General features: G+C 39.8%; 1 protein-coding gene across 1 annotated transcript; it reads left to right on the top strand.

The window, feature by feature from the left end:
- The first annotated feature begins 29,505 nt into the window (after positions 1-29,505).
- Positions 29,506-71,075, top strand: WARS2 (tryptophanyl tRNA synthetase 2, mitochondrial). The gene is made up of 6 exons (XM_056497970.1): positions 29,506-33,000; positions 52,213-52,470; positions 63,471-63,551; positions 65,238-65,323; positions 67,964-68,082; positions 70,080-71,075. Exons 1-6 carry the CDS (start codon positions 32,758-32,760, stop codon positions 70,526-70,528), a joined length of 1,236 nt encoding a protein of 411 aa, XP_056353945.1. The 5' UTR covers positions 29,506-32,757; the 3' UTR covers positions 70,529-71,075.
- Positions 71,076-72,089: the final 1,014 nt, after the last annotated feature.

The following is a 72,089-nucleotide window of genomic DNA, read 5'->3' as shown; positions in this document are numbered from 1 at the left end:
GGGAGTCTCCCCACACCTCAGAAAATGATCCTTTCACAGCCATAGACACCTTGGGAGCCACAGGGGTTTTGTCTGAAAGCATGGGAAGGATCAGCAACAAACCAGAAATGGTAGTTTTCACACATTATATATCCATCTGACTTTGACTTCTGGTTTGAAAAGGAAAAAAAAAAAAAAAACCTAGTCAATTTTTCTGATTTCAAAATAATGTTTTTTATAAGGAGATTTTTGCTTGACAATTCACTTTAGGCAGCAAGAAAGTCATGCTACTACAGCTAATTAAGTATTTGATTTAAGGAGAACTGCATTCTGAGAGTATTTTTGTTCCAAGTGCACACCCCAATAAAAATGTGCTCCTTGAAAATAAAGACCTGTCCTCACATTACCTTTTCTCCCAAGTTCTTTGCAAAAAAGATTAAGACGAAGAAAGACAAGTAAGAGAGATGCCAAGAACTAGCATGGACAGGGAGCTATGAACTAATCCATGCTGCTGGCTGGGATCACCAGCACATCACAAGCATGCACATAACCTGCCTGAATCCCAGGCATAGACTTCTGTGGTGTCACAGGGAAATCCTGCTCACACCTCTCTGGTTTTCTTCTCGAGTTCTTGCAGGTTACATGCTGTGCTACCTAACACATTCAAGATTTAACGGCTCTGCAGCACTTTCAAAATCACAAGGAGTTTTAATGGCAATGTAATAGCCCTGCAAGGAATTTAGACATCTTCAGGTTTGGCAGCAGCTTTGCTGGTGTTTTGGCCCGTCCCTGAGCAATCTACATGTTGGTTCTTGGTGCTAGTGTTTGTTTGTTTTTCTTTTTAATGAGAATTTGTATTTTATTTCCGAGTTGTTCAAAGGGATATACACACAGGAGTGATACGAGGTATAGCTTGAAGCTGTTACTTCAGTGATAATCTCATGCCTCCCCCATGTTACATGAGAACAACACTGTGACACAAAACGTCAGTGCATTTTGTCCAGATACGCTACCTGGTGCATAGAATTTGTCCACAGTTCCTTTGGGACTGATTTTGGATCAGTAACGGGGGGATGAGATTTCATATCCAGCACAGCATGCAAACTGCTCCCTATCAACATATCCATATTCAAATACAGAAATGAAAGGTCAAACATAGTGTAAGTGTACCATGTGTAAGCAGTTGCCTGGTGAGCCCCAAGTTTTCTGGGCTTTTCCCATTCAACCCTTCAAGGCAGGTTGTCCTTTTTCCAGCTTCTGAGCCATTGGCAAGAAGAGCAGAGTGCCAAGATCACAACAAAAACACAATCATATGAGATATCTATCCTCTTCTTCTGCCAGCATGAAAATAGCAGCCAGCGGAGAGCCTGCACCACAGCTGTCTGGGTTAGGTTTGATTGGTCAGATAAATCACATTGTATTGTTTCCATTCCTTTGGCTCAGGGAATGTGTAAGCACTTCAAAACTGAATGCTTATGCATGAGAACTTTAAACTAGTTTACTTAAATGCACACATATGTATCTTTGCCATTGACTTTTTACAGATTTTCTTGTCAATAAAAGTAAATTGCTTGACTGTTCACAGAAAGTTAACATAAACAGAGTCAGAGTGAAATCCTATTTTAAAATTGTGTTTTAGCAAGAGACTGCCTTTGGTGGCAACTTTGTCAAAAGAAATGACAAAGTCTTTACTGCTGTGATTCCATTCCACCACAGCACTGAAGTAATTTCACTGATCAAGAGCTCTGAACTTTATGGAATAGCAGAGTGCATACTGAATACATATTTCAGAGAGGGGAACTCGCTGATTTATGGCAAGTTGTGGGAAATGGAATTGTCTCAGCTCATCAGAGGACACAGACACTGTCCAGTTACTTCCCAACTGTGCAAATGTTTTTGTTTCAGGGCTGACAACTCTATACCTTTTCACCATTCCTCAGGTCCTTCCTCAGGGTGATGGAGAAAGCCTTTCAGCATACGGTAAAAAAATCATACTTCACAATCTTTCCCAACTCTCACACATGCTTGGGAAGCAATCACAGCTGCTCCACAGAAGGGGTCCCAACACCTCCTGCCTACCCACCCCCTCCACACCATGAAGAAATTAAAGGAACAGGGAAAGAGAATCAAAACCTGAATGTTTAGGAGAGTGTCTAGAACAAAAGGAGTGAAAGATAGGGGAGCATAGGTGGTGGTGGATTTTTTAGGACACTCATTTATCTTAAAAGGGGTATAAGAGTACCAATTGATTAACTCAGGACAGAACACTCGGTGTGTTTCTAGTTTCTCTCCCTTTGCTATGATCCCAGTTACATGAAGTCCACATGGAAACTCCTTCTCCAGCAGACTAAGCCCAAGGGCACCACCAGCTCCCCATCTTCCCAGTTCTCCCACTCTGGCTCAGTGTCACTCTTTGTACTGCTAGCATCAAACACTGCTTGATCCATCCCACATGGATTAGCAGTGACAGGCAGCTTTTCTGGCTTCATCAGTACTGCCAGAGCACTGGCTGCTAAAGGGATACAGGTAGGTGGGGGCTAATTCATTTTGAAACATTTGAGACCAGTTATTTTTACCTGGACTCTCTTGGAGACCTGACTGATGGATGGAGTTGGATTGGCATTCTACAATTAGCTATTGTAAGGTTACCTCACTCTTGATCTACCCTTGATCAACATGGTTGCTTCAGTCTCTGCTTCCCTTCATGTGTGAAGCAGCTGCCCTTGTTTTCTGAGGATGTGGGGTGGAACTGACACAATTAAAGGTCACCCTCCATCTGGGAAGAGAAAGTTCTGGTCTACAGTGAAGCATGGGGGCTGGTTTCCATTTTGTCAGAGTTATGTAATCTCTAAATAAAAAAATATTTCTGCTGTTCACTACAAGATCTTGTTGCTTAATGGTCCCTAGAAATGGCTGCCAGATTCCTGTACAAATATAGCATGTACACAGTGTTTTAAAACTTTACATAGATTGGAAGTTCTTTAAATTGTAAATTCAAAGCATTTTATAGATGAGAATCAGTTCTTCTAACTGAAAAAACAGGAGTGCCTGATTTTCAGAGGTGCTGGATTCCAGCTGAGGCCAAAGGCAACTGCTTTTGGTTTTGTGCTGCGCTTCTGAAAATTAAGTCTGCAGTATTAACAGTACCTGTTAATAACAGGCATTCCAGGTGCAGTTGAAAGACACAGAAATAAAGTAGAGGGACATAGGATAAACAGAACAAAAACTTAACAAAATGGGAGCAGTCAAGCCTTTAAAGAAAAGCACCATTTCCCACTTCATATTTCATAACTCTGAATCAATAATACAACTGATCCATACCGCAAAAACAGAACTCAAAAGCTATGGTCTTCCAATTGAAATATGTATGTTCAAGAGCCAGTGACAAAAACTTCATTTCTATCCAGGATTAGGTAAGTGCACCCTTGCTTATCTTAGGCAATATAATACTTAATTAAGCCTTTTTCCTCTGTCCTCATATATGCCAAAATGCCCTAATGTTCAACAAAATTTCATTAGCTCCCAGCTAATGAAACTTAAGTTTCATTTTGTGCATACACAACATCCAGCACCTGTGGATAACAAGCATCTCTTAAGGTATCTAAACTTATAAACATACAGAATTGTGAATATATATTTCTGTGGAGAATCAGTTATGTGCATTGCATTGTATAGAAGTATGTAAAAATTAGGTATTCGTAATACTGCATATCATTCTGTTTGTCTGCAGGAAAACACAAGATGTTTAGGGAAAGAAACAAAACCGAAAGGAGATCTGTTAAAGAACCCAGCAATCTGCTATTTTTTAAATAGCCACACTGCCAAAATTAATTTTTCCTAGGCCTAAGCCATGGATCAATGACAGTAGGACTGCAGATCTGCACTACATAGGTAGATTTCCTATATTGTAAGCACCATTCTTTGCTGAGGGTTCACTGGTAGAAGGCAAAACAGCAAAGTCTGTTTCCCCTTCTGCAATGACAAAGACGACTAAGCTAAGTGAAGTTGACTGAAGTTTGCAAGAAAAAACTAACAGGTAATTCCAAATAATGATGGATGCAATCGTTGCATCCATTGTGCCTGTCGCTTGCTTTGCAGGGAAAACATAAACAGCAAAAAAATCTGTTCCTAGAATACAACTGACACAAACAGATACAACTACAGGCTCTGAAGAAAAGGGGCTCTGAGGTGATGTGCAAAACCAGGATCAAAAGTTAACACAGTGGCTTAAACAGGCCATGGTAGTACTCTGAGCAAGGGTAGAAGAAATAGACTAGAACATAAGGGAGTGTCCTTGAAAGGGACCAAATAGGATCTGAATTAGAGATCAAACATAATTGATTTATAGTCAATTTTTTATTTGTTTATATTTATTTATTTGTATTTATTTATTTTTTATTTTATTTTATTTTATTTTATTTTATTTTATTTTATTTTATTTTATTTTATTTTATTTATTTATTTATATTTTAGCACAAGATTAAAAAATTTTCACCTCCAAGTCCAGGACAGGTTTGCATCTGTGCCTGCCTTTATTAAAGAGATTACTTTCACTCTTTGATGTCAGCATCTTCCCTGTGCAGGGATGTCATGTCCAAGATTTTCTCATACAGAATTTTGAGCCAGATACAGTAGACCTCTGTAGCATGGAACCATTCCCAATCACATGTGAACATCCCCTGCACTGTGTATCCTTTTTTTCTACATCTACAGGATGCTCCTTGGAGGTGCCATCAATCTACAAAGTACTAGCAAGCTACCAAGTACAAGGTACAAAGCACCATGCCTCTTTTGAAAGAAAGCAGAACTAAAGGAATCTAAAGAGTCTAAAACTGCCAGAAACTTGGGATTCAAATATGCTGCTTCTTCCCATAAGAAAAACCTTTCATCTTACTTTTCTGACCATCCCAATGGGCACATAGACATCTACTGTAGATACTTCACACACATAAATTACAGCATAGCACATGTACATTGCTTTTATTTCTCATACCCTTTAGAAGCAGTCCCCTGACTTCCAGAATTCTGTTGTCACAAATTGAAAGCCACTGTCATAAAGACACTGCACCTCATGGGGAAAGTTGAGAAAAACAGTGGATTAAAGATAGAGAAAATAAAAAATTGCAGTGTGATAGTCATGTAATAGACTGGTAATCATATAGTTGGCTTTTAAATCAAGATTTATTTCTATGTATGTGCTCTTATTCAAACAGGAATTAGCTTGGGACATCCCAGTTATGTAAGTCAGCCCACAGGTGAAACTCTACGGTCAAGCTACTCCCTCTTCAGGCACGGAAGGCCATTAGAGTGCTGACAACTCTGCCAAGTACTTGTAATATGTTTTGCTCTGTCAGACATAAAGCTCAGCAAGACTAGATGATAAAATGCTTGGGGGCTGGTTTGGTCTTCCCATACTTAGCCCTGTAGGTTGGTGTCCCCCTATAAGCACGCTGAAGGTGCTCCACACACACCCTCACAGAGAGGTGCAATTTTTCAGCCCCTTGACATGAGACATTCTCAGCAGCTAAGACACAGCCAGGAAAGCCTTTTCCTTGCAGTACCATCCCATCATTGGTATCCACCACACACATATTGAACCCCTCACCCACTTTATTCCTATTTACTGACAGACCCACATTAGGGAAGGCCACACTAGGGAGAACAGGTTCTAGTTAAAGGAGTTTTACTGGAAGAACAGAAGTATGTGGATCCCCAAAACAGATTACAAAGACAGTAAACATAGCAGTGTAGAGGGAAATCTCCACAGTCTTTAGACAGCTGTACAGCTGTCATTAATGAAAAGGAGAGGAAACCTTTTCAAAATGAAAATATCCCTAGATCTGCCCCTGTACATTAGAGAGGCAGGAGATCTAAGCATCAGGTTTTAATGAGATAGAGCTTGAAAAGAATTCCATATATGTTAGGTGAGGTAAGAAGCATTCTGTCACAGAACAGAAAGTGTTGCAACCATGCCTCACTGCATGAATCAAATTACAGGAAAAAGAGTCAGAATCCAAACATGGAAAATACCTCATAATTAAAAACTGTTAAAACAAAACTTGTACTATTGCACACTGTCTTGCATTGGCAATCAAAAAGTGGACTGAATTATCTGATTCTTGGGCTCTCATTCATATGCATCTGTATTGGCAGAGACAGCATATTCATAGGGATTGAATCTGAAAGGACACCCTCATTGTCTCTTTGTAGCATCCCTAATGTAAGTTTCACTAACCAAGAGATCAGTGTGATCCATTTGTCCATGCTGCTGATGTTTGTGAAGCAAATAAAAAACTTCTGACAAGATCTAGCTGGCACTGCTTTGCTGCAAACACTCCTGAGGGAGCTGGTGTTGTGCAATCTGGAGAAGGCTCCAGTGATATCTTACAGCACCTTCCAGTGTTTGAAGGGGCTACGAGAGAGCTGAAGGACTTTTTAGAAAGGCACGGAGTGGCAGAACAAGAGGAAACAGCTTCAAACTGCAAAACAATTGGTTTATATTAAATACTGAAAAAAAATTCTGTACTGTGAGGTTGAAACACTGGAACAGGTTGCCCAGAGAAGCTGTGGATATCCCATCCTTGGAAGTGTTCAAGGCCAGGTTGGATGGGGTTCTGAGCAACCTGATCTAGTGGGAAGTGTCCCTGACCATGGCAGGGAGTTTGAAATTATATGATCTTAAAGGTCCCTTCCAACCCAAACCATTCCTGTCCCAGCCTGCACCCTTTGCTTTAATGGCCTCAGAATGAGAGAACTCATCCTAAAAACCCGTGGAGAGTAGACCTTGAAGGGCCAAGAGAAATTCATGCTATTTAAACATCCACATTTTCCCTCTCAATTCTGACAAAGGATGAAGAACACAGTATTTCACACTTCCAGTGAGGACTTATCAAAAGAAGCTGCTTTTGATGGCTGAAAGCATAGGTAACAGTACTGCTTGCAACAGATACAAGTCTCCAGCATGGTCTTAAATCCAAAAGGATATGCTAGAGGATCCATACTAGGAATCAAAAGTATCAAAGCCATGATCCCAGCACAAATAAAGGCTGCTCAGTGTTGGAGCATCCCTGCATATAGCTGTCAGTACATCTGCCTTACTGACACTTCTAGAAAGGACTCATATTTCTCCTAAAGCACAATATTAGAAATGGGTAATCAGAGACCTAATTAGCAGTGACAGCATCAGGGAATGGAAGATGGCAAGAGGGCTGAACACATCGCAGGGATATATTTCTCTTTCAGACAGACCCTGTACACTGACCCCCTGTAGCCCCCCAGGGATCACCTTCAGCATCTGACCCAGACCTCCAGCCTTCACCGAGGTCTCAGAGGGAAGGCTGAACACGTCTCTGGGTTGTTGCCACGCCTCTGATAGATGTGCTGCCGGGTGTCGCTGCGATCCCGGCAGCCGTGTTCCCGGGGGGCCGCCAGGCTTCCAGCACCAGCGAGGTGAAAGGCAGCTGCCATTCGTCCCAGCACCAGCTGGGGAAGCCACAGCAATGTGCAAAGAGTGCCAGCAGCGAGAAGTGCCTCGGGGAGAAGAGGGAAAGAAACGACGTCACTGAAATGGAACCTTTCCCTGCCTGACTGTCTGTCTGTCTGTCAGCAAGGGCTTCTGAGTCAATAAATACCAGTCAAAATGCACAATTCTGGCTGACCTGCAGTCCTCTCTTCATCTCTGGAGAAAATAAACACGAGCTCTGGGTGCTGAGCTCCTCCGTTTTCTTCAGAGCCTCCATTATACTTGTGTTTGCAACATTTCAGCCAGCAACACTGGGCACGGTTCACTCGGTACTCCCAGGAACTTGCCTGGTTATTATGAGATTACCCTTCACTGCAAAATAAACAGTTCTTCACAGATACCCTCTCAGGGGTGTTCCCTTACAGATGTCCAGGAGTCAGGAGGGGTCAAGACAGGAGGGATTTGACATGGTGTATAAATCCTCTTGGTGCAAGCTGCAGCCCCCAGAACAATGCCATTCACTGTCCAAAGCATCCACAGGAACAGCAGCTGCTGCTGGAAAGCCTAAAGGAGGCACACTGTCTCACACCTCAGCCCACAGCAGCACCTTACATGCCTGCAGGCAGCTCAAAACCAGATGCAGAAGGCAGCTCCTGATCACTCATGTCTCAACAGAAAGACCAGTTGCCATATCCCAGTTTTCCCTCTTCCTAGGGGATATCCTGAGTTTGGGATACTCTTGCTGTCTTATTCCACATGTTATAGGTAATAAACGAATCAAACCAAATTAAAAGGTTAAATTGGCAAATTTTATTTCCGCAACCAAAATACGGTCCTGGAAAGCCACAACCGGAAAAAACAATACCGAGCCCGGGGTCGGAATTGGGTGAACACACGATGTTACCCAGCCTCTATCGCACTGGGTTCCCCTGGTGTTCACACCGCTGTCTTGGTTGGCCTCTTTTTTATGCCGTTTTTCATAGCCTGGAGCGGGACAGTCCTTTGTTTCTTTCAAATTCAGCTCTGGTGTCCACACAAGACAAAGTCCTTCCTGCTCCTTGACGAGATTTTGTGTCCGTTGTGTATTGCTTTTAGGTGGTTGATTTCATCTTTACGGGGACCAGAGTCGGGGAATGCAATCCTGGTGATGGGTTTTTCGGGAAATGCTGTTCTCCTGTGAGTTTCCAGGCGTCCCCAGGAGATAGGTGCTTATCGGTAGCAGTCCGATCTGTAGATATGTTAATTTACCTAGTTCTGAGGCAATCACTGCCTTTTCCTGTGGCTCGTTTATTTTGCAGACTTATTTTATACAAAACGCGAATTACAATATGGTATATATATATATATCACAATCCCTCCCCTTCTATATAAACACATTAATTTGTGTTCCCTTTTTAATCCTCTTCAGATTCCTCACTGCCATTTTTTTCTGACTCTTTTCGATAATCTGTATAGGGGAGCTGATTTCTTTTTATCTGTTATTCAGATTTTGTCAGCGCCTCTATTGCCCTGGTGTTCATCTCCCCTCTCCCTAATTTCATTATTTTGGAGGCTCTGCCATTCACCCTTCCTGATGCAAGTTCAGGATCCATGGGCATAGCTGCAATTTGCATGCCCTGTACCACCGAGTGTACTAGTCTAATAAAACAAGGTATTAAACATGGTATGAATATGATTCCTGCCAATGAACACACAATAAAGAACACTACCTTTTTCCACGAAGCTCCTGATAATAACTGGTCCCACCAAGATGCCTGGAGAATGGAATTCCATTTTTGGACTGGAACGTGTGCTACCCTCTTTATCTCTGCTGCAAGACCCTTTATAGTTTCTCCGTAATCATCGATTTCGACACAGCATTCAGATTCGTTAAATTTCCCACAGACTCCCCCTTCTTCAGCTAACAAATAGTCTAATGCTATTCTATTTTGGTATACAAAGGCTCGCATCTGGGAGTGCTGTTTAGCCAACAATTCGAGGGCATCTGAGGTGTGATTCGACACAATCTCTACCACGGCCTGCAGCCTTATCAACCTATTCAACAGGTAAACCGGAGTTCGGTATCCCCAACTTCCATCTTGTGCCCATGTTGCAGGACCATAGTATTCTATTATTCTTTCAGCTGGCCACTCTTCCCCTCCCCAAACTTGGCTGCCACCCACATCAGGGAGCTTCTTCCTTAATTCCCTTTTTTCTCTATTCAGTGTCTCGTAGAGAGGTGCCCCCAGGAAAGTACTGCCGGACCTTGGTAAAGTAAAGAAGACTGGCTGAATGATCCCCAGGGTGCATGACCCCTTCCATTTTTGTGGTAATTCACTGTATGCTTTCTTCCCACATACCCAGTATATCCCATCAGGAGCTTTCCATGTACTTTTTGTACTCCCTGGTTCAGCCCAGTAAGTACTTAATTCTCCTAGTGACTGGTAAGGGTTAGCTCCAGAGCCTTTATTCCAGCAAAGTCCAACCTTATCACTCCACTCACAATTGCCTTTCTTTTCTAGGCTCCAGTACCCAGCAGGGGACTCTGGCTGCCAAATTTTACTTTTGTTATCTGAATTTACTGCTAAGGTGGAGACACACGGGGTGTATCCTAATACCTCAGTATGTTCTCTTCCCTCCCGACTGATACAAATTGATCCAATTACTCTTTTATCTAAGACCCAGCCCTCAGGTCTTTGAAGTGTCTTTGAAATTTGGGTTTTATCCCCCCTTAGGAGTTGCTCTGGAGTTAAGCTCTCACCTTTCCAGGGCCATTTTTCTGCTGATTTAAGTCCTCCGCAAATCCAGCAGTTGGTCAATCCTAATTCAGTTGCAATCTCTTGCATTAAATCGATAAACAAATTTTTGTCTGAGCCAGGTAAACCCCACTTATCATACTGTTTCTCCAATAAATCATATTGTTCACTTAGGGTCCTCAATCTTTCCTGCTCCATTCTCTTTCTTCTCATCTCTGACTCCTGTTTCTTTATTTCTATGGCTACCTGTTTTATTTTGCTCTCAGGATCCATGCCTTCCCTATCTCTAGAAAAAGAGAAAGTGTTATCAAACTGGGCACAGATCCGGTCATCGTCTTCCTCGAGAAGGTCTATGATGACAGGTTTAGTGTCTGAGATGAGTCCACTTTCATACCTTAGATTTTTGCCCACCCAGTAGGTTTTTCCTTCCATGACACACATTCCTAGTTTAGTATGGTCATAACACAATTGATTCACCTGAAAATAAGCCACAAATACAGATTTTCTTTTTCCCCCTATCCAAACCGTACGATTGCATTGTTCACATGTGGGAAGAGGTGTCTGGCTTGCACTTCTTTTGTGAATGTTATGAGCAAATGTCTCTGATTGCCCGTTTCTGTTTCTTGCCTTGGGATCATAGCATACCATTTTCTCCCCCAGTTTACACTTTACATACTGAGTGCCGTTAAGGGTGCAGTGCTCCTCCTTTCCCTCAGGGGTGCAATTAGCTAGGACAGGGTGAGCAGGGGTACTAATTCGTGTGCACTCCCCACACTCATTATGGCTTTGTATTGCAGGGCTCAGGGCATTCTCTGGGTATGCATTAGTCAGAGGATACACGACTAGGCTCAGGCTCACCAGGACTCCCCATAGGTGTACTTCTCTGCCTCTGCCTACGCCCACCAGGTTGCTGCTGGCGGCGAGGGAAACCATCTTCTTGGCAGCAGAAGTATTCTTCAGGGGATTAATGTGAAGTCCAAACTGCATCCTGTCCCTTAAAGGCATCCCACCTTGATAACTTTACTGTATTTGTCCAACAAGGTACTTTATTTGCTTTCTGGCACTCAATTTCCAAAATTACCGTCCTGCAATTTAGCTTTCCCCTAATCCCATGTTGGTACAAGCGAAACCACTGGATCAACTCCGGTACAATATTATTCAATTTGGTGACAAGTATTAGAATTCGGTCAGTCAGAGACAGCTCTTTCTCAAGGCACTTAGTACAGAGACCTCTAGGCCTGATTCCCCATATACAATGTGTGACCCAAACCTCACGACAAATCTGGCACCTGAAATGAACAAAAGGAAAAACACCTGCACCCAGGAACTGAACACCTTATCTGATTTCAGGTGCTCATTTACTTGTCCGACGCAATTTTAGCTTGAGGTTTCCAGGGTGGGAGATTACTTTCCACTCGGGTGTCTCCTCTCTTGTCTTGATCTTTTTCGCTCTGGAGGCATGTGTCCAGCCCTTTTCTGCTGTCCGGACTGCTGTGTCTGTGGTCAAAAGGACAAGAAAAGGACCCTCCCAGTGAGGAGAGAGAGAAACCTCTTTCCAGGTTTTTATAAGAACGTAATCCCCAGGTTGGATTTTGTGTATGGCGAACCCTAGAGGAACATTTTGTGTGACAATTCCCTGCTTTCGAAGATCCTGTAAATTTTTATTTATGGTTATTAGGTATGGTTGTATTTGTCCATCTTCTATTTTTGGGTGTCCCACGGGCATGCCATGATTATAGGGCATACCGTATAACATTTCAAAAGGAGATAACCCTGTCTCAGAATGAGGCATAGTCCTGATATTTAATAATGCTAAGGGGAGGCATTTTGGCCAAGACATTTTAGTTTCTATCATTAATTTTGATAACTGGGCCTTCAATGTCTGATTCATCCTTTCAACTTGTCCAGAACTCTGAGGATGCCATGGGGTATGGTATTCCCACCGAATTCCCAGAGCCTCTGCTAATTGTTTAATAATTTTTGAGGTGAAGTGTGTTCCTTGGTCTGAGTCTATATGATTGATTATACCATATCGAGGGATGAGTTCTTCCAGAAGGACTTTAGATACTGTCTGGGCAGTAGCCCTAGAGCTTGGGTAAGCTTCCACCCAATGAGTTAATTTGTCCACTAATACTAGTAAAAACTTATACCTCCCAACCTTGGGTAATTCAGTGAAATCCACTTGAATTTTTTCAAAGGGACGATAGGCTATAGGGTGACTACCCCAGATTACCTGTCGTGTCCTGGCTTTGTTTACTTTCTTGCATGTTAGGCACCCTTGCACCTCTTGTTCAGCCAGCTCATAAATCCCTTTACACCCAAAGAATCTCAGGAACTGTTCTGCCAGAGCCTGGGATCCCCAATGAGTTTGCATATGCAATCTCTTCAGAATTTTTCTGGTGTAGTCCTTTGATACTAATTCCCTCCCGTCTGGTAACTTCCACTTACCATCTTTTAATGTCCCTCCTATCTTCTTATATTCCTCAACCTCTTTTGGAGAGGGACGAGGGGGATATTCCCAAGTACTGCTCTCCCCAACCTCTGGGGTACTTACTGTCATTAGTGCAGCACTTTTGGCTTCCTTATCGGCCAAATTGTTTCCCCGGATCCGAAATTGTATTCCTGTTTGGTGTCCTTTTACATGTACTACTGAGATTGCCTCTGGCTCTCGGATAGCTTCTAAGATTTGCTTTATTAATTCCCCATGAATTAATCCTCGTCCTCGAGTGTTTATTAACCCCCTTTCCTCCCATATTTTCCCAAAAGTGTGGACCACCCCAAAGGCATATTTTGAATCTGTAAAGATTGTTCCCCTTTTCCCTTTTAATCTTTTTAATGCCCGAAAAACCGCATATAATTCACATGCTTGAGCCGACCAGCTTGCACTGAGGGGTCCTGATTCGATTACTTCCCCTGTTTTCCCATCTACGATTGCATACCCCGATTTTTTCTTTCCTTCTATTACCCTAGCTGACCCATCCACAAACCATTTTTCCCCCCCTTCGAGTTTCTCCTCCTCCAAGTCTGTTCTGATTTTTGTCTGCAATTCCACTATTTTTGCACACTCGTGGGTTGGTTCCACTGATGCTTCCCCGTACAGGAATTAAGCTGGATTCAACGCAGTGGTTGTCCTTAGTTCTAAATCATGTGAGTGTATTAGTATGGCTTCATATTTCAACAATCTAGCATCCGTGAGCCACTTATCTGCTTTTTGTTGTAATATACTCCTCACATCATGAGGAGTATACACCACTAACGAGGCTCCAAATGTCACTTTCTTTGCTTCTTCCACCAGTAATGCTGCTGCTACAATTGCCTGTAGGCAAGTGGGCCAACCCCTGCTTACTGGGTCTAGCAGCTTTGATACATATCCCACCGGTTTCCTAGCTCCTGCCCAATCCTGTGTTAAGACTCCGTAGGCAGTCTGGTTGCTAACGTCCACAAATAATTGAAATGGCCTTTTTATATCTGGGAGATTTAACACAGGAGCTGTCATGAGGATTTCTTTTACCTCTTTGAACCCCTCCTCGTCCCGTTCTGTCCATTTTACCTTGTCAGTGGTCAATTTCTCGTATAAAAATTTCACCTTTTCACTGTATCCCTCAATCCATTGCCTGCAATAACCCAGGAGTCCCAGCAGCTGCCTGACCTCCCTCTTTGTTCGGGGGGAGGGAAGGGATATAATTCCTGCTATCCTTTCCGGGTCTAATTTCTTTCTTCCCTTTACCAGCCAGTGTCCTAAATACTTAACCTCAGGCTCAACAAACTGCAGCTTTGACTTAGAAACCTTTAACCCCTTTTCTCCCAAGAAATTCAGCAATCTTATGGAGGTTGTCCTGACGTCCTCTTCTTCCTGACCAGCCACTAATAAATCATCTACATACTGTAATAACTTGGTCCCTTCTACTGGCACGAATTGGCTTAGCAGCTGTTCCAGAGCCTGACCAAACAGGTTGGGTGAGTCCACGAATCCTTGAGGTAGGGAAGTCCATCGGTATTGTTGCTTATGACTGGTATCCGGGTCCTCCCATTGAAAGGCAAAATAGTCTCTACTATCCTCCGCCAAGGGGCAGGACCAAAATGCATCTTTTAAATCTATTACACTATACCAGGTGTCCTCAGGTGAAATTTTATTCAAAAGTGTGTATGGGTTTGGGACTTGGGACTGTGGGGAACAAGCTCTTAGTCCTCCTGTTTACTGCTCTAAGATCTTGTACCAGCCTGTAGCTACCATCAGCTTTCCGAATAGCTAGGATAGGAGTGTTATGTCTCGACATGCAAGGTTCCAAGGTTCCTTTATTAAGGAGGTCCTCTATGACAGGTTTTAATCCTTTCCTTCCTTCTAGGGGGATGGGGTATTGCTTAATTCTAATAGGTTCTTCAGGTTTATCTATTTTAATGTGTATGGGTTTTATTTCTAATTTCCCCGCCTCCCCTTGTGTGTGCCAAACCCTTGAATCAACTCTATTCTCGTCCTCTATTGTTAGTCTAAATAAACGTACCACAAGCCGAGAACTTTCCACAATTAGACTTATTTCCAATGTTACCATCAAATCCCTCCCCAACAGGTTGTAATCCGCTTCTTCAACTAACAACAGATTCCCTAAACAAAACCTCGTTTCAAATTCTATTTCAACATCTTTAATTACCGGTACCCTAAAAGGTTCCCCTTTTGCTCCAATCACCATCACAGTTTCCTTACTTATAGTACATCCTGAAGGCAGCTGTTGGACGGTGCTACGCTCAGCACTAGAGTCCACTAAAAATATCAAAATTAGTTTTTCGGGTCCTATCCTTAGTTTTACCAGGGGCTCCCAGGATGTTTTGGACCCTAAATGAAAAAGCCCCTGACACCTCTAATTCTCCTGGAACATTTTCTCGTCTTTCATCCGCTTCCTACAGTCCCTCTTAAAGTGACCTTTCTTCCCACAGTAGAAGCACTCCAGATCCTCCCTCCGTCCGGCCGCCTGTTTCGTCTGGGAGGGGCCTCGATTCCCCTGGGTCTGCTGGCTCGGTGCCGGTCCTGAGCTGTCCCGAGTCTGCTCCTGCTTTTGTGCCTCCCTCACGGCAGCCACTAAAGCCTTTGCCTGTGCCTTTTGTTGTTCCTCTCCCCTCCTCATATAAACCCGATGCGCCTCCTTCAATAATTCCTGCAGTCCTTTCTCTTGCCAATTGTCCATTTTTTCGAGCTTCCTCCGTATATCCTCCCACGATTTTGCCACAAATTGTGCTTTCAGGAGGACCTCCCCTATAGGAGAGTCAGGATCCGTTCCTGAATACATTCGGATACTTTGTCTCAATCTCTTAAGCCATTCAACTGGCGTCTCATCCCTTCCCTGACATTGTGCCAGTGCCTTGCTCATGTTCTGCCCTTTGGGAACGGCCTCCCGTATACCCTGTATTACCATGCTTCTTAATTCTATCATTCTTAACCTGCCTTCTTCTGTCTGTGCGTCTCACGACGGTCTCATGCTCGGCCACCTTTGATCCCCTTGTCCTCCCTGGGGGTTCCTGCGTTCCCAATCCCGAATCGCAGCGTGCCTTATGATGTCCCGTTCCTCAGTATTGAACAATGACCTCAATATAGCATTAATATCATCATATGTGTATACGCTAGTTCCTAAGAATTCGTCTAACCGGTTTGCAACTCCTATCGGGTCATTCATTAGATCGCCCATTTCTTTCTTAAATGCTCTTATGTCTGCGGTGTTAATTGGTATGTGTACAAATCCGATGACCCCCGGGGCAATGGGCACTTCCCTTAAAGGAAGGAGTTGATGTCCGTCTGTATTATCCCCACTATCGTCATTATATACCCCTTTCGTTTTGTGTCAGGTCGTGCTTGCTGGCGCGGATCCATTTTTTCCAGCAGCAGGAATTGTTACTTTATGTCCTGGGAGGGGGGAGCAGGGGGTGGGTGAGGCGCCGCTGCAGCCGGTGCCTGGGGAATTGGGGCGGGGGAGGGGTGAGGCATAGGTTGGTATGAGGGGTTCGTAGGTGCGGGAAGCGGGGGTGGTACAGGAAGAGGTTGAGGAGTGGGATTTAGGTATGGGGGTGGGAGATTGTCCAGGGGTTCCCATGTTTCGCTTACAGATGTAACCTTACAGGTTCTAACTGGGTATAACCCAGTGCTAGTGTGTTTCCATAATTTAGCATAATCCCTCTCCTCATTTACCTCAGGGCCTGGCGGACCCATCTTTCGAATGTACCGAAGATGGGCCACACTACATGTTCCTTGATCTCCTTCCCCCCCCCAAACCTCTATGCAATAATGTATCAATTTTTCCTTAGACTTGATTGTTTTATCTGGACCTTGCTCCCAGTATTCCAACATCCACCCCAGCGGACTATCCCTGGGGATTTCGGGTAACTTACCTTTTCTTATCTTAGCTGACTTCTCTGGGGTTTTTCCCTGAGGTTTGCTCTTTTTCTGTCCCATTTTTTTTAAAAGGTTCCCCCCAAGCCACCTTTGTTATGCCTACTTGCCGTGTTTCACGCCGGGACCACCGCCGGGTCCGGGTACGATCGTACTGAAGTTTAAACTTATTTCAATGTTTTCAATCTACTCACCTCACACGGAGAACTGTTCCGTGGAGTTTTTCGAAAGGAGGCGAGCTCTCTTTTCCTTTTCCTGGGCTTGTCCTGCCCTAGGATCTGAGAGGTTTACCAATTCCCAATTCCGGGGAACGTACCTTCCCTCCCGATCCTCCCCGTGACTGACCCCCAAAACTTCCCAAGTTTTAGGCTTGACACGAGAGAGAGAGAGTTAATACCACGTTACGTTCGCTTCCCCCGCAACCGACCACACCCCTCGCGGGATAATGGAACTGCGGTTTTGGGGTCCGCACTCGCTTCGTGATAAAATCACGTCTCAATCACGCGCTCAATCACACCTCACTCAACCACGCAATACTTACGGCTCCTTTTCCTCCGTGGATTCTTCATGCACGTCGAGTTTTATGAGTGAAAAACGTTGCCGCAGTTATCCGAGAGCTCGGGGCCCAACTTTCCCTTTCCGATTGTGGCTTTTCGGATTTTTAGTTCGGGATCCTGACCGGCTTCGGGGAACTCCCCAATTCCACCAGGTCGCTGAAATCAGCGAGGCGCCTCCTGGTCCGAAAGGGGGCCCCCCCCGAACCCAAAATCAGGATCACGTCAGGGTCACCAAGATTGTTATAGGTAATAAACGAATCAAACCAAATTAAAAGGTTAAATTGGCAAATTTTATTTCCGCAACCAAAATACGGTCCTGGAAAGCCACAACCGGAAAAAACAATACCGAGCCCGGGGTCGGAATTGGGTGAACACACGATGTTACCCAGCCTCTATCGCACTGGGTTCCCCTGGTGTTCACACCGCTGTCTTGGTTGGCCTCTTTTTTATGCCGTTTTTCATAGCCTGGAGCGGGACAGTCCTTTGTTTCTTTCAAATTCAGCTCTGGTGTCCACACAAGACAAAGTCCTTCCTGCTCCTTGACGAGATTTTGTGTCCGTTGTGTACTGCTTTTAGGTGGTTGATTTCATCTTTACGGGGACCAGAGTCGGGGAATGCAATCCTGGTGATGGGTTTTTCGGGAAATGCTGTTCTCCTGTGTGTTTCCAGGCGTCCCCAGGAGATAGGTGCTTATCGGTAGCAGTCCGATCTGTAGATATGTTAATTTACCTAGTTCTGAGGCAATCACTGCCTTTTCCTGTGGCTCGTTTATTTTGCAGACTTATTTTATACAAAACACGAATTACAATATGGTATATATATATATCACACACATCTTACTTGTCCTTGCTATTAGTTAATGTTCAAAGTGTTGTTGTCAAACTACTGATTCAAAAACAGAAGGCCCAGCATCCCTTATCTTTGCTCTTTGTTTGAGGAGGAACAACGGGACAGAAATGTCTTTATTTTTCAGTTTGCAAGCAGAAGTAACAGCCTGACATTTCATATCTGGCCTGGCCATTAAAGGAAGTGAGGTGTACTTCACCTGTGTGCTTCACAGTTACCTGATGACAGTGGAGTAATTCAAATGCTTTCTGCACAATGTTCCCCATACTCCAAACTGAACCCTGGTGCTGATAGGTCCCTCCAGGTCTATTCTCCAGGACCATGAGGCTACTTGCCACTAGCCTCATCCCACTCCCAATTTCCAACTCCAGAATTTCTGTACCCTTTCTCTGATACTGTAAGAACACTAAGGAAAGGACTATTTTACATACAGCAGTAATATATAGCATTGTATATATACCTGGAAAAAAACACCTGACACATCAAGACACTTAATCAGCAATTCAAACAGTCAGAAAAAAAAAGATTTAAAGACATTTTAATCTGGCAAGGAAGATTCAGGATTATTTGTTACTTTGGATTAAAAAGAAAAGATATTATTACTGTCAGTTTTTGACAACAGAGAACAGATGGGATATTCTTTAGCAAAACCAGAGTATGTAAATATTCTAGCAGGTTTCAGGTCACTTGTCTCCTGAGCTATTGGGTCATTCTGAAAGCCAAAGCTGGTTGACATTTTGCAGAAGTTGCTTTCTGTTTTTTAACCAAGACCACTGTTGTTAAAAATGCAATCCTGTAAGCCTGAGAACCCCTCCAAACACCACAGCCCTGAGGCTGAGCAGGTAGGAAAGTGAGCCATGCTTCCCCTAATGTTAGACAAAAGACTGGCCCAAGAGGACACAAGGGTGGAGAATTCATCTCACAGGTGATGTGCACAACAATGTGTGGCAAAAGGTGTTCAACAGAAACGTCTCAGAGGAAAAGGCAGAACAACAATCCTGTGTGGTGTGAGCTGGTCTGGGGCACACTCAGACACCCTGCTTCCCAAGCTCTGCAGCCCATGGACAACTCACTTACTGTTAAAAATGCTCTAGAAATTGTAGCTCTGGTTTTAAAGAAATTTCTGACTATTGCAGTTATGCAAATAACTGTGAGAACCTGAACCAGGGGCAAACCATTGCAGTAATACAGAGCTGCCTTGGAGCTGGAAACTTCACATCACCTTCTGGAAGCATTGACACATTTATTCCACAGCAATGGAATCTGGCACGTTCTCCTAACTCATAAACACAGCATTTTACCAATATCTGTAGTCAGGTCCAAATGTGAGTTTCTGGCCAGTTTGCAAACCAAATGCATGCAAAGCCAGGGCAAAACAGGTCATAGGTCTTTGTGGCAAGGGAAGTGGTTGGCACATGGCAGCAGCAAGGCTGAGGACTGTGATCTGATACACTGCTTCAGCCATCTACAAATTAACTCCTTCCCAGGCACATACCAGAAAAAAAAAAAAAAAAAAAAAGTCCTGGCCTATGCTTCTTGAAACAATACTTCACAAAACAAGGCTCTGACAATGGAGATAGATTGCCTGGAGACTTTGTGAGGCCAAGAAAAGATAAAAGCTTTCTTAAAAGAATGGTTGAAAATATTCATTGCCATATTGTGGTGATGACTATTTTCAGCAGATATGGGCCACAGCTGCACATGTTTGTGTGAAGAAAGGAAGACAAGAATGAAAGGATTTTTTATATCATTACCATTTGGTCCCATCTCATTGCAGAATACACAGAATCTGGCTCTGCAAAGGATGCATTCTTTTGAATCCTTATGGCTTGAAGCCAAGCTAAGGTAAGCAGTTAATTATTTCATTTAAGCCATTCATGAGCTAATGAACATAACTCACTTTCAGCGGTGTGTTCCTGGTCTACAGACTGTACCAGGTCAATGCACCATATGAATAATAATATGTTAGGAAACTATTAATGTTGCGAAGTCAAACACCCAGATGTCAAGGATTAACAGTAATAAGCCTTACCTTATTTCAGCTCTATGTGTGAGCTACCTTACCATGTCCAATTACACAACCACACAACAATTTTCAATTGGGTCTGTATTGAAGATCCTGTATATTCAAGGTCTTCCTTTATACTCATTGTTCAATAGGTACCTCCTGTCTTACACTGCATATCATCCAAAAACTCCTCTGAACCCTGAACCATTGCTTTTCTAGTTCTAGTTTTGGGTGGTTTTTTTCCCCTCTTATATTTAATTTATGAAATTCCAATGTGTGGAAATTCCTGTTCTATTTATAGAGTATCAGGGTCCATATCTTTCCCTCATCATGCTTGCAGTCCTGCCTGTAAGCCCCCCACCCTTTTTTCAGAACATCAGGCTATCAAGCTCAGGAGCCTTTTTTGTCCCAATGCTTTCATCCACAGTACTTCAGTCCCAGGTCCCTACCTTTAGCAGTCTTGTCATAAAAGTTCCTTCTCCTCTCCCATGGTCTGTGAGATAAATGCTGAAACCACAGTTGAGGGGACAGCATTGTTCATCTCCCCTGCCTTGAGACAGCGTGGGCACAACATGTATCCCACTGCTCTGCTGGGAGAGAAGGCTGGCATCCACCTCTGGGGTTGAGAAGGGACAGAAGTCCTTCAGAGAACATGCATCTCTAATGTCTTTGTGTGAAGTGGGATTTCCTGAGGTTCACAACTTGACTAGATGTGGGAAAATTTTTGTGGAAATGGGCAAGAATACATTCCTGACATCAGAGGGACCTTCCACAGTATCTGCTGATCAAAGGACAACTCTTTTATCCAAATTAGGTAGGGATTATTAATTATTACTGGCATTGCTTTCAGGCTTTTTTAGCATATGTGAGAATAGTCTTCCAAAGGCTTTCTGAAAACTCAGTTATTTATTTTTGTCCATTTTTCACAGAAGAGGAAAAAGAAGGATGCAAGATACAGAGATTAATCCCTGATATGGGAAATTTCACTGCAGTTATTTCACGTGTAGCAAAGTCCATACAAAACTGAAAAAAAATATGTGCCATAATGATGTGGCATAAATTTTCAACATACATTATTATAAACATTTCCTTATATGTTGGTAATAAAAATCAGTTTTCAATACAAATTCAGTATAAAACTCTGGTTGGATCTCATACGGATTAAAAGTTGTGCTAAGATCTTGCAAATCCTAAATCAAAAACTCATTAGTAACCCTTCCTACATTATATTGAAAAATTTTGGTTCAATCTGAGCAACTTCTTCAACTCCATTCCCACAGCCAACCCACAGACATCATAATGCAGTTTTACTTTCCTGTATACAAGACATGGATGAAAACAGAGGATTGCAGCAGGGTGCCCAACAAAGATAAACCAAGGAATCATTAAGGACTTCAAATTACCAGCCTTCCTCTTTTTCTGCCAGCAGCCCGTCTACATTCCTAAATCCCACAGCCATTCTCTTTCAACCCTTTGTCCCTACCCTAACACACCTTGGAGTCTGCTTGGGATGGCCATTTGTTCACAGCCCATACTATGCCGGTCACATGGAAAATAGTCTGGAGAACAACACGAAACCATTTCTCATGGTAAAGAGTGCAGAAACAGTAGCGGACCAACAAAATGCTTACCTCCCTCATTCCAGTGACATTCTAGTCAGGGTGAGCTCCAGCTCAGTTTTTTATCAGTCTTAGCATCAGGGTTGAGTACTGATGAGAAAATTGAATTGCCTTCTCTCCACAAAGGCCAGAGAAGAAGGCAATTTTTCTGGCTTTGGTGAGGTGCTTTGAAAGGGGATCCCCGTGAACACTAGTAAGGGAGGCAGCAGTTCTGCTGCTTCGATGGTACCTGTATTGTGGACAAACAAATTACTTCAGTTTACAATGCTGTCAATCTGGAACACCTCATCACCACCAAATTAATAAAAATCTCTTTAAAAAGTGAATAAAAGCCATGTAAAAAGCGCTAAGTAGCCAGTTGTCTGGTGCTTGAAGGCCAAGACTGGATGCTAGTGAGGGAGCAGGGGGTCTCTTTCTCACCTAGGTAATGATTATACGAGCCCCATAAGGACATAGTTAAATCAAGTATTAAGAAGACTGCACTTAAGAGGGGGAAAATATGTCAATCACACTTCGCCTTTGACAAAAGGAAATTCCTTGAAACTGAGAATGGGGAGAGAGCAGGAGGGAGAGTGTCTCGTCATGTGGGTGGCCAGGAAACTGGAGGCCAGAAAAGTACGAGCTAGAGAAAGAGACGGGGCGGGGGGGATGGGGAACCCACCAGACTGAATTCTAATCCAAATGCTGTGAGGCGTTCACACCAGGCCTTGTGAGAATATTAACAAGGTTACAGGAGAGGGGCCTTTAGCCTCGGGAATTATTAGTGAATATGGAATTATATTTGCGCAAACACAACCAGATGCAAGCAGCTAAATGCTCTGCAGATGTGAAAGAAGACAGAGTGTGTTCCAAATGGGCAGCAGCTTCATGTGCTTTAGCCCTCCATCATGATGCCTGGCTGCCTGTCAGAGAGGGCTGCTTTTCTGAAATGGCAAAGGGATGGGAGGGACAGGCTCTTTTTTATCAGAAATTTGAACATGGGTACACCTTAGGGTTTACTCTTTTCCCCAGACATTAGCATCTCTTGGTTGACTGACTATCATGCTGAAGATTACATCCTGACTACATTCTTTTAGATCTCTGGTTAATTTCCTGCAAGTTTTCATTTTTCTCCACTTTGCCATGTCTTTTTCTAAAATCTCCCTCTGTTTCTTTCCCTGTTTTTCTTCACTGTTTGCCCTTTCTTGTTTTAGTGTCTAGTTCCACCATGGCCTGAACAGTTAGCCTCTATGCACAATACAGCAGGCTGTTTCCATTAGAATGAGAAATTGGTAACAAGAGCCAGGTATTTCTTTGAAGTAATCTTGTTTTACTACAAAAAAAAAAGTCCCACTTCTTGAAATAACAGTAAGATTGAACAAGAATCCGTTGCTTTGCTCATGATGGTAGATCTGCTTGCTGTCAGGGCTCTGCTCAAAAAACTCCATTCCTTGGCTTTCTTTCAAGACCATTGTGTATTCATTTCTTGTATCCTGATTTTTGGTTTTGCTCCCTTCCTGCTTCTTCCTGCTTTCCATTGTTTCAATCACTCTAATCAATCCTCCAACCCTGCATTCAATGCATATGTTGGGGCAGAGGACTCCATTGTTTAAGCTATTCCCAAACACTTTTAGTCAGTGTGGAAGGTAATCAGCATACCTAGCACCCTAAGTGGGATTTATGGTGATTCAAAACCAAAAATTTGCCTTTCAGCTCCCAAAGTCACATTAATAAGTGTACAGTACCAGTAACTAACTGCCTCTGTTGAGAATGCAGCTTCTTCACTCTAGATCAATCACTGCTTTCAAAGTAATTACTGTCCCTCTCTGCAGAGCAGAAAGCATATGCTAAATCTTTACAGATCAACTTTATTAATTGAATTACAAGGACACTGAAAAGGCCATAGGCATAATCACAAAGTGTCACTCTGTGGCAGGGTTAAGATTTCTGCCCAGGAGGAAATTTTCTGCTATGAAGAATAATGACTGCAAATGACTGTTCATACTATGGAACTGTAAATGTACAATAATGGAGATCTGGAACCTAATGTAAAAGAGATTTTAACAGATTACAGTTTGACTTGGTTGAGTGTGCTGTGATTTTAATTACCTGAACAGTTTGAATTCCTGTTAAGAGAGGTCTTGCCAATTTATTTCCCTGACTCACAATGCTTGTTTTCAAAAATAATCACAACATTCCTACCGTATGGCTTGTGCAAAATTGTTGAATGATGTTTGCCCTCAAATTTTTAATCTTTTAAAGTATTTTCTCTCATTAAATGCATGTTTCAGAGGCAATAAAATACTCTAGAGTTAGGTAGAATTTTCAGAGTCAGGCATGCTTTGTTAATGATTCCTTACCCTCCATGAAAAAAATACTATGTACTCTCCTTAGCAGCACAATGTGTACGGTTTGGTTACAAATTTTATATTAACTTGAAAGACATATTTGAATATATTGACTTACTTAGAGATTGAAAATGAACCCCCCATTATGAGACCTTTCTTTATCTCTGATCTTGTTAAAAAATAATACGTACTCCATAGTGCCAAGAGTTTATGAGAAAGAAGGCTGCCCAATAAAAAGGGAGAGTGGAAAAATCTAATATTTTCATAGACAAAATGCTTATTATTCTGTGACAAAAATTGCTGCCTATTTAAACTGCCAAATAAGAATTTTGTTCACTTAGTTTTTTAGGGGGAATCAAGACAACCAAAAGAGAAAGTGGCAACAAGAACTTTAACTTCCTTTAACCTGCAAAACTGGCTAAGAGCCCTGCTAGCTCACACAGAAGTAGAACTCTTAGTAACCTTGCACAAAGACTTTATTTCACTTGCTTCTTGTAATTAAGCTGGTTTGGCTTGGATATTTTTCCTGTTGCATGTCATCTCGTTTTCCCTCAGGCAGGGCCAAGAGGCTCTTTGGTGGACCACTGCCTCCCCTCGGTGTGGCTGCTGCTCCCCAGTGCTGGAGTGGGCCTCAGCTGGTGGCGATGCTGAGAAGGCTTTTCCCCATTGTTCCCAACGGGGTCTGTGTTTTATGATGCCTCACAGTATAGGCAGCCACTATCTCCCCTGAGGGCAACGGCAGTTTCTGTTTCATGGAGAACAATGGATGATGGTGGCCAGTCCAAAAGGGAACAACTCTGCATGGGGGGAAAAACAACAACAACAACAACAAAACAACTTTTAGTTACAAAAACCAACAGCAAGTATGGCCATTCATATGAAGCCTCTGGGAGGAAAGCACCTATTGTGCCAGGCCCTCTTGAGTGGCAAGCTGAGAGGAAAGTGGGAGGCATCATGCTTGTCTTCTACACCAAAGGGGAAACAGGAGCCCTCCCCTGGAGGAGTGATGAAGAGGAAAGTGGGCATGTGCACTCTCTGAGTCTAGGGCACAAGATACGAAGGTGGCAGAGCAGGGAGGTTTTGCTGTCACCCCCAGCAAACCTGGTGCCCTCGGCAGCTGGCTGCTCCACCAGAATTAAGAACCAGTTTGGCACACAAAGGGAGAAGAATCATGTGAGCCAGGGGAATTGCTCATATTTCCAGGATAAAGCCAAGATAAGGGAACGCAAACAAGGGGGTAGGAAGAATAATTGATGGTGGGGGCTGACAAATCAGGAGGAATTTGGAGTGCAAAAAGAAAAGGGTGCTAGAGTCTGTTTCAGCAGCCTTTCATTGCTCTGATGAAACAAAGCAGCTGCACATCCAGTCAAAGTGTCCCATAAACCATAGGTGGTTTGGGTTCCCCAGATGGGAACACAATAGTCAGAGCATAGCCACAAAAGTGCATATAAAGGTAAAAAAAAACCCAGAACAACTTTGAAAAACTTTTTCTAGGAATGTTACTAAATAATCACATGCGAGTGATCTTTTTAGAGATAATTATAACAACTCTGCATTTTACGTACTTCATTCTTTCTAGAAATAACACTTGGCTGTGCCATAGCAACATTTTTTTGAAAAGAGTTTATATTGGTACTTCATGATAGACTTATTTTTAGATTAACATAAAATAAGCAGTAAAGTGTATATTGAACTGTACATTAACTGGATGTTAAATCATTACTAGTTCAACAGGTGTTAAGCCCCTGATCTCATTTTAGCAATTAGCATTTTTATTAACCACAAGGATGAAAACAGGAAAGTGCTGCTAATAAAATTTGCAGACGATGCGCAGCTTGGTGGAATGATAAACTGCATTGAGCTAGTTATACACAGCTGGATTGTTTGGTAGGAAGGGGAACTCATTCAAGCAATGAGTCTGAACACACATAAATGGGTCCTACGGTCCTACACCTGAAAACTAAAATACCTTTCACCCTTAAAAATTGTGGGACTGTGGAAAACACTGACACTGAAATGGATAGAAATTAGATAAAAAAATTTGAGCTCAGTTCAGTGCAGCAGCTAACCCTATTCTCAAATATAAATGTGATTTATTATTCTATCAATCTGTGCATCATCTGCAAACCTTCTCAGTAAAGCTTCTATTATTTTATTTTTTTTTTAGCAAATGATTGAGTAGAAGCAGATGAAAGATAATGAGAACAGCAATAGTATTGCAGCACATTTTGGTGCTTACCCTGAACACAAGAGCTTGAAAAGCTGAAAAGATTAAGGAGTTGTAATTGTAATTTAAAATGTATAAAGCCTATTTTAAAACAGTTTGGAGGGAAAAAAAGTCCATGCTGTTTCTTTAAGAAACAAAAAAAAACCCCATTCTTTGATTATAAGGGGAAAAGATTTCTTGAACTAAAATGTGTTTTAGATTAAAAGGCAATGAGTTTACACAATCTAAAACTGGAAAGTAAAATTAGACTAATTTATATTGGAAATAGGGTATACTTAATAGAAATTGCAACTATTTATAAAAATAAGGAATAGGGTTTATACTATTGTCTTTACATAAGTGTCTGGTGCTTAATGACCCCCAATTTAAATGCAAATTAGACTAGCAGATCTCTCTGTACCCTACTCTCACATCCTAAGGATCCTTATTCCAATAAGCAGGATGAAGGATTCACTTCTTTATTCTTTGTAGATTGTCTTTGGAGTATCTTGGACAGCCATGTAAGTCACAGGCAGATATTCACACTGTAATATATACTCTAGAAAAAGTGAGAGAGATAATATCATATTAATTGCCACTGTAAACAGCCAACTGTCTGTGAGTTTCCTTACTAAACTGAACCACCAGAGTTACAAAGCACAGGTACAGACTATGAATTCCTATCCCTGCATTTTCCAAATCTGTTTGCTTATGAGAATTTTCTAACAAGCAAGTTCTTAACTTTGCCAAGCTTGTTTTGAAACTTTAAAGCTTTACATTTTCTTCATTTTTTTCCTATTAATTCTAGGATTAATATTTGAAGCCTTGAGTTTTTAATATGTTCACAGATACGGAAATATCACCATCAGTTATGTATACATGAAGGAGATTTGACAAATGAAGGAAATAATTAGGAGACAGAGGACCATCCTCACTAATAATGTCAACCAAAGTAACACTGTTATTTGAAGATATGCTTCCACTTTGGAAAGGAAAAATCACTGCTGCATACCAGCAAAAGCCTCCTCACTGCCTGAGACAATTACAAATTAAGAACCAGCCCAGATGATGATTCTACCAAACTGCTTCCCAAATTTGCTCCAGTTTTGCAAACAACAGATTTCTGGGTTCAGTGAGGTGAGGGTGTACATTAATCTAGTGCAATATTTTTGGGGTGATATTTGCACTGATACATATTAGTATATTGAAGTTTTAAAAGGAAGGCATTTATGTAAGAGATAGGAAGATCTCAGGGCAGCTTCTAAACAAATAAATTCCCTCCTTTCCAGGGCTAAATTCCTGTAAGAATACCAAAAAGTATGAGAAAATACTGTATATCTGGCCCCAAGTACTTCTTACATCTTTTCTCTCAATTTCCAGCCTTGTGTCATTTGAAATGAAACAGATAAGGATGATGCATCAGCATCAATTTTTTTTTCTTTGTGAAGTCTGTTGACACTGTAGTTTAGGGTTTTTTCCTATGGATTTCATCTGACTTACATGGGATAAGTATGTCCATTCACCATTTCTAATGACATTCCCTAAGAACACTTACCTGGACAGCAATATTTGCATATAAAATGCAGTTTCAGATACAAAAGACAGGAGTTATTGAAAGTATTGCTTATGTTACATCCAAAAGTTTGTTAAGCATTTTAAAGATATAGAGTAAGATAGGTCTCTGATGGGAACAATTGAAGGTCTCCTCAGACATCCAGGCTGTATTATTCACCGGAAATAATAGCAGAAATGGGTTTTCTATTTACTGCAGTAAAACAACCTTGTCTATAAACTCCTTATTGCTGCAAACCAAAGGTGTGTGTCTGGGGAGGGCAAGCTTTTCCCCTTGATGTTCCAGGACATGGAAATACAATCCTTTTTCAGAAACAGATGTTTGCAATAGAAAACTTTCACTCCACTCTCTTCTGTTTTTAATCTGCTCATGACAGGAAACACAGATTCAAAATGAATGTAAAAAACACAGTCACCATAACTGATGATAATACAAAAGAACACGTAGGAAAGATTTCTTTTCCCTAACATGTTATAGGGAGAAAAGCTTTACAGATTTCAGAAGATTCTAGGTGTTTTTATTTCTCAGTGGCTACCAACACAGTGTTTTTCCATTAACTTTAGAGGATATAGCTCTCAGCAATGCTTTGATACTACCATCAGTTTCAGCATACAAGATACAGTACTACTCTCTTCCTGCTCTCTGCCATATCTTCAGCACTTCCAAGCGACTACCTGCTAAAGCTTCACTGAACAGAAGTATAAAAATGGCCAAAAGATTCTTCTATAGCATGTGTAAATCACAAAATTAAACAGGTAAGAGTAACTGATTCACCCTCTTCAGCCAGTCTTGCTGCTAACCTCTAGGCTCTCAAGAATTTTGAAGATGTGCTTTTTAAACTACATCAACCTACACATCTCAAGTGAAGTTCTTTATGGATGATAGTGTGAAGGGTTTGACTGGGCTCTTTCCTGTGCTGTTTGGATGCCTGCTCAAACTTCTCAGCTCACTCTTCTTCACAACACAACCTCCCTGGTCTCCCTTCTCTGCCTTCTCCAGCTTGCCTAAATCCTCTTTCTTTGCTTCAAGTAGTACTATGCTAATGACAACCTTCACTTGAAAAACAACAATATTTGCATATTGATTTCTGAAAATTCATTTACTACTCTGTGTGTCATGCACTCTTTGATCTGCATTCACATTTTTTTTTAACTGGGAGCAATTTGGAGCAGGGGCTGTCATCTGGTGCCTGCTTGAATAATGCACAGCACAAAGGCATCTTATTTTACACAGTATCTGAGCAATGCTGTAGGAAACAATAAAAACAATTATAGTTATAATTACCACTCCCACAAGCAACATTAAAATACATGATCACTCAGAAATTGAGAAATGACAGCATCAACCCTGTGATGTGATTTAATTAATTTTTCTCTCTTATTCTGTATAAGTATGATGATATTGTCTCTAGCTATATCATAGTATACTGCTTTTTCTACAAAGGTCTTGCTTCACTGAGTATTGCTGATTTTTTGAATACTTTTTTTATCCAAAATTGTGTCCCAGTATTTCTTACCATAGGATTTCCTGTCATATCCCTTCATTGAGTAGAAAGTTACTAAATTCCTTCTACATTTTTTTGTTACTTTTATCAGAGGATGTGAATGATTCAAGAGTATTAGTGAAATTATTTTGACAATGCTGACATGAAAAGCTGTTACTCTATCTTAAAGACAGGAGATAAATTGCAAATAGATTAAGCATAAAACATAAATCTTACATGTTAAATTAACAGACAGGTTCTAATATTTTAGACTATTTCATGATTTTGGTATATGGTATATAGGAAGCACAGTAACAAAAAAAAAACTTTTAGCTAGGAGAGCACAGAATTTCTGATATTTTTTCAGGTGAGCCACAAAAAATTTTTTAGCGCACATGATTTTTCACAATGGGAAGGAATAAAGCCAGGTTTTCAAAATTTATTCAGCTTCTTGAACAATTCTTCTGTTTTACACTCGGCTGCCAAAAACCAAACTTCTAATTTCTGTTAGCTAAGACAAGAAGGTTGTACATAAAAACTCTCTACACATCCCTGATCCCCAGAACCCTGTTCACATCATAGGATGATATATGCTCCTATGTAAAGCACTGTCTCATGAAAATAAAAGTTTTGTGGGCTGTAGCCCAGCTACAGAAGTCTTCCCAGCTGGAAAAAAAAGAATCCTAGACTTTGTGTTGTGCTTCTAGGACTTCCTGCATCTTCACTAATTACTTAACTGTGCATGTCCCTAGTCTTTTCTTAAATAATTTTACAGCTATCATGTGTAGTTATTTCCCTGATTTTGCAGTATCTCTTTTTAAGCATGGAAACCTGAAGTGGACTTAGCAATTTCTGACAGGTTCCCCAGTACTAAAAACTTGACTATATGAGCTACAGGACAGCATTAGCAAATAGATTTACTTGTCCAACATGATCTCTAGGTCTCTTGCAAAATCACCATGTCCCATGAGACACACACTGATCTGAAAGATTTGGTTTAAAACTCTTGTTTCTATGTCCACAGTCAGTTTGGTGGTATTAAAAATGACAAATTGCACTGGTGATATTTTGACTGAGTTATGGTTTATCGAATTTTCCTAACTTAGGCTCTGTAGCAAATTCCTCACATCTCAATAGTCATGAATGGATTCAAAATGTGCTTTGGAATAATAAGGGTAGGGGGAAAGTGTCTAAGAATAATACATGAAAGAGGCCAGAGGTGTTTTGGCAGCAGTGCGAGATTTCAGAGGACAATAAATACTAGCAGTGAATCCTTCTCTCCGAACTTGGCTATCTCTCAGGATGCAATCTGTGTCACCTTCTCTGGGATTCTCAAGCCAACCTCTTGTTCATCTCACCTGCCTTACACAAACACACCACTCTCCCTCTCTGCCTGCACCAAGAACATCCCATGCTTATTCTTCTGCTTCTGCTAGATGTCTGCCGTAGCAGTGGGCTCTTCTTGTGTTAAAGAGCTGCTGTAAATATTGAATTTTGTTTTTCTCAGCTTAAATTTGGGTTAAATAGAGACTTATAAGTAATAATACAGGCTCAGTTCTGGTTAAAGAAAAAAATCCAACTTTAATTCAACTTTTTACTTCCGTTTCAATTTGATTTAAAAACTTTAAAAACTGGTTTGTTTTAATAGATCCCTATTATCTGTATGATCATGACATTTTTAGTGTTATTTAAAAGTCTTTCACTATCTGTGTCAACAGCACATTTCAACATAAATTATTCAGAATCTATTTCCAGATTACCAGCAGCAGTATTGAGCGGGAGAAAGTACAAGTCACCATAAAACTCTACTATAACAGGTACTTTTGAAGATCTGTCATCTAATCAGCCCTTAGCCATTTCATGTATACTTATCAAAATTTTCTGTGATACTAATTCAAAGGTATCACAAAAGTCTAAAAATATCACCTTTTACTGTTCCATTTATTAACTCAAATTCTAATAACCTTGAAAATGAGCACTAATGCTTTTTTAGTAGTATTAACTTCATCTTCTTTAGTTTTTAATTGCTGGATTCTACATAGCTTTTTTCTTCATAATTGTTGGCTCAAACTAATGTTTAACTTACTGATTTATAACCACATTATAATATTGATATTCGTTATATGCTGAAACCTTTCTCTCTGGCAAACATACTGGAGAAGATTTTTGGTTTAAATTAGCTGCAACTGAAAAATTGTCTTAACATTTTCTTATAACATTGCATCCATTTTCTTCGCAACGTTCTGAAGCTAAGTTTGTATTCCATTTGTCTCCAGCATGCCACTCTTCATGGCATTACTTTAAGACAGCTCCACCTGTTCCATTTAGTCTCCAAAAGAGAACAGTTCTATCTGGGACACAGGGGGTAGGGCAGCTGCCCATCCTTCCCACTACCAGGGGTATTGCCTGATGCTCCACTCAGATCAAATCTTCAGTCTCACATTAGTGGAGCAGCCATAGGTTTTTGTCCAATCATTTTTTGGTCTTAGAACTAGAAAATCTCAAAACATATTCAATATCTCAGCTTCTTCCCTGATGTTTCCCACATCAAGCTTCCCGCCATTTTTGCCTAGTTATGTTCTCAAAAATGGCTGACACATTTTTGCTGAAACACTGAATAAAATCATCAAAGAAGAACATCACATATAGAAGTTTTCAGCTCAAATTATGAAAAATATCTGTAGTGATTATGCAAATAATAAAAAAAAAAGTATGTACAATTTCTGGGTTCAAGTTAAAGTTCTTAAAAAATCAAAATCAATTTTTTTACAATTTGTATCAGAACAGTGCCTGGGAAAGTAAATGAATTATGTACTTATGTACTAAGCATTCTTCATGCGTGGTTTTAAAATATAAGAATTGTCACTAACCAATGAATCAAAGTGAAAATAAACAGTTATGTAAATTTACAGTGGGTTTAACTACTAAACCTAGATTTTAGAGTTGGGAACATCCAATGTAATATCCTCAGGGTTGAAGTGGGCTACTGGAAATAATCACTGGTCCAATGATGGTGGTTTGTTTTCCTGGAGCCTGCAACAGCAGATTCCCACAGTCCCAGATGTTTGCAGACTATAGATGAGCTTGGCTTCCCATCACCTGAACGCTGGCAACAAGCGTTTTGTTCAATCCCCCAGCCTGGGGGTTGAACCAGGCACCTTTTGCAGAGGAGCTGACAGGGACTGATATTCAACTTCTTCAGGAGCTGGTCAAACCTCACTAGCAACTTCGGTGTTTCTTGTTTTGGTTCTGTCACCGGTGCAATGGAAGAGACACGGCTCAAACACCGGATTTGGGGAGACGCGTGTCTGAGGTACTGGAGAGCTGCTTCTGCCTCGGCTTTCAGGCAGAGTAGAGCACACTGAGGGCAGAAAGCAGTTTTTGGGGCGGTTCTGTGAATTTAGTTTGACAGGACGGGCAGAGGTGCGCATTTTCCAGCTGCGGTCACGCTGCCAATCTCTTCATGGAAGAGCTGCCGTGGACAAGGGCAGGCGGCCGGGAGCATGCAGGGATGGAGGAGGCCTCGGATGGGACGCGCTGCTGAGAGGCGCCGTTTCAAAGGTATCCCGCAGGAGCGGCAGGACCCATGGAAAACGGGAAGCGACACCCTCCGCCCCGACACGGCCTGCGCCAATGCCGGCACCGGCGCCGCCCCTTCCCGGTAGCCGCGCCCCACCAGCGGCCGCTCCGGCACCGCGCCTGCGGGACATGCGCGGACCCTACCGGGCTCCTGCTCTGTTTCCCTCCCCCTCTCCTCTTCCTTCTCGCCTTTGCCATGGCGACACCGAGTGGCCTGATCCGGGCCCTACACCGCGGGACCCTCGGCCAGGTAACCGGCCTGGGGCATCTCCCCCGCCGCTTCCCGGTGTGCCCGCTCTAGGACGAGCCACGCGCCCCGGCTCGGCCGCGCGGCCGCCATCCCGCCCCGTGCCGCCGGCCGGCTCCGCGCATGCGCGGGGCGGGGCCGGGCCGGCGCTGAGGGGCCGCGCTCCGCGCCCGTCATTCCCGCTTCCCGCTTCCCGCTTGGCTCTCGCTGGCGCCGCTCGCCGCAGGGGCTTTGGCTCCGCGAGCGGCGGGAGAGAGGCAGGCCTGAGTCGGCAAGTGCCGGCGTCCTGGCCGTCGTTCAAGCGCTGAGCTGCCGCTGGGCGTTGTGCGAGCTTCAGCGTTGGTCGTTGCTTCTTCTCTTTCGATTTTAAATACACCTGCTGGCTACAAACTCCTGTCTTCTCCAGCAGGACAGAAAAAACCAAACCTCATAAGTGTCTGAATGGATATATGTCAGCCCCTCCTCTCCCACTACACGACGTCAGTGGGGTGTAGTGTTTAAATTTCTTTGACAGATTTGGGATTTTCATAGTAACCATCAGGAGCCTTCCTCCCTCCCTCGCATTCCCCCATTCTATTAGAAAATTGAAGTGAAGGAACAACTGATTGCTTTGATTTTATTTTGGAATATAACCCTTAGCAATCAGCCAAGTCAGATAGGTATATATTCAGTGACCTTGTGTTTGTAGGCAGCATCCTTCATAGTTTTACATCTATGAATGGCTTGCCTTAGAAATCTAAATTTTTCTGTAGCTTGTAGCCTTGTTTTTAAAGTGAATGAACGAACTAATTTGCTGACAGTAATACTAACATTGCGTCATTTTAGAGAATGTTTCCCGTAGTTGGACAATTGACTTTTTCATGAAAATCTTGCTTTTTGCATGTCATCCAAATCCTGAATGGTATGGTATGTTTCAATAATGGAACACATTATTCAGGATGCTTGCCAGGGTAGATGTGTCTCATGTTACTTGTGAGGAGAAATAGGGTAAGTAGAAGATCAAAGATCCCTTTTGGGTTCCTGGTGTAATCTGTGTTTTCTGTGACTTTGCCGCGAGTGAGTTGTGTTAACACACTCAGCCATGGAGTTGATACTTTGAGCACATCAAGCTGTAACACACACTAATGCACAAAAAGTTGGTGTATATGGTGGTGAATCAGGGTAAGCTGCACATTGCAGGACTATTTCAGAACCAGGATTCTTAAAATTAAGACATCAATGCATATTTCATTACATTCTAAAACAGCTAATACCGTGCCGATGACCTTGATTCTGCCCTTTCTGTTGAGGAGGTAGAGTGAAAGCAAGAGGAAGAACCTGTTATGCCGAATGAAGCTTAGATAACTATTATTTTACTTAGTAACTGTGTTCTTACTAGTTGTTAGTGTGAGGCAGAAGTAAGGTTTCTGCTTGTATTTTTTGTTTCAGAATTCATTTATATATAACTGCTTGAATTGTGACTATAAAAAAATCTAAAGAATCTCAATATGGCATACTCAATAAGCTTGTTGGGTGTTTCCATGTCTTGAGGTGCTTTGATTTGCTTTCATTTATATGTGCCAAAATTTTCCTACATTTGTAACACTTAAAATTTGAACAGTTACACTGTCCCTGTAATATGTTGCCAAAGCAGGTCTTGCAAAGATACTTCAAACCACTCATTAACTCAAAAGTTCTTTGAAAAATATTGAAAGGATTTTAATATGCTTATCTCTTCTAATGCACATGGTGACTCTTTTGGCTCTGTTTAGTATCACAACAGATGCCCTCCCCTGCTTTCATTGTTCCAACAAAGAAATCTGGTTTATCTTGCATAGTAAGGAAATCTGCTCTGAGTGAACATGGCTCATGTTGTATTTTAATATTTACTCTGATGTGCATTTCTTTGCCACCTGTGAATCACCTGTCAGATCAAGATTACTTACCAGGTGCTTTATCATGTAGCTGCTGTTGCCATGATGTCTTAAAGGTGTGATAGGTCTGAGAATGTGATTTCTTCCTGTTATTCTTTAAATGTTTTCATTAAAAAATAAAACAAAAACAATAAAAATGACCGCAAAGTTAGTGTTGGTACGCAGATAAACAGAATATTCTAAGTTGGAAGGGACCCACAACAGACCCCCATCATTGAGCTCAACTCTTAAGTAAGACCCCATGTGGGGATTGAATCCACAATCCTGGTGTTATTAGCACCATGCTCTGACCAACTTTGTGTAGCTTCAGATCACCCACCCTCAAGTAACAGCAGACATTTAAGTTATTAGTTGTTCCTCTGGTTTTAAATTTGCGAGTCCAGTATATTGTGGGATTTTGTCACTTTTCTCTCTCATTTTAAGTGCCCTCTTATGTCTATCTGGAAAGAATTGCACTGGAATTGAAGTGGTACTTACACTGCATCTTCAGAAGAATTGAGGGGGAAAAATGTCTTCCTTATTTGTGCTGTTCCTGTTGCCAGACTGGACTCGGGAGTGGTTCAGCTACTACAGCAGACAGTTTGGAACAGATGATGTGTTTGCTGCTTCCTGATGAGGAATATTCAAATTTCAGTGTGGAAAAGCATTTGCCTTCAACTGACACCCTTATAGTTTTAACATTTTAAGTGTTCAATAATGCAGTCATAGTCACTAGAAGACATAATTTATGTGGTCTCAGCTTTGTTTCACTGGAGTGCGCAGCTCATCGCTATGCTGGATTTGCCATGCTGTGGAAAAGTTGCTCTGTGCATTTTATTGTACGTATTTCTAGCACACAAAATTTGTAGGCATAATAAATGTGGTTAAAAAGAAAGTAATGTTGGAGAGATTCATTACGTTTGGGGTATCTTGACTTTTAAGAGCTTATTTTCAAATTCCCTAATTTACTGTTCTTCAGTGCTCTCTAAGCCAGGGTTATACAAAGTCCTTTCATCAAGTCTGTTTCTTTGATGAGACACTCTTAAAAATGGCAACTACAGGTACTCCAGGGAATTACTGTTAAAATCGTGAGAAATCCAACTGTGCCATAACCTGTTAGTAGGAAAATTAAATCTGAAGAGAGTCAGACAGTTGTTGGTGTATGTCCTGATAAAGCATGGATTAAGTTTCATCCTGACTGCAAAGGGGAAGTAGAAGAATGGCAAGGTCTTGGTTTTAATGGTCTCATGCATCACTAGATGGCTTTCCAGACACTCAGCTGGAAGAATACATTCCCGTATTTTTTGCCTTCAAGAAGTCAGGATGTCTTTGGCATAATTTTTATTTTCTAGTATCAAAGTAGCTATCACTATTTTATTAGCATACTCTATTACCTGTATTGCTTTTCTACCTGAGAATATCTTTCAAAGAAAACAAGAACTTCTCATTTTGCTGCCTTTTCTCCTACCCTAGTTGTTCTCTTTGATAGGAAAGCCTTGCCTGGCTTTCACACATTTATTAGAGTGGCTATATTATTGTTGCTAAGCTGTACATTTGATGTCCTACAACCTTCATCTCTTGTCAACTTTCACAGGAGTGATGCAACAGAAAGTGGATTCTCTTTTAGTGGTACAGAACTGCATCTTCCAGCTGTAAGGGTTGATGCATTTTAACACAAAATCCTTTAATCCTTTCTTCTTTGGTGCTAGAATTTAGTCTTATTTTTCCTACCTTTTGGTGAGTGTTGAACAGAAGATATCTTTGGCGAATATTTAGTCAGAACCATTGCAAGTACAGGATCTTCAAATCCAAGGAAACTTAGTAGCTCATTTAGGAGTTTATATGTTTCTTTCTGACCTGAGTCAGTATCTTTAAAAAATACCACAGTATAGATCCCTGAATGGAGTTTCTCTGGTTTGCTTTACAGTTCATGACCAAAGTTGGTACTAAAATCAAGAGGCATTCACTGCATCTTCCCCTACTGTGGCAGCCTAATGAGTCTCAAGGCCAGAGTTAGACTAGCCTGGCATGCTTTGCTCTTAACAAATCCACATTTGCTGTTGTTTCCCTCTACTTATCTTTTAGGGAATTTCAAAAGATGGATTTTGTTCACTGAGTATTGTTGCTACGCAGACCACCTCCCAGACTGCTCCTCTTTTTCTGTATTTTTGAAGATGGGAGTGCCATTTTTCCTTTTTTGGTCTTCTGATACTTTGCTGGGCCTCTGTAAACCTCAGTGATTCTGGCCAGTATTTTCAGTACTTTAATAGATCTTCAGATTTTTTGGGTCTGATGAAATTTGATTTACTTTCTTTGAGGAAGTATTGTTCCTTCTGTATTCAGGCCACCTGATCACTCTGTTGTTACTGTGCTAGTCATGTTACTGATGGGTCATGCTTCATATTTTTTAACAAAGATGGCTGTGAAAAAGGCAGTTAGGTAAAATTGAAGGATTGTTTTGGAGAAGACTATTAAAATGCTTTTTCCAAGGTTGCAAATAAAATCTTCAAAATTTTTAGTTATAGTTACCATATGAGCTCCAGAGAAAGGAAGTAACTGGAATTACCAGACTCTAATCCTTAAGGATTTCACATATTGTAGTTAAAACTACATTGGGACAGAGAGCTCAATTTTCAGTATCATTCAGATGTGCTATGAATGAAATGCAAACAATTTAAAAGCATCCATGTTCCCATCTTGAATTTGTTGGCTGTCACATATGGGTCACTTTGTTAACCATTAATGAAATGAGTCCCCAGGTGCATATAACAAGCTGTGCACATACACAGGTTACTGCAGCAGGTCAACTTCAGAATGCCTGTCCAGACACTTGTGTGCTGAAATTGATGGACAAACAGGCAGATTTTTAAGTGCTTGCCCTCAGTATGTGATTGTGACAGTCCCCTGTGTTGCATCTCTTTCTTCTAGAGAGCATGAGGGTTGGAAGTAGCAAAGTGCTTTTGACTGAGGAAAAAAGGCTGAAAATGCAAATACCTGTTTGGCAGCAAAAACCCTGATGTTTCCTGGTGTCCAGTATGGGCTGGTTCAATATCCTGTAATATACAGGACCTTTAGGAAAGGTCTAAGTGATCTGATAAATTCTTTCCCATTAAGGTCACCTCTATGTGGATTCATATGTAGAAATTGGTGCCTTTTTTCCCCCAATTTCTTATTTTCCTGAATTTTGACATTTTTTACTATTGTTATTGGGCACAGATACTATAAGTTATTTAGTTACCCAGATGCTTACCAACTAGAAATCAACTAGATCTAGCAACATATTCCAGCCTTTGGATTAAACCTTTGTTGTTTTCTATTCAGGTTGGAAGTTTTTCATAATCAGTCATTTGTTTTTATTCTAATCACTAAATAGCCAAATAAATAAATGGTTAATAATACCTAAATAATATATTTAATCCTCTGGGGAAGCTGGCTTATCTTTCAGATAAAGCAGTGGAATAGTTCTTGATGCAAGAATGAAATCATTAGCTTTTGTATCACTTTCAGAGCAGAAGGCAAGTTAGTTACAGTGTTAAGTACAAGTTACAGTGAGAATATACATTTCTTAGGTTTTCACTGGATTTGAGAGATCTCAGGTTTCCACACAGATTTATTAAACTTACAGTTGTAGAGAGACTTATAATCTGCCTTGTCTCTAGTGGATTTTGACCACTGTTGTAGCTGCACAGAGAGAGCCCCCACTGTAGGCAGAAATGAGGAATCTTTGAGGCGTGAACGAGTCCTATTCATTTCCACAGTGGAGTTCTAACAGTAAAATCTGGCAAACATAGATTGTTTTAGCAGGAAACAGCCCTTTATTCTGGCATCTTGGCAGGGCTTGGGTAAGAGTCCCACTATTCTTTCTCCCTTTGGCCCTTGCTTTCAGTGTCTTGTCTAAGCCTGTTCTTTCTCTTGAGGGACTTCTGTTTTTATTAACCTGTTTTTGTACAGTAAGTTTAATGAAAGATGCTACTCTGGCCATCACGGGTGTTGGAGTTCTGTGTGAGCTCCTCTAGTGCATATGCTAAACAAGCATTGTGAGTCAGTCTCACAGATCACCTTTGTCTCCAGACAGCAGACTGGGCTCCCATTTTGATGCTGGTTCATTGGCAGATAGAATTTCTATTTACTAGTGCAGCAAGTGCTATTCTAGGCACTTAACAATTACTTTTTCCATTACACAAGTTGTGGTTTATGCTGTGACTCTAGTATTAGGTGAACAAACCTTTTGTGCAATTGACTCAAATTGGAGCAGGATCAGAAGCTGAAGTGGAGAAAAACCCCAAGTCAGTTAAGTCACCTTAGATCATATATTTTTGGAGTTTTGCTGTATTTGTAATCAGTGAATTAAAATTGTTTTCCCTTTGATTATTTGAACCCTTGACTAACAGCATCATTCTTGGAGTCCCCAACTCAAACAAATCACATAGCAGATTTTATAATTTTCTGCAGTGTCAGGCAAATCTATACATCCACTGGACAAGATTAAATATATTTTTGCCCCCAGAGATAGTTATCCACCTTGAGAGTGCACTGAAATTCTTGCTGCACAGGAGAGGAAATAGATACATATTTGTATATATGTATACACACTAAAATAGACAATGAAATATATATATCTTACTTTTTAATTTCCCTCATTCGTGTGCTAAAATGTGATGATTGCTACCAGAAACAAACTATCTGTTTTTACTTTTAGCTTCAAGTTCTTTGAATTATGCTGGGACATGCATCTGCTCCTTGGAGCTGGCCAAAGCAATAGAGTGGTGAAGTTGATCAGATGCTTCAGTGATGTCTGCACAATAACTGAATGAAGAAGAAGTGTTATGTGAAGTTTAAAAATAGGGGTTTCCTCAGGGGTTTTCATGGTGTTGCACATAGTTCATGTCATAAACTATTGCAAGGATGTTATATTTGTAACAGGCAGATAAAACCCTTCTATGCTTCATTTGTATTTAGATGACATTTTCATAACTGTTCAGACTAGGAATTTATTTTTGTCTAGACTACCTGCATTTTTTATGGATAAGTGGTTTGGAGCCTTACAGTACAGATTAGAGGGTGAATTAAAGGCTTCTAATTGGTATTTCAAAATGTGGTAAGCCTATCTCATTCACTTATGTAGGTGGGTGTCAATATTTACATTCCTGTGCAGAAAGATCCTGGAGTTGGACAGTGCTGTATTTCCATTTTTAAGGCTCAGAGCTTCTGTAAGATTCTTCCAGTTCCCAGAAGTATTCAGAAGCTGAAAGGAGATGAAATAGTATACATTGTCCGTTTGGACAGATGGAACATGCGTTGTTCTGAATCCCATCATTGTTGTCTCTGATCACATACACTCAGTGTCAATCAGTTATTGTATATTGATCTGCATAGTGTCATCCTCAGAGTCTGGCTGTCTTGTTAATTTCATTTGAAGGTTGTTGGACAGCATTAAGAAAGCAAGTAAATTGCAAATGTCTTCACAACTTCCTAGTCTCATCATCATTTTTTCCTTTTGCCAGGTGCATAGTTCTGACTTTGAAATCTCTGTGTGATACCTCTACCTTGGGAAAGATACAGCAGCATTTCCATGTGAATAAAAGACTCCAGGCTTCCTGATGATCTCACCTTAGATTCACATAGCAGCTATTTTTGTCATTTTCTTTCATACTTATGGATAGTCCAATATCCCTCTCCTTTGGCAGTGAAGATTGCTAAATGGCTTGTTTTGTCTTTATCCAACAGTCAGGAGCAGTTCTTTTCAGGGATTCTGCCTTAATCCTATGTTTCATGGGCTTTCACTTCTCTGCTTGCCAGCATTGCTTTTTACAGGAAAAACAGCAAAAAAATATGTGGAGGTACAAACTTTTAACAACAGAACCATGTTATGCTATCCTTCCTAAATATAATCTTTTTATAGCCACATCAAAGTTTCTTTCAAAGGTGGTCTTTGACTTCTTCTTGAATTGGGTTATCCATTTGCAAATATTTTTCTTGAAATCACATACTTGCCAAGATGTGGAGAGACTTTACTTAATAGGCATCCATAGGGTGCTTTCCGTTTGCATGGAAGAACAAAACAGTTTCAAACATTTCAAAGCCTCTTTGTTGCTTATGTAAAGGGAATGAGGGGTCCAGCCCTCTGAATTCCTGGCCGAATCTCATTTTGCATCTCTGCTGGCAACAAATTAGCCCATGTAATTTCTGCAGTCGAGTTCACATTCTGCCCTTCATGCACTTCCACTGCAGTGGTTTTTTTGGGTATTTTTTTTAGGATATCTACATTTTAGATCTTTGCAGAGTTAAAGCAATGGCAGCGCTCCGACTCTTGTTCATCAAGTATTAAGCCAGGTCACAACAGCCAGAGGTGCTGTCACTCCCTCCAGAGGGACATTTTCACAGTTGACCGTGCAACATTGTAAGTCTCCAGTATTCAGAATACTTTCCAGTACCCAAAGAAAATGGAGTATGGTATATCTTTGGGATAATAACAGTAAAAACACATGGCTTTTTTTACACTGATATGTACTCCACAGGGTACCTCCAAACTGAGAGCTGGTGATTTGCCTGGCTTTCTGAGGGCCAGTTTGATTAGTACAGGTAAGTTAGCATGGAAATTTCCTCTTTAGGAAAAGCAAAGCAGTGAGTGTTGCACACAAACTAGGGAACTTTTCATTTGATGTTTCTGGGTTCAACCTGTCCAATAAGCAAGTCACAGTTTGCTGTCACCATTCTCACCTCACTTGGCTACATCCTCTTGACCGGGACACAATGAACACTTGCGTCTGCCCCCCTCATCCATTGCTCAGTTGTTGTTTGTCCTTTCTGTGGAAACAGCCCAGCCTGGTGATTTCAGGACCACCCTGCACTGATAACAACAGTTTAAATGTAGTCTGTGAGTATTGTGTAGATCCAGAAAGAGTTTTTAAAATTCTCTAGAAGTCTCTTATACACATGTGATTATTATGTCTAAAATATTTAAATTCATAGAATTCTTTCCAGCATAGACAGGGAACACCAGCTGTAGCATTTTTGTTCATGTGTGCATCATTAGGGAATTTACTGGGATTTCCGTATTCTAAGGCCTCTCAACATCCATCAGGTGGTTTTCAAACTTTTCTATTCACCTGAGATGAATTTCATGCTGTGACCACAAGGTGAAAGTTTTTGAACAGCTGTGTTAATTTTGGCCCCATGTGAAATAATGCCAACTTTTCCTTGTTACAGGAAATTGCCAAACAAAATAATAGAAAGAAAATGAACTACTCTTTGAGTTTCTAGGACAATATTCTGAAGAAAAGTAGTTATTCCAAACAAAAAGTATTTTTTAAAAAACATCCCTCTAGATGTAAGTTGATATTCTTTGTTTATATCCCATAGGAAAATATTAGTAGCAAGTTGACTCCTCACTTGAAGAAAATTTATTAAAAAATGCAATAAAATCTCTTTCAGCTAGAGGTCAGAGAAAGAGCAAGAGCAATCAGATGGTTTTAAGAGATTTGGATACTACTGCAATCAAAAACATAAAACTACTCTAATTTCTCTGTGAGGGAAGTATTTAGGGCATTCTTTAGCCTTCTGTTTTGTTTGGATTCAAGATTGTTAAGGTTTTGGTACTTAGAACAGTGTAATATATTAAAATCACATCAAGCTTTCATATATCAAATAGTCTGTAATTCAGAAATACATTACACTTTTCACTGCATTTTGACAGTTTCACGTGTATCTTGTAGCAAAATAAATGCTAATTGTTCACTTGTTGCTATTGCATTTATTTTGTTGAGCAATGTACATTTCTAGATGTGGGCATGTACCATTTTACAAAGTGTTAAATGTTCACTTGTATTTCCCATCTTTCAACAACCCAGAATGGTTTTTCAAAGCCTGTCAGTGTTCAGCTGCTATCAGTGAAAAGCCTCAATTCTTACATTTTTTTTGAATACAGGTAGAAGGACTTGAATCTTGAAATGCTATGAGATCTAATCTATCTAAATAGAATTCTGATTCCTTTTCCATCCTCTTTGGTCATCTCACTTTGACTTTAATCGTGCCTATGAAACATTATGGCTCAGAGGACTAGGACAGACCCTGTTTGGAGTGATCTGGTGTTTCCCCTGGCCCAAAATAAAGTGCCCTTTATCAACACATCACTTTTTTTTTTTTTTTTAAATCTTCTCTAAGCACTTTTCTGAAATGCCTTCTTTTTCTTACTCTTGGAAACTTTTCTTTACATCTGATCTGAATCTTTCTTACTTCATCCTAAGCTCATTGTTTAACAGCTTTTACTTTCAGTCTTCCTTCCACTGTACTAAGAACTCTTTGGGCTTTCCTCTGTAGTCATTTTATTCAGGTCACTCATTGGACTTGGTTGAACTTCTATAACCCCTTTCTACTATTCTTGAAATACAGGACCTAAAACTATCCAACTTGTGTGGTTTGAGGCCATCTTCATCCTGAGTAAAATGAGCAGATTGTTTTCTGTCTCCTAGATTTTCATCCTATCCATATATTCCTGTGCAATTTTTGGTGCAGTTTATAAAGGTGGTGGTTTTGCAGTTGCATGGTATTGATTTGTGCTCACCTTCTAAACTATTACAAACCCTAGACTCTGTTCTTTAGTTGTTGCCTGGATAGCTGTTCTCCTTCCTGTGTTTTGTGGTTGAGTACATTTTTCTGTATAAATCTGTGCACTTTTGCCTGGTAAATAGCATTCTGCTTTTTCAAACCATTTTTTTTGCTTTGTCAAGATTATTTTGAGCCCTTATCGTCCTTCCAACTTTGTTTTGTCTGTTTTTAATGTATACTCCATTTCATCATCCAGATTTTGTATTTGGAGATATGAAAATATCAAATAATACTGGACCCAGCACAAAACTGAGAAATTGCATTTGGTATATCTTTCCCCAGTCACTGTAAGCCATGTAAGTGGCTTTTGGGATTTTTTTGCTCTCCAGTTTCACCCCCAGCATATAATATTGTATTCAAGGTGCTGTTTCCCTAGCTTGTTGAAAACTGAGATAGTATTGGAACTTAATGAAAAACAGGTTATAACCTTTAGTATTTCTTCTCTGTTCTAGCATCTCTTGTGCTGTGGGAGGCTATTAGAGTTTTTGAGAGGCACTGGTTCTTGGGAAATACTGGTGTCTTCTGTTATTTCTGTAATTTCTTCGAAGTTCGTTATTTGTTCCTGTATTTTTCCAGGAGCTAAAGTTGAGCTGACAGATACAGAGTAACTCTGTGAGGTCAGAGTGGAACACGATGTTCTCTGTGAGCTCGCTGGCCCTGTGCTTCCATGCCAGTGTGCTTTGTGGGATCAGAAAGAATCCAGACCTGATGGGTGCTTTAGGGAGCTGTTGCCAGCAGCCACCTGTGCCTGAAAACTTTAGCTGTTGCTGGTTCAACACATTGTTCAGTAAACTACTTTTTATATGGATTTGTATCTCAGAGGTGTTCTTCACAGTGTAACAAAGGTTGTCCTGCTTCTCCCTCTCCTTTTCCCTGATGCCACCTCTTCCAAGCAATGCCTGCAGTACTGGAACTGTCAAAAATTTTCAGCTTTTGAGCACTGAGTGCATCATCTGATGGTTTTGGAAGCAGTGTGTGTGTGTGTCCATCTGACCTCACCTTCCTGCCTTTCCTGTCTGGCCAGAATGTTCCTGCTGATAGTTCAGGCTTAGGTCCTGCTGCAGCTTCCCATCAGTGAGGCACTAATTACCTTCCTTATGTGGTAATTGTTAAAAATATTGTTATGAATTCCTTTAGCCTTTCACCTACCCTCGGTGAAATAAGACCTGCAGTTAATGTCTATAGTTAGATAGATTGACTGGAGAAACATTATTGCCCCGGCTTTAAAAAGGCAAAAATGCTGTAGATAAAGCTGGGAACTGTCAGTGTGACTATCATTAGCACCCCAGCTGGCACGTGGGGCTCATAATGCAAATGAGAGAATCCATTTGCGGGATGCAGGGAGCCACATGAAAGGAGCCATTTGCTGAGTCATCTGTACCAAGGCATCGTGAGAAGGCAGCCTAACCCACCCGCAGTTACACTGACTTCTTTTGCTAGCCCTAGAGGGCAGAGTTAAATTTATAGGGTGGGTTTAGTATGTGCTGTAAATATTCCTCCTTTAAATGTGTTTCTCATTTAAAATATAAATATTAAAGTCCTATTGAAGTTTGAGTGCATTTGACATTCAAGAGAGGGATACTAGGGAGTGCTGTTTAAATCTTAATTTGGTTCAGTTTCTGGGCAATGCGTTAATCTTTTCTCAGAAACTATTTATCTGAAAACTTGCTCTGGTATGAATATGTTTCTTTCTAGTTTAACGTTAGGTCTTTCTCTCATTTTAAGAATTAGCCATGTTGAAATAGCATTTGTACCAGATGAATTTGACATATTGAATTCTCAGATCAAAATAAACATGCTTAAAAGTTTCTACAGCAAGTTTGCAGAGAATAAATTGCATTAAAAACAATAAATGAAACGAAGTATGTAATGCATACACTGCTCCTAAGTTCCCTTTCCCTTCATTTTTTTCTCCTGTAACATCATTAATATTTAAATTGTCCCAATTAGGCTTTAAAATTTATGCTTTAGCTTGTAAAGTCTGTCTTCCCTTCATTATGCTGCATAATAACTGTCTCAAGACAGGTTTTGCTAAGCCACTCATAACAGACAACCATATTATTTTAGCAACCAGAGTTTTGAAATTGTAAAATATTAATAAGGGAAATAAAAAATTTGTAGACAGATGCAAAAGATGCAGTAGTTGGTGGCTTTTGTCAGCCAAAGTATTTCTTTTGTCTCTGAGGTTGGAGCAAGTTTTTGGTTGTGTTGTTCTGGTTTTATTTTTCTTCCCTTTTTGATCCCTGTTGAGAGGATCTTCATGTTTGAAATTTCAGATTTTCCAGCTTTTGTGTTTTATGCATGTCTACATTTGCTTATGCTGCACTTTCTTTCCTTCAACTTACATGTTTTCTTTTTGTCTGGCAAATTTGAGCTTGCTTCAGTTTGGGACAGCTGGGGCAAAATGAATCCCCACGAATAAAATTATAACAAGAAGAGCAAAGTCTGTGAATGATCCTTTGCTGTTTCCTGAGTCGTTCCAGTGTCATTAATCAGCTCTGGTGCTGTGGAGGCTTGTGGTGTGTTATGTCGCCAGCACAGCAGCTTCTCCGTCCCTTTCCCCCACCCCCTGCGTGCCTACACAGTGGGGAAAACTAGAGAGGGAAGCCATCAATCTTCCCTGTCCTGCATGTCAGCAGTGATTCTCCTGTCGACTTCCTGCGCTCTCTGTCGTGCCCACCACCTGTGTTTAGAATTAACTCTGATGCTGTGGATCTCACTTGGCTCTTCACCTGTTCTGCCCCGGGTAAATGGCTGTTAAAATAAAGCAGAGCAGCTGAATGCTGTAGCATGTGAATAGTAACCACTGTTGTGGCTTGGGGGCTGATTTCTGTTGCAGCTGCTCTTTTAATATGTCATAATTTTCTGTAACATTGTGGGGTTTGGGTCTAAAATCTCTTACATTTTTTTTCAGCCCAGGGTGAGTTTGTGAGTTAGTCTTTTTATTATTTAGAAATTAAAATATCTATAAAATTTATTATAGATGGAGGCATAAGGCTATCTTTCATCTGTTAGGCTGCTGGGATAAAGTCATGAACAAAGACTAGTTAGTTCAAAGCTTTGTCCTTACCTTCAGTCACTCCAAGGATATAGTTAGCAAAAGCCTCCTTGGAATTTGATTTTGAAGATGTGTCTGTCTCCCCCATGGCTGGGGAAGCTGACAGGCACCACCTCTGTACTTCTAGGGCAGGATTAATGTGATCATTTAATGGTTTGTTGTGTTAAACAATAGCTCTTAACTGGACTAACCAGCCACATTTTTGTATATACTTTTATGTAGTTTCATAATATGCCTATGCCAAAATAAAAGGAGAAAACAATCCTGAGAATTGTTTGTCTACTGGTAGCTTTCTCCTACCTCCTTGAACGGGTGCTATGTTTCTCTGTTTTTAAAACCTGAAAGAGATGAGAGCATAGGCAAAAGGTTACCTTATAATTGTAGCTTGTCTGCTGTCATTTCAAGTATGTGATGGCAATATTTATGTGAAGTTGTAAAGAACAGAGATTCTGAAAACTTCAGTCTTGTGAATGCTTTCACTTGATTTTATTTGTGTAACTCTTTGTAAAGGGGGAACTGTTTTACAACTGATTTTACTACATATTTGAGATGCAGTTTTTTCTTGACTGTACCAGGCAAATACGTGTATTCAACAGGTAAATAAATTCTTGTGTCCTGCAGTCACAGAATTCATAAAGCTAAACATGAAGTGTATAATGAGGACACCAAGATTTGGCTGTAACATGGGATGCTTGGATCTGTGTGGATCTTTTCCTTTATCACCTTTGGTGTGTTTTCTAGTTCTGGCACATCTATCTCATGAGAGGGGATTGTGGTTTTGACTGCTGAATTGTGGCCTTGACAGTTGTAGCTCTCCTTCCATACAGAGAAGAGCTCTGCTTTGGTCCAAGAGAGCAGAATTGGATTTTTGGACACTGTCATCTTTCCTGTTTTGTATTGAAAATGGATATGGCCATGCTCCAGGATGGCAGGACTGGACTTTGGCCATCCTACTCTGGCATAAGGATGCAATGCTTATTCCTGATTATTTAAGAGTATTTGGATGTTGATACTGTTTCAGTATAAGGAGTAGCAGTTGTTTATCTCATGGCAAAATGGAGGTTAGGTGAGAGAACACCTGAATGTTTATGGATTTGGGGCCAAGCTCCGTTCGGTAATGCAGCTGAGAAATGCACTGTGGTGTAGAGAATTGCCATGCAGAGGTCTTTTAGAGAGAAAACAAATAGATGCTAAGTCATCTGTCAGATACTGCTTAATAGGCATGAGGAATGATGTGCAGCATTACTGGTGTAGGTGCACACACCACACAGAGTTAAACATACAAACAGCAGGCTCACACTGTGCTTACTACAGATGTCTGAATGAGTGAGTGCCTGTGGGCTGGAGCTGCATGTCTTGTGGCTTTCACTCTGCTCCATTGGGAAGTCTTCACTCCTTTTGTTTTTATCCTTTTCCAGCTCTAGTACTTTGGAGCACACAGCTCCCATCCCCTGACCTAACAGCTCCATTGAAGTGCATACCAGCCCCATGATTTCATGGTACCAGGCAGAAGTCCCCTGCCACGCTGCTATGCTGCCTGCTGCTTCTCACGGAGTGAACAAACAGGGAACATAAACTCTCTCCAGAGGAGCAATGTTCTCTGTATATTTTTAGTGCAAGAAATCCAAGATTCATTTGAGGGTGTTTTGTGTGGACTTTTTTTAATACAGGCTTCTGCTAACACAATGGAATATTTCATGCCACCCTCTTTGCTGTAACTTCTTGTGCTTTATGTTGTTAAATGGAATCAAAGGAGTTAAAGATGAAAGACTTCTAGTCAACTGGTCCCTCAGCTGGGAGCCAGTATGGGTTTGTTATTTGTAATGGATTTGCTAATGCTTTACTCAGGTTCAGCCTAGCTCAGTTTTCATTATTGGATTTACTTATTTCTATGAATTCTCTACGTCAGGTTAAGTAATTGCTGAGCTTAGGCTGAATATAATACTGCTACTGTTTGTTTCTAATGTTTCATTTGTTATTTATTGCCCTTATACTGAGGAAACCTTTTGTAAGTATTTGTTTGCCATTTGAACATACAAAGCACCATTAAAGATGTCATGCTTGCTTTCACAGGTATTCTCTTTAATGGATAGAGAACTTAATTATTTCTTTATATGAAACTGTGTCCATTTGACATTGTACATTGTGTGTTTCCCTTTCAACGTGTAGTGTGTCGCCAGATGCTAACTAATGTAGTATTACAACAAACATACCTTTCATTAGCTCATTGTTAGCCTTTGAATATTTGGAGTTATTACAGTGCTTGAACATACAGTTTATGCTGAGACTCTGATGTCTTGTATTTTCTTGGTGAAAGACATTCTCAAACTTCCTGTTTAAATGTCACTATTGCATTTTTATGTATTGAGTGTATTATACTCACATTAAGGGACACAGTTTTGCCAATACATCCAATATGTTCATAGTGACATTATCTACAGACTAAACAGTGATCTGAGAAGTGGAAAAGGCAGATAATGAACATGTTATGGAAGACACACGAAGCAAGCACTGCAGCTACAAGGGAACGGAGTCTGTCTGCCATGGGCACCAACAAAGTTTCTAGATAGAACTGTTCTCCACAGACTCAGGGTGTCAGCACTTTTTGGGTCAAGGTATTGGCACATGAGCTGATCTGTGCTGACTGCACAGAAATTCCTGTGCTCTGGTATAACACACAGTTACCCCAGGGAGCAGAGCTGTTCCTACACTGAAGTAGCACCAGCTTCAGGATCCCAGGGAAAAGCAGCAGTAACATCAAGAGACATGTTCAGGTGATGCTGTCTTCTACTAGATTAAAGTTGGAAGATGTGCAAGTTTCTGCACTATCTTTAACTTGGTCACCCTAACATACTTTAATTGATGTAGGGCCATAGTGGATTTCTGCTACATGATAACATTTCTTAGCTTTTATAACTGTGCAGGTAGAAAACATGTTTTATATAAAGTCACTGGAGTCAAGGCAGTAATAGCTTAATTAGTAATAATCTTAACATGGCATTCTCTGTGCCTTCTTACTGTCTTGATGCACAGTAAGAGCTGTATATCAAGAGCTGCATGTAAGAGCTCTTTGGGAAAGCAAGGGGTATAAAGCACAAGTGGAGGAAGAAAAGAATACAGGAGGGATGAAATTTTCTGATAAGAAAATGGAGTAGGGCTGCAAGAAGTATGGTGTGTGAAAGAGGAGTGCTGTTAAACAGGTGTATAAATGGGCACCAGAAAGCAAGCAGTACTGTGGGGAGAAGTAATTGTGAGAAGGAGCATCAGGATATGAACTTCGTGAGGGGAGACATGGACATGAAAAAAGGCTTTGCGCTCTGATAAACAACTAACTGTTCTGGGATTGCCAGTAGGGGTAGAACACCATGTTAGTTGTCAACTATTTGCTTCCTGACTTCTTCCTGTCTTGGTTAAGGAACATAGGAAGCAAAAGACAAATGTTACACCTGTAAAGTACCTGTTGCATTGCCTAGCAGCTGCTCTAGGCCTTTAGTAATAGAAGTACAGCTCTGAAGTTCAGTGAATCCCAAGTTTCTATAAGACTTAATCTCATTTATACACATTGGAATGTTGAATGCCTCATTCTGTAGGAGAGCACCTGGCCCTTCTCAGTGTTAACAGGAAGCTGGCTGCAGTCCTAGGCCAGGTAGTAGCTTAGTGGGAAGTGAGTGGATTCTGTGAGTGGTGAGAAATGCTCTGATGTAGGTTTCTAGGAAAACAAGAAGTCAAATGCTAAGTGAGGGATTGAGTATCATAATTCCATTTTTGCATAATGAAGAGAGGTGCATGGGTGATTGAGGACTGGAATACAAGAGGCTGGAATTGCTGTTGGAAGAAGTGGTATGCTTTTCATTGCTTCAAGTAATTGTCTCGAAGCTCCTGTGCTGGAGGCTCTCCAATAACACTTAGAAACTGACTCAGGAATGTACTAGAAGTCAAGAAGATATTTGGGATGGGGTGAAGGAGTTGCCATCAAGACTTAAATATGTAGGCATTTATGTGAGCAGGAGAGATTAACATGGCCGCTAGCCCAAAGCTGCTCTTGTCTGTCAGCACAAACACTTAAACGTTGGGTAAGAAAATTGTCTTGATCTGAAAAACAAGCTTACTTTAAAAGAAAAGGAAAATTTTCAGCAAATTTAGAAAGAAATAGTCTAGGCTTTTCTGAACTACAGATCATGCTTAAAAGTAAAAAAGTCCTATTCCACTTGGAAACACTTTCTCATTAATTTTTCTCAAGTCTGAGTCAAAATGAATTAAGTCAATTTGAAGTCCTTTTTTAACATTTGAAAATAATGGTACTTGGCTTTGACTTTTACTGCCATTTTGTGTGGTTTAATAGCTGTAGACTTTTTTTTTCTCCCACACACATTTGTAAGAGTTTCACAGAAAAGAAAACATACTACATCAGTAAATAAATTCTTCCTGCTAAGTTAGAGATGTTGCTCATAAAAGTTAGCAGGAAAAAAATCATGCAGCCACAAGCATAATGAAGTTGATGATCCTGCCACACAACTGATTCTGAGGATTTGTATTGTACAGCTTGCTTTGGTGGGGGGGACCGTCTTTTACAAGTTAAGCGGTCTTGCATGCTCTTGCAACTTGGCATGTAACAAGCATTTTCACATAAAACATTGCTGAGCTACTTCTGAATATGGTGGAATTCTTTAGGAAGGTCGGGGAGGTAATTGATCATATGCTGACAGCTTGGGGCTCTGAGAAAATGGTCAGATGGAGGGCTGTGATGCAGGAAAACAAACTTTCTAAGATGGTAACTGTCACTTAGCCAAGCTATACATGTTTCAAGCTTTTTAATCTTTGCTCACAGCCTCAGCTTCTTAGTCTTTTTTTGTTTATGCTGTTTCTCTGTGAACTCTTTTCCAGTGTTGACATTTTACTGGTCCTGATGCATGGACAATATTTCAGGTGTGATCTTGAGCTAAAGCCATATTTCTTTGAAGAGCTCTTTTAGAAATTCTCTTGCTGCCAAAATGTAGAGTTTCAGAACTCTGATGACCTCTTCCATTATTCTTTGGCCTTTGGGTCAAGAAGTAGGTTTCTTTCAGGAGCTGCTCAAAATGTTCTTTGCAGCTAGAAAAATAAGACTTCAATGTTCCTGGGAGTTAAGATGGCAATCTACTTGGACGTTGCAGGAGTTTACAATAAAAATTTTTTAATTTCTCTACACTGTGACCTAAATTTCTGGATCAGAATGGATATAGAAACTGATGTGTGGATATAGAAACTAAAGAGAAATATATAATTTTGGTGCAAAAGAAAATGAAAGAAACTACCACTTGGTTTCTGAGACCAACTTTTTTGCCAATCTTGTTTACAACTATATTGTTTTTGCATATGCAGTCTGACAGCTTAAAATTATGGTAGTTGTCAGTCTCTCTGCTGTGAGATAGAGTATTTTGACTTACTGCATCTATAGTTCTGAGGTCATTTATACATTAATACACTGGCAAGAGGGGAGAAGAGACAGGTATAAATGAGGCTTTTAAAATTACTTTAAAATAGAAAGGAATCTGTAAAAAACAAAAAGAAAAAACAAACAAACAAAAAAACCCAAACAAAAAAAAAAAAAAAAAAAAAAAACAAAAACAAAAACAAACAAACAAAAAAAGTGTTAATTTTGCCAATGCTTTGTCACAGAATATGGTCGTGGATCGGATTTTCTCTGGTATCCAGCCAACTGGGACCCCTCATCTGGGTAACTACCTTGGAGCCATTCAGAACTGGGTGAATCTGCAGGAAAAGTGCAGCTCAGTGCTCTATAGCATTATGGACATGCACTCTCTCACCATGCCTAAGGAGCCAGCTGTCATGCGCCAAAACATCCTCAACACCACTGCTGCTGTCCTTGCCTGTGGGATTGACCCAAAGAAGTGTTTCTTGTTCCGGCAGTCACTGGTGAGTGCTCCTGTTGTGTTTGATTTGTTTCTGATTAAGTGGCTTTCCACACATCTTAACGAATGAATTCAACTCGTTCAGTGCTGAACTCCTTTATCATGTTGGTGTTGCTGGTCCAAGAGAATGTTATCGGTGTTGGATTTTAAATTTATCCCTTGCTGCAGTTTTGAAATTTTGAAGAATGCAAGTGTGACTGAGAAGCCCATTCAGGGATAAGTACACTGTAAGATTCTGAAGCAGAGCTATGAATTTGTGCAGGTTATGAGTAAAATACTTCGAAGTCCTCTGAGAAGACCACTTATTTGTCTCTGTAACACTTTAGTCATGAAAGGTTAACTTATAAATGCATAAATGTGGCCTGTGTAGCCATAAAGGTAAGGAAAACCTGTTTTCTGTACTTTTGTACTGGCTTTTGCCACTTATTCTGCCAGTTGCACAGTAATCACAAAGTAACAGATGATGAATATGGTAAGTTTTGTATCAATGCCACCTTGATCATCAGGGGAGTTACATCTTCTCTGGGACTTATTTTCCCTTCTTTGCTATAATCTCCTTTTCATGTGCATGCTTTTCCATCTGATCTGGTAATTTGTATGTAAACCATGTGCTTCTCTTGACTACCCCAAGGGATACTGGACTTACCATCCACTTGGCATATAGCTAGCACATGTTATATTTTCCTGGAACACAGCTTAGTTTCTTGCTCAATGAACTTTCTGTTATTGACTCTAGACTGGCAAACTTCTGTAATTTTCACAGACACAGATGTGACGTAGCTTCTGCTCTTGTGAAGACACCCATAAATGAGTGTCCATCTTGCAACAGAACTGCAAAGGTGATGTGCTCACAGATCTGAATTTTATCGATGCAAGCTGAAATGGTGTTGCATTCTCCCTTTCAACACAATTCTTTACAGTCAGTTTCCTGGGGTTGTTAAACTGCAAATGGCAATCATAGCTCTATACCTCTGGTGAGTAGTGAATTGATGAAGACAGATATACTTCCTGCTTCACTTTTCCTCTGTATTAAAAACCAGTCTAAATAGATGAGCTCAGAATTCTAGTGGAAATAGGTTTAAATAAATTCACCCCATTTTTTTCAAATCTGTTTATCATTTTAAATATGTTACCAGCTTGGGTTTTAATTTTCCTCTACTCTGACTTGTCAGCCTCAAAATGATGAAGTCATTAGCTGGAATAATCACAAGGTGAGTTACAAGCCAATGATGCAGTAAAAACCAGTCTAGAGAGGTTTTTTTCTTGTTTTCAAGCAGCTGAACAATTCAATTAGTTACAACACAGGATCAGTGACTAGATACACAGAGAGGACTCTTCAGTATGAAGGATAAATGCTTTGCAGGTTATGAGTAGAGAGGAATAAAGGTTTATAAAACTGAAAGTGATATGGAGAAATTGTTTTATCCACTGAAGAATGTGAACTGACAAATATCAAAACAAGTTAACACCTGGAAGATTCAACACAAACATAACAATGCTGCATTTCAAAAAATCCACAATTGGGATACAAAACCCCTTGACACAGGATACAGTGCATACTGAAATTTATACGAATTCAGAAAGGGACTCGACAAATTAATCTGAAAAATTTCTTTGGGACTGTTGCATATCTGAGCAATCACCTCTACAGGAAGTGGTGAAACCACAGGTGAGAGAATATCCATGGTTTTCTGTACTTGCATTCTTTTTTTTTTGTTGGTTGCTGTCAGAGATGGATATTTGATCTGGTCCAGTGTTTCTTTTCTTATGTTCCTACTGGTCTAAAAGCTGTACGAGTGCTCCAGATCTTGCTAAAACCAACACTCAGGCTTCACCTTGAACCCAGCAGATTATCAGTGAGGATCTTACATTGCACTCAGTCACAGAAAATATGTTGTATCTTTCACAATATAATAATGCAGAGATTGAATCTTTGAACCCCCAAAGAGAAAATGTCAGACTCAGGAAATGATGGCTCTTTGTACAGTGCTTCTACAGTACGAATACAGTCAAAAGCCAGTGAAAACCTAAGACAGCTAAACTTGAACGTGTTCAGCTTTATCAAATGAAAGTTTCCAACAAATACGATTCTGATTTTCTTTATGGTGTTTAGGCTGGCCTCAGTTACACTGCCTTTTTACCTTAATTTTTCTGTGTTCTTGTCTGTCCAGGTGTAATGGTCATTGTTCTTATTAAATCTAAACCATTAGATTAAATGTTTGAGCCGTATCTGATGTTCTGATGTATCTGATATTCTTACCAATACTTACCACACAAGTATCCATACAACTTTCAGAAGTGGCTGATTGTAGCATATTTTTGAAAGCTCTATTTTTGTCACATTGCAGTCAGAAGAACTGTTACAATTGTTTGTGAGTATAGACTGTTTCAGCTCTGGTTCAGGCTGAAGTAGATTGTCAGCTTCCCCAAACCAAGTCTGTACAAGCTGTATGAAGTGGTCAGGTATACCCAGAGATGCACTATAATCTGTTACATTTATATAGGCAGCACCAGATGTTTCTCTGGAAGCAATTAAAAGGAGTGTCTGCGTGTAGCTCTTGATGTGAGGAAAGGAGACAGGAACCTTGCTAGTGTGATTATTGTTTTAGTATGATAATGAAATAGTACGTTATGGAATGTCATAATATCGAGATGATTCCTAAAAATGAAGGTGTAGGATGGATTGCAGCTATTGCTAATCAAGAAAGTTTATTGCTTGATTTTGATTGGAAATTTCTCAGATTTCAAAAAAAAAAAAAAAAAAAAAAAAACTGGCCTCCTTTTCAGCCACTGTAGCAGTCTCCAAGGGTGGTCTAAAAAAGCCCCACTTTAGTTTACAAACATTTGGCTGAGGTGTAAAGCAAAGTGACCAGAACTGATTGTATACAGAAATAGGGTGTGTACTCCCAGAGGTCAGCAGGAAAGCAGTGAAAATCCAGCAAATAGAGAACAAATAGAGAACTGGATTAGGTATTTAGTTATGGACTGAGCAGGTTTTTTCAATGGCAGATCAAACTGCTAAATGAGAGAATTCTTAGTAGCTTAGCATGCTGTAATTATTGTTGTATTTTAATTACCAAAGCTGTAGATCACAAAAATAATTTCTTTAATTACTCCTGAATGACATTTCTGTTCATTTTTTTAAACAAACATCATGCAACAAAATTATTGTTTATGAAGTTTTAATTTAATCACCAAAACCCACCATAACTGATGACTTTTTCTGTACCCTGATTCTGTAACAGTAAAGGTAGAATGAAGTTATTGCACTAGAGAAGTATATGTTATTAATATGTATATTACTAGTAATGGTAAGCCCCACTAAGGGAATTGCTCATGCAGTCATTCATGTAAATGCTGTTGTGTCCTCTCCCTTTTGCTGGATTACACTGGGCAAGAGTGGTCTAGAATTGCTGAAAAGGGGTGGGGTTTTTGTTCTTTATTTTTTGTTTGGCTTATTCTTTTTATATTTTGCTGCTTGTGTTGCTTCTCTGGAATATGTTTACCATATGTGAAAAGAAATAATGCTACTTGGTTTCTCAAAAGGCTTATGCTTTTGGTAAGGGTTTCACTTATTTTACTTACTTAGGCTTTTTTTTCAAATCTCTAATCCAGAGATATCTGAAATACCTGCTTCCAGAGTTTTCACACACTTTTTCATCCTTTTCAATACAAGAGACAAAAGGCTGAACAATATGAATCACAGACTGACTGCTGGGAGAAAGTGTGGTGAGAACAGATACCTCTCATGCTTATCCTAGATCCAAAAGGTGCTGCTATGATAAGGATACAGGGGAAGTTGACTTGGAATCCCAGAACAGATTTCAGTGATGTCCTCGCCTTTCAACTAAAATTAAATAAAAGTGTCAGAAAACTTGCATAAGCAAATTTTTATTGTATTGTTTAGAGACCATATGGCCTATGTATTGGATATACAGCTAAATTACCTATAAATGGAAAGTGCTAGTTGGATGAAAATTAGTTTAGTATGCTTCAGAGTTTACCATTTATAGATTGTATTGTTATAAAACATGTAAGTTAATGGCTGCATATTTGGTCTTAATGCATTGCAATTCAACAAATACCTCCCACACTTACATTGCCATATAAAAACTTGAATTCCAGCCTACAAAGAACAAGTGATGATAACTTGAAAATATTTAGAAGCAAGAAGGGTTGTGATGAATAATTAGGGTAGTGTTTGGAACCACATTGTCTGTGAAGGGTTATAAACAAACACATTTAATTGGAATATCTGGAAAAACAATTGTGGTGTATGTTGGACAGTAAAATGGCCTCCTAATGAGAGAAGCACTTTCATTACATCTTGTTTAATTATATGTTCTCGAGTAGGAATTTATAGAAAAGTGACAATTTTAGTAAGAATAAAAAATAAAAATAAATGCGTATTTCAAAATAGTGCATTTTTATTTGGAGTACAGCTGCAAGATGTATTAAACCCTCTTAGAGAGAATAATGTCAAGATATGCTTTAAGTGGCTGCCTTTGCTTACTGGGCATAAAAAAGGAGTTATGGAATAATGACTTATACAACATACTGTGAGAGTATTAGAAGAAACTGAAAATGTATTCCTTAAATTGTACCATAACTGATAAAAGCTGTAACAGTCATCTGTCGTAAAACTTAGATCCTTTATTAAAACCAAAAAGGACTGGGGGGGGTAAGTAAGGAAGACAGTATGCAATCTGCACACATGGTAAATTTATATGATATAACCCATTTTCTCTGACTTGTGGTGGGTACACTACACATTTCAGTTCTTACCCATAACCATCTTGTATCTCATCTGCTTCACAGTCAAAACAATATTAGAAACTGATTTTGCTTTTATGTGGTCTCAGGCAGTTCTTCCTGTCCACCTATCTATTGTAGTAGACAGATGCTAAATGTCCCAAGAGAAACTAAAATTCCATCAGAGTTGATTCCGCAGGCAGTGCTTGATACGCTGCATGAACGCTTCTCTGAGGAGTCCTCTGAGTTTCTGGACAGCATAATGTTCAGTTTCTGGGCAGAAAATTGCAGTTTTCATCCTTCTGGATAGGGTGATTTATTTTCTGAGTATAATCAGCTGCAGCATTCTTGCAGTGTGCAAGCGAATTGGAGCAGTAACTCTGGGAGGTGGGAATTTGCAAATTTGTCTTAGCCTTAACTCCAAAAGCCAAAATACAACAATATAAATGTGTGCACTGTTTCACTGCTGTTATTTTCCAGAAGTATCCATCTGCTTTGTTTTGTGGGCAGAGTTTGAATAAATTCATTTTGCCCCTTTTCCAATTTTCAGAGGGGCTGAAAAGCTTCCATTGCGTCATAGCTTATAAATTCATTAAAGTACATTAATTTAGCACGGTCCATTGAAAACTTCCTGTCAAAAGAGGAAGTATGTGACTGTTTAATTTAGAAAATTATTCTGCTTCTCTCATTACTCTATTTTCTCTCTCATGGACTGGACTAGACATAACTAGAGCTCAGTGAAAAGGAAAGCTATGGTTCGCTAGGATTTCTCTTTTTTTTTCTTTTCCACTTTAATTTACCTTCTTCATCTCATACTATTATATTGCTGTCATATTTTCCTCTATTCACCAGTCTTCTCAACACACCAAACTAAGTATTCAAGCAGTATTGGGACTTATACTAAGAGATTGTTTCTGAAAATAAGTTAATTTCATAATGAATAAAGGAGAGGAAAGGGTGCTTTGGCCAAATTACTGTGGTGTGTAAAGGGTTTATAACCAGTAAAGCTTGATTCCAGTAAGAATTTTCTTGGTCAAGTTCTTCAGAAAGGAAAGACAGATCTTATTTCTGTATGTTTTAACCAAATATAAATGAGGATACGTGACTAAATTGTTTCAAGGTAAAGGTGAAAGCTGTAGATACTGACACGTTTACTGACACATAATTAGATAACCACCCCTCAATTCAATACATTGCTTAACATGTTCTTTGAATCTGATACTGCCTTTGTAACCGTAAATTATTCCACCCAATCAATTATTTCTTTGAACAGGAATTTGAGATACTATGGCAAATTTTCTGTCATAAGAGTACCTGCACTGTGTGCATTTGATTCAAGAGTAGTCTAGTTTCTTGTCTTTTTACGGCCTTTTTTCTTTAACTGTATAATATAGAGACATATTGCTAAGTATCTTGAACATATTGCCTGCAACCTTAGGCATTAATAAAACCTTGCCTCTTATCCAAGAAAATTGAGCATCATTTGCTTTTAAAAAAGACCTCTTAAATTTTGCAGAAGCTTTTACTGGTACTTCTGGAAGAGATAAAAGTCCTAAAAAAGGTTTAATTTCTTTTTAAATGTAGGACTCTTTCCCTTCTGTGTTCCAATTTATTTTAGTACACAGCTATCCAAATTACCTCCTGAGACTATTTGTTTGTACTCTATCAAAATTAAATATTTTAAATTTACTGCCCCTTTAAAATGTAGCCCTTAATGAGGTTACTCTACGGAGGGAAAGCTGTTTCCACATGATAGATATGCAGCAAATTTGCAGTGCCTTACAGAGAAGGGCTATGGGTTGCAACTTAAGGAAATCTATCTTGAAAATAAAACAGTGCATATCTATTTGCAGAAAGCCAGTTCAGCTGCCAACATACAGCATTGTATTATAACCTTTGTATTATAACCTCATAAAGCTGAAGCCCATTGTTGATGATTTGTCTGCTTCCAGATCTGCTTCCAGTATTCATGCCTCTCCCACTGTTCTTGAATCTCTTGGCTTGCTGTCTTCCTCAGCTGTACGTCTCATCATAAAAATTATCTAGAATTATTTGGACTTAAAGTAGCTACTGGTTTTCCATGTATATATCATTGGCTGTGGCCAGGGAATATCGGCAATAATTTGGTAAGGAATAGCTAGGATCAAGAACAAAAAAAATGGATCTGCAGGAGGTTGTACTTCAGCATATAAAGCTCCACAGATGATCTAAGTATAAATTGTGACCTGAGTTTAATAACTTCATATGGCTGCACAAGTAAATAATTAAGAAGATATGTCTTTAAAAAGGAAGGAGCAGGGCACTCAGGTGAAGAAACAGAAATGTTTGTGAGTTTTAGATAACTGCTCATTGTCATTTGGAAGTGGTCACCTCTGTTAAATAAGTATGATTTAGAAAAATAAGAAGGAATCTGGGTATGCAGCCTTGGCCTTGTCAAGCCATAAAGAAGGAATGTAAGTAGTTTGGTCTGGAAATAACTCTTTGATTCTGATTAGTAAGCCAGGTTGTGGGGGATGCTTAATGCAATGGAGAGTGAAGGAGGAAATGTGTCCCTGCTAGTAGCATAGAGATGACCATCCTAATCCTTTGAGAAATGTTGATGTTTTTTACTTGTATGAGATTAGGAAAGAAAACTTAAAATGAGCAAGAGCACAGAGCAGGAAAAAAGAGAGAAACTTGTTGTATTTACTGAGAAGAGCAAGGGGTAGAATTTGGGCTGCCTGGAAAAAGGGGATTGCTATATGGATCTGGTTAAGATTTTTTGGAAAATTTTTAATGGGGAATAGTTGACTTTGTAAAGGGAAACAATAAATAGCGCACTTAAAACACTGTTATTCCTAGAAATATTTTCAGCAGAGCTACAAGAAATATTTCCCAAGAAAATAATGTTTATACTGAAAACAGGTGATTATATTTTTTTTCAGGACACAAAAGTAGCTGAAATTGACCTGAAGGATTTAATTGATTAGATAGCTGATCTTCAGAATTACCAGTGATTGTAATATTCTTGGAGTTTGGTTTGACATATAGTTCAGAAACTGTCACTGGTTGTGGGTTTTGTTGATAGGAAATGTAATTCTCATTTTCTACCATTTGTATTATTTTTATACTGATGTATTTGTGGGAGAGGGCACTCTGAGAAAATTATGCCTTCCTTGGAAAAGAGTTAAGTTTATTATTATCTGTTCTCTTTTGAAAAACTGGGTAACTCCTGAAGTGCATCATAGCTCTGGACAGTAGTTCGTTGTCAGGTTTTAAAATGCAAAAGAAATTGAGTTCTTTACTGGTTAAGGTATACCCAGAATAGCCTGAATTAACTGGAACTCTGTAGTTTTATTTCTTGAAATCCTAATTAGATTATTGGGTAACCTCCTTTAAAAAATTAATAAAAAAAGCGAGCAGAACACCTCTCTAACAGTCATACTCTTTTTCATTAAAGTTGTGTGAAAAGTAATGCTTTTTTCCTTGCGATGGCACAATAAACACTACCTAACACAATAGGAATCAACTGGAAATCGTTTTGTAGATTTATCCAAATATGAGATGTCTCTGTTTCCTTTCATTTCGCTGTTGAAAGCCACATAGGCTGTAATGCTCACTTTTTTTTTTTTTAAATGACACAGTCATATTCCTCATGGATTCTTGCTGGGAGTAGTTCTGGTCAACCTATTCCTTCATGACCTGAAGAGAGTAGTGAACAGAAGTTCGTGGGCAATGCTAAGTCCTTATGGGTAGCCAAATGCTATGTCAAGGAAAGGAATTCCAAAAGGACTCATGAAACAGAGTGGACAGGCAAATAAGGGGTAGAAGAGCTTTAGAACATCTGGGTGAAAGTATTCTAAACCTTCTTCACACAATGCAGGAAAGAAAGTCCTGGAGTCATCATTGGCAGTTCTCTGAAATCATTGGCTCAGCACAAGCAATTTTCAAAAAAGCTAATGATATGTCATTGTCACCACATCACCAGAAAGGGTATCGTGGATAAGACGGAGATGATGTTTTGTCACCATACAAACCTTAGTGTGCCCATTTTTTGAATCTTGGGTAAGGCTTTATAGTCTACATCTCCAGAACAAACTAAGTAATTTGATGTGATACAAAAAAGAGGAATTCATGCAGCAGGGGATAAAGTAGCTGCCTTAAGAAGGAAAAAAATTACAAGTCAGGGTTGCTTCAGTTTTAAAGACGAGAAGCTGTGGCATATATGCAATCAAAGGTTACAAAATCAAAAAAACACTGAATAAGCTGGGTGTGGAATTGTTCACCAAATTGTGCTACACCAGAAAGAGGTGGTACTCAAAGCCAGTAAACAAACATGGATACATTAGTGACTCTATTTTTTTACACATCAGGTTTAAGTCTCTGGAGCTTGCTGCTCCATGGGGTTGTGAAGTGGGCAGTATAAGCTGGTTCAGAAAGGGATTAGACACATTCCTGTGGTATCTTGAGACATTACCAGGACTGGGCCAGGGTTAATACCTTCTGATATTCCCTAATGCAACAATTATGGATGCTGGAGAAGTATGAGGGGAAGATACTGTAGGAAGCAGTAAGTTCATGTGTTTGCCTCACATGCTGCTCCTGCAAACAGAGCACAAGACTGCATAGCCTTTGTTGTGATCCAGTACAGTGTTATTTCTTACGTTCTTGTGTTTTGGTTGTTTAATGAAGACACTTACCTGCCATTTTAAATGGACTTGCGGCAAGAAGCTGATTAAGTTTTTCTGGGGGAATGTCTTCTCATAATTGTGATCCATGGGTATTGCTCAGTGAACAAAGCGTAGACTGAGCCTTTATGCTACTGGTGTCATATACATCATGGCATCTTCCAGTTTCTTTGTATCAAATTTGTGCAATCAATGTGATGGAATACTGTAGCTAAATGAGTAACATTTGGGCAGATGCACCATGACCAACCAGAGGCAGTAATTACCTGCCCTTCTTGCCAAGTAAAACGCAGTAGCTTAAACCGTGATTTAGTCTGACAAATGATTTGTGGTTTAAGCCTAGAACCTTCTTATTCTCACACCAATATACAGTCAGTTACTGCAGTTGGGATGATGAATGCTGACTCCTTAGCCTCCAATACTGAATTTTATTCCAACTGAAATCTCTACTCTTTGGTATACTTTTATGTCTTTTGTCCCCATTTTATCAGGCTTTTTCTTCAGCATATTCAGCACTTTAGTCTTAGTTATGAAAGGACTTCATGTTTGAAGATGGGAAATGAGTATAACTCGATAGGACCCAGAACTCTGTATTCAACCCAACAAATGCTGTTTAGATCACTTAGTGTTTTGGTAACTGATGTCATGTCAAATCCACTGATCCAGTGAAACACACGTGCAGTCTTGGCTGCGAAAGCAACATCTGACAGAGCTGAATCAATGACTGCATAGCTTTTAAAGAGGGTTCTTGTCAACACAAATGCAGCAGAGCACCATCTCTTCTCCATCCGTGACTAGAAGAAAGAAATGAGAAACCACTTTGAACCAGATGGTGATTCCTTCTAGATGAAATAGGAGTCTTGTGCTTGTATTTTCCGTGAAGGTCATTTTACTCGGGTATTTTGTTGCACTTTGTCTTGAGCACAGAAGATTGCAGGTCAAATAAGCATGAGGAAATTAATAAAAATACTGGATCTGTGGGAAAGGTAGAAAGAAAGGAAATAATCAACCTGAAATATTTCTAACCACTGAGCTGTAGCCTGGAGGTTGGATACTTTTACACATTGGTGACCAAAGTAGTCCAATGACTGCTAGCTAGGAAATACATTTAAAATGTGACGACAAAGGAATTGCAATTAATAATCCTAGTAATTCTTACTTGTTAACAAACACTTTTTACTGCCTTCTGTCTGGGTTTTTATATCATGTTGCAGGCATGAAGTTTTGAACATCTTTGAGACAGCTAGCATGCTCTTAAAGATTCATATCTGCCAATATTGCAAAGAGTGAATCAAGTATGCAAGCAAAGGAGTTTACATGTGTGTTCAACTCTGCTATTGCTAAAGCATTTTCTTTCGTGTTTATAATGAGTTGATAAGAACAAGAACCTTGCTATACTATTTTAATGTAGAGCATTCGATCATGGCAGTGTCCAAAAACTAGCTTGTCATTTGACCTTACTGAAAAAGTAATATACAGAAATAAATAGTTTCCTGGTTTTTAGTGAAATTTATTCTTATTGACTTTGAGAAAATATGCATATAAAAGAAGAAGATTTAAGTTGATTCTAACTTCATACTTTCAGGTTCCTGAGCATGCAGAACTTGCCTGGATTCTTGGGTGCTTAACTAATGTGCCACGTCTGCTACGTTTGCCCCAGTGGAAGGTATGGACAGCTTGGTTAATTTAAAAGAAATTTATGAGAATTCAGCAGAAATGTTGTCCTGGAAATACTTTTCATCTGTGAAGAACCAACTGTACCTTGGTTATTCTTGCTTTAGATTTAATTAATTCTGTAGTCCTGTGGTGGAAGGGGGAAAATATGTCTCCCCAGGTCTGTTTTTGGCAGAGACTTAAAAAAGCTGTACTAAGAGGTTTGTTTACTGTTGTAAAATTGATTTTGCTAGAACATTCAGTGTTATTTCAATGCCTATTTAATAATGCAAAAGTAATGCAAGATATTGCAATGGAAACCTTGGGCCTTGCTGATTAAGGAGTTCCATAAACAGCTTTTCTTTTTCCCCTATAAAGAGTGCTCTGTAGATTTTATGGAGGAGTGTTCAAAAGAAGCATGTGTTTGAAGAGGAGTATAGAAATTATAAATATTAAAAATGTGCTGAGTGATATTGTATCTTAAATGTTTGCCGTTACAAGCTTCAAATGTTCATCTTCTTAATCTTGGTGTTGCATCAGCATGACTGCATCAACAGAGTTCTTGCATTTAATTTCCTTGTATTTTATTTTGACATTTAGTAAGCAGAAAAAGAAAAAGACAGGAGAGAAAAGTATCTGAAAAAGGGAAAAAAAAAAAACCTGACCACTTAAGAGCAGTTTGGTTTGCAGAGTTCAGAGCAGTCTTAAATACCTCCAGATGTTTTCTTTTTTCCTGTTTTCCTTCTTAATTAAATAAAACCAGTAAAACTTAAATACAGCAACCAGTGTTAATGCATGGCATAGATTAAAGCAAACCTTTTCAAACCTGAGGTTCTAAAGTTAAGCTCTTAAATCCTACTTTGACTGGATTGACTTTCCAGACCTACAGATAGGTGTTACAGGTGCAAGGCTTTGCAAATTAGGTTCCCTGAACCCTAGGCACTTAGAGATGTAGACAGGATCTGTTGGACAGTGTGAGACAAGTCTAAATATATTTGAACAGTCTTAATGAAATAATTCAGGTTTCAGGGGGGTTAGTATATTTAGCTATTACTAAAAGTAAAACATAGATATGCCATAGCTAGAACAGAATTTGTGTTTGTAGCCTGACTGTCTTGATCTAGGTGATCCATATCAGGAAGCATCAGAATGCATTAGGTGGATTGTGGGGAGCAGTGTGAACTAATGGAGACGACACTGGACTCTCCCTCTGTAGTGCTGTCACTGTCACAGGTTCTCCCAGCTGTCGCTGGCTATCCTGGTGACTGAGTGTGATCACTTTGTCTTGATCTCTAACACAGGTATTAATACCTTTTTGTATCTCCATTATGAAGTGTTTCAAAAATTTATTGCTGAAGACACTATTTTAAAAGTAGGATTTATGTATAATATACAAGTGTAATAACCCAGCCTGATGGTTTTGCATGTGAAATCATTTTCATTACTAAGGTTACAAATTGAAAGCAAAAGAAACCCTATGTTCCCTTCTCACTAGAATTTCAGAACAGTGTAGGGAAATTCATAAATATAGGACATAAACCAGAATATATTCATAAGGAGTGGATTTTACATGACACTGTCTTCTGTACAGCTACATAATAAATTACTCAATTATTCAGAATTCTAATTAATTAATATCATGGATTTTGATACCATTAGTCAAAAGTGTGATTCTTCTCTCTTTTTCTTTTCCGAACAGACGAAGCGTGCCAGCCAGAGTAGCGAAGGAACTGTTGGTTTGTTGACTTACCCAGTGCTTCAAGCAGCAGATATTTTGTTGTACAAGTAAGAGGCAGAATGTGAGCCCGTGGGCAATGTCTGTTCAGCTTCATGGGAATGAATGCTTGTCAGGTCAACATGCTAACTTATTGAGCAGGGGAGCTGGGTGTGATTAGATCAGAAGATTGGAAATGGATGACAGACTCTCAAGTGGTTGATTGAAATCTAGCCTGGTAAAAAAGCTACTGACAGGGCTGTAAAGAGCAAAAGTTGGTCAATGAGAATAATTCTTAGGGAATTATAACAGACTGATGTTTAATTATACATATTACACATTCACACAGATGCACTTTTTTTAAAGTAGTTATGCTTTATTTTATGTAGTGTACTGTAGAGGCACTTAAACTGTCTGTATGTAGTATACCAATATTAGTGGGGGATTCTGTGTAGGCCAGTTCATATTGATGAAAAGGAGTAAGTTATTGACTGCATCTTGTAGAACCTGGGCTGGTTCAGTTTTCTCGGTGTTGTACTGTGTACTGCTGTGGAAATAGCCCCTAGTGAGGAACTGGGGACTCAGCATGCCTAAGCCTGTAGCCTGGCTGATAGAATTTGTTGTGCATTGTCATGACTGATTGTATTTCACGATATGATTTAAACTGACTGAAGTAAATGTTAAGGACAGTGCACCATGTATGAATTATTTTTATGTTCAGAGCATATGTACTTTGTGTCGTTGTTCTGAAGGGTTGAGACAGAGAAGTAACAAATGACTGAGGACAAGTCAGGTCAGACTAACCAAGATTAACCAGTTGTGAATTCATAAAAATGTATCTAGATAAATTTCATGTTAATTGATCATAGTAGAAAAAACAGGGCTGTTAGAAGACCAAGAGATTATATTTTTAATTTATCTAAATTTTATCTAAAAATAACAGGAAGCAAGCAAGCAAAAGTCAGAATTAATTTGAATATTATAATGATAATATTCAAATATAATATTATAACTTTATTTTACGTGAGTCCCATTTGATTGTTAAGTATTTGAGTGATTTGAGTGTCAAGTATTTAAGGGTAAAATTTAGACAACTTTATCAGAAATCACATTGTTTTGATTGAGCTCAGCCATGTCTGTCTCTTCCATCTGTAGTAACATCGAATATTTCATTTTTCCTTAGTTAAGCCTGCAGTTTGTTGGCTACTGTCTATGTTAACAGCAGGCTGTCCACACAGAGCACACAACAAGGAAGTGAAAGAGAAACAATATCTCTTTGAAGAAACTTGACTTAATATCTTTAATAAGAAATGTTTTAATGTAAACAAAATAATATGAGGAAAGAGAAATGGTGAGAAATGGAAACACAGGAATGGAACAGCAGTCATGAAGTAGAATTTAAAGCTGGAGGAGGTGGAGAAACAGTACTAGCTCAGATGAACCAAGGATCAAAGAGACAGGAAAATGGACATAAGGTAAATATATGACAGAAAGGAGTAAAAATAGCACCAGAATAGAAATATTTTTTAAAAGTCAGCAAGGAAAAAGGTAAGGTATCGTCCAGAGACTTTAATAGAGATAATATGTTTTCTGTTTAGTGGCAGACTTTGTGAATATGGAACCATTTTGGCATATGGAAACATTTCTTTTGACCTGCTTAAAATGTATTGATTATGGTAACTGATTTTCTCTCAGTTGTAGGGCACTGTGATTTACTGTAACTGTTTTTAGGTTGCTTTGCTGACTGGTTGGGAATAAAGGTGGACAAATTGATTCCTGGATGTCCGCCCAGTGATTTAGAATCAGAAGGAAAGAGTACCGTGTTGATCTGAAATTTTCTGAGAATTTAAAAGATGCATAGTGAGCTTCCTTACTTTGGAACATGTCCAGTATTCATAGCTGAATGCACCATAACCCTTAGAAAAAAAATCTGCTGGGGGATGGGAGAGTAATCAAAAACTGGCAAGATTTCAAGTCTGCCTCATCTAAAAGAATCATACATTTTTAGCAAGTATGATTAACTGTGGGAAAGAATAACTAGGGGAAGTAATGGGTTCTTCACCTCCTCATGTCCTCTGATGCAGATTATATTTCCCTCTAGAAGCATATTCAAGCCATTGAGTACAATACAGAAGATCAAATTATCCTTTGCATCTAGCAATTCTAATCCTTTAATAACACTTGTGATAATAGAGGTGCTGGATCACAATTTATACAATTGTGATGAGGAAGAAACACTCTCTTCTTTCCTCCCTTTGTACCTCTTCAATATTAACTCCTCAACAGTTTTGTTTTCTTGAGACTTGACATGACAAGGTGCTTGCACTTTATGCCTTGCAGATCCTTCTTACTTTGTTTGCACACTATAACATGTGCTCTTTGATCCCTAAAGAGGCAGCAGGAGATACTACAGAAAGCTTTCTTTGAGCTGGGTTTGATGAGTTGCTCTTACAGGTATCTTTGCCATGTATGTCTTCACAAAGGGCTATTTTTGCCCTTGGTTATGTGCTTCAGTTCAGCACAAAAAGCAGAGTCATCCTTGAATATGTTCAATTTAGGATCTTGTTGCCACAGCACCTATATCTAGCTGGAACTGAGTGTTTGGCTCAGTCTGGTCCTCAGTCATGGCAGAAGCTGTGACAGTCTTGAGTAACATTTCAGCAGAACCAGAGAGCTTTGCTGAGTTTCCTGTATCTGTCTTTTATTAAAAGGTCAACACATGTTCCTGTTGGAGAAGATCAAGTCCTGCACCTGGAACTAGCCCAAGATATAGCACAACATTTCAACAAGAAATATGGAGAATTCTTTCCTGTGCCCAAAGCCATTTTAAGTGAGCTGGTCTTGCTTATTTTTTTCCCTTAACTGCACTTCGAAGTTGAAGATGGATTTAAATATTGTGGAAATAGTTCAGGGACCAAGAAAAGGGAGCAAACTGATATTAAGGGAGTGGAAAATTAAAAATTGGCAACAAGAGACTAGGGGCTGTGAAAGTGAACTCCCAAGATAGATATAAGGCTTTAGAAATCCATGGTCAAGGAATGTACGTGATGTCTGGTATTCTAGTCCCGGGGGCCAGATACACTCTACTGCTGCCAGTCAGCCTTGCTCTTCTAGTACTGGACTTTTTAAGAGTAGGGTCTCTGTTGCTTGTTGCTCATTCAGGAGACATGTAAGCAACAAGGCAAGAGCAAGCAGAACGCTTCAGTGTCTTGAGTGGGAGATGTTTACTTTAAGCATAGTGAACAGCCTGTTGGTTTATATGTACAGTGCTCCAATTTTTTTTAAGGGTGTTTAATATATACTTGAGTATTTCAATATGTATCTGTTACAGAGCTTAAGACTTTACAGTTTTGATCTTGGACTCAGGAAGACTTATAAGGAAAATCTTCTCAGCCATTTTTGAGCAATAAGGTCATAAGCCAGGGGGTGAGAAGGAGTCAGATGGCGTAAATGGCATGTTTGCTAAGAAACGTGAAGAATTGGGCAAGGATGAAGCGTTGCATCTTTGTTGTAAGTAATGTAGAGGAATGCACAGCAGAGACCTTCGCCCCCAAAAGGGCAAGGAGTTCTCACCTTAGAAAAGACAGGCAGTAATAAACCTTTCTCAGTTTTCAAGCCTCAGTGACAGAAACAGTGTTAGACCTAGAGTGGAGTTCTGAGAATATTAGGGATTGCAAACTCTGCAGTTTCTAACTGAGTACTAAGCACTGTAAAGAGGAGCTGAGTGTAGCCTATAATACAGATGAGACTCTTTACCATTAAATAAAAAGCTCAGTTTGAAAAAGGAAAAATAGAACATTTCAATTTGCTCCCAAAAAGCTTTCCTTCTTAAGTTCACAAGTATATGCAAACCAGCAGAATATTCTAGATGAATTGAGAAGGTAGGGACCAGTTCAGACTTACTAGCTGCAGACAATTTAATTACCTGGACTCTTTCAAATTTGCAGAAAAGGGACAGACTTACAAAAGGTGATTTCAGAACAAAGCACTTTCTGGGGCTATCTGAATTGTATGCTTGAAGAACTCTTATCCTTTCACTGAGTACACAGGCCATCTATGAGCAGTATGCAGGTAATTTAGTTGGCTGTATTAGGTGTCTGAAAACAATTGGTGTGAGTACTCTGTAGATAAGTGGTACTTTGTGTACTCCATGAATTTTATTTCTTGGTGAAAAACTGAAAGAGTGTGGGTTGATGCTGTTAAAATACTTTGCAATATTCTCCTAATGCTACTAATCTGTTTCATGTACATGCATGTATTTGGCAGTTTGTACAATATCCACACCTTTCTTATCTGAACAGTGCTTTACATCTAACAGAGCTGGTCAATGTTGAGTTAGAGAATTGTAATAACTGTTTTTTACTGAGATTTAGGAGAATTGCCAAGAGCTTTTGAGTGGAAGAGTTTCCTGAAATAAAGAGATTAACTCTTACAGGATTCTCTTTTTTTTTTTTTTTTTTTTTACTAGTGGAGTTAACCTGTTTCTCCAGTGTTCAGAACCTTTCGGTAATGTGCAGTAATAGAAGAGAGGAGAAATTTAGGGGGAAATCAGCACGTAACCTACATAAAGTATTACGAGTAGCCCCAGTAGGAGTTTGTGCTTAGTGAGGATAGGGGAGATGGAGCAGGCTTCATTCAGTTTATGAGAGGAGAAAGGTGGCTTCTTAGAAGGACAGGAAGGGTGCAAGGACTAAACAGAGCATATGTGATTGTGCTCACAATTCATTTTTGAGCAAGGATAAACAGCTTCATCATATAGCTGCACATTGTTCTTAGCAATTGTCATAAGAAACCATTGTCTGTGCTCATAACTTTTTTTTTTTTAAGGTACAACAAAGAAAATAAAATCCCTCAGAGATCCATCAGTGAAGATGTCCAAGTCAGACCCACAGAAGTTAGCTACTGTTAACATAGCAGACAGCCCTGATGAAATAGTGCTGAAATTTCGCAAAGCTGTGACTGACTTTACCTCGGAGGTGACCTACGACCCTGCCGCTCGCCCTGGTGTTTCCAATCTGGTGTCCATTCACTCTGCAGTAACGGGGCTTAGCATCAAAGAAGTGCTGCACCAAGCCACTGGTCTCGACACTGCTCACTACAAAATGGTGGTAGCAGAGTCAGTTATCCAAAAATTTGCTCCCATCAGGAATGAAATCAAGAAACTCCAGGAAGACAAGTCCCATCTGATAAAGGTTTTAGAGGATGGAGCAGAAAAAGCCAAAGAACTGGCTGTTCCTATCTATCAAGAAATAAGGAGACTGGTGGGATTTCAATAGAAATGCTGAGTAGTTTCAAGGACTTTTGTATCATGAGACAGAGATTTTGTTATTTGTAATAAAATCATTTATTAATTTTTAATCATTTTGGTTTGAAACAAAAACTTTTCTTCCTGGAAGATCCAAGGAGAATGTTGAAAGTAATTGCATTTAAAAATGCGCATGGAGCCAGGTATTTCCAGTGGGATCAGCATTAAACTTGTCCGTATAGTCAAAGAGGGAGGACAGAAGCAATCACAATTCACTAACAAATTGTGCAAAAGCAGATTATAAGATTGCCCATGGGGGTTTTTGGATTTTTCGATTGACCACTGCAAGAAGCTGAAGTGTAGACAAGGTGATCAGAATCCAGTAGAAAGGTTTGTAATCCTCTCAAGAACATACTAAGTTGTGTATGTGATCTTGTTACAGATGGACAATTTATCCTATTGGGAGTTACTAAGCTTTGATGTGGTGATTGAACATGTTCTTGGATAACCAGAATAAAAGCAGAGACTTAAAAATAAAAGGTCAGGGTGATGAAGAGAGAACTTACTGCTTCTCCCTACAGTGTCTTCAAATTCAGTGTGACTTTTTTTATTTTTTTTTTGTATCTAGATAGTTTCTGTGAAGTGAATTTCACTTCTGCCATTTGTGCCATCCTGCTGGTCAGTCTAAGGTACTTCAGTGAGAAAAGACATGTGCTTCAGCTGCTCCTGTTTCACCTGCTGTTCTATTTAGCAGGAAGCTCCTGGATTTTCAGTTCAGCATCAAGTCTAGGATTGCTTTAAAAAAGGTGCAGAAGAGAAGATGTAATCCTGAATCAAAGAAATCTTGGGTTGAGAATCAGAGAACTTTCTGTAAAGTTTACAAAGTTGCTTTTTTTAGAAAATTGTGTCAAGATCAGAGCCAGAATAGAGTTTATTAGTTATTTATGGACTTTTCACTATTGAGCCTTGCAAAAGTGTAGTGATGGGAGAGCAGTGTTAGCCTGCCCTCATCTTGGGCCTCACAAGATCCACAGACTTGGACCCATGGATTGTGGCATTTGTTGGGGAATGTGTGGCAAAGGGGAATTGCCAAAATTGTTCTGAAGAGGAGTAGTAGTACATGTTAAAAGGTAACAAAAGCCCTACTGGTCCTGTGCCAGCATATTTAACTGTGTCATTGCACTTCATGGTGCTGTGTTTCAATTTGCTGTACTGTAATATAGATTGAGTTAATCCTGTACTCTGGCAGCTCATAACCACTCTATGCCTGTGGCATTTGTCATGAAGGATTGCAGTCTTACATGACTGAGTTAGTAAAACATGGGAGGGGGTGTTTCTACATAGTGCATGGTCGTTTTGGGGTTTTTCTAAAAAGCAATATTTGGTTAATTATAGTGAGTTGATTCAGAAAGAAATATTTAATTTTCCAAAACATAAAGCTGGGAACTGTGTGTCTCCAGATCTGTGCTGAGATCTGTATTATTTGTTAGGGATCTGAAGAAGAGAACTGACATGCAAGAACTTGATGATGCCAGATTTTCTAAAATTAGTCAAGACTAGAGAAGCAGAGTGGATGGAGACAGACTGATTGG

This window comes from Oenanthe melanoleuca, chromosome 1 (assembly GCF_029582105.1).
Source record: "Oenanthe melanoleuca isolate GR-GAL-2019-014 chromosome 1, OMel1.0, whole genome shotgun sequence".
Taxonomy (NCBI): domain Eukaryota; kingdom Metazoa; phylum Chordata; class Aves; order Passeriformes; family Muscicapidae; genus Oenanthe; species Oenanthe melanoleuca.
Note: the sequence above shows the minus strand (reverse complement) of the source record. Positions and strands in the feature narration are given on the sequence as shown.

Coding starts and splice junctions, on each gene's coding strand:
- WARS2 (XM_056497970.1), top strand. CDS start 32,758: ATGGAAAACGGGAAGCGACACCCTCCGCCCCGACACGGCCTGCGCCAA. Junction 63,552..65,237: donor TACGTTTGCCCCAGTGGAAG/GTATGGACAGCT, acceptor TTTTCCGAACAG/ACGAAGCGTGCCAGCCAGAG. Junction 65,324..67,963: donor GCAGATATTTTGTTGTACAA/GTAAGAGGCAGA, acceptor TTTTATTAAAAG/GTCAACACATGTTCCTGTTG.